We start from the raw sequence: 72,089 nt of genomic DNA, 5'->3' as shown, positions 1-72,089 counted from the left end.
TGAGAGTTGCATCCAAACCTTATTCATGCCTTTGGTGAATGAATTTGGAGCACAGATGGGAAACTTAAGGACATGAGGGTTGCTCTCCTCTCTCCCCCCCCCCCTTTGGCATTGGCTTAGAGATGATGATGGACCAGGACACACATGCATAATAAAAACTGATTAGCCGGAGTGACATCTGATTTTTTTCTGACATTCTGTTAAACCAAAGAGCTGTTTCCTTGAGGTTAAAGGGTTGTAGGACACATTGCAGATTTCATATAAGTCGTTTATTCCAAAATTAGAAATCCAACTAAACTGTGAGTCTGCTGTCGTTTCGCATTCACTGACACCAATCAAGATGACTCAGTGTCTACCATTTTTGCACCAACTGGTGTGGAGCTTCAAACAAGCCCTTCTGCAATTCACACATTGTAGGCCAGTTGCACTGTGTTTTGCTGGCTTTCTACCACCAAAGTCAACAGCAGATGTGGCAATGCATTTGCTAGCAGATAGGCCTGTGTGACTTAACTATCTATCTACTTCCACCAACAAACACTAATTAATAAATGGTGATGGTGATAATGACGAGGATTCTGCTGTCCCAAACAGATACATGCAAAAGGTCAGGTCATTGCAATGTGGCTGTTATTAATAATCATCATTATGTCCACACCTAGAGTGACGCCCACAAGCCAACTGGTTCCTAGGTAGCTAATATTCCTAGGAGGCTGGGAGAGAAAGGTGGCCTAATGAGTCTCTTGCCCAAGTACAAACAAAATCTTCCCAGCAGGAAGCCACAAGATTTGTTCCACAGGTAGAATTAGAGGCGCCATGTTTTCTTTGTCATTCAGATGACCATCTCTTTACTCCCGGACTGCTTGGTTTCTGTGAAGTGCCTTTTAACCCCTTTCCTAAAATATCAATTGCTTAGAATGAAGAAAGTGTGTCCACAGCCTTACAGTCCTTCTCCTTTAGGTGAAACTGGACATTTTGCCACAACATTTCTCTCGTTTGCAAAATGGAGGCCGATTTTTGTGGGATGGATGGACACATCAGCCTATTCCTGACAAGCAACAATCCCGCAGACCTGCTCCCTGAGAACAAAAACCCAAGGAGTTTCAGGAGGGTTTATACTCCCAACCAAGCATGATGAAGGCTGCAACCCTACTTACCTAGGAATAAGCTCAAAGGGGCTTCCTTCTGAGTAGACATGTACACAATTGCACTGTAAAAATCACCATCGCAAGGTACATTTCCCCTTCAGTTTGTCCTACAACCTAACAAAGCACTACCCAAAAACCAAAGAATGCATTGGCCCTACATTTGTTAATGTGACAGAAGTGCACACTTGCAAGATGGCACAGAAAGTCACTGCCACAAAGTCAGCCATCTCCAAAGCTGGCCCAGTTGTTGCTGTGTAATGGGGAGGGGAGAGGAATCCTCCAGCAGTGCAGTTTGGTAGATATTATATTTTCGATATAATAGTATGGGGAGAAGGCTATTCAGTTTATAACTTGCCTTACTTGAGGAAAAAAGAGCCCTCCTGCTCTTTCTGCTGTGTGAGAGTCCTGGACTTGCCCACCCTCAAAGCCCTGTCCTGGAGGTATCACTGACTTTGATCTCTCAATAATTTAGCAAACCTCTTGGAATAATTATTATTATTATTATTATTATTATTATTATTATTATTATTATTATTATTATTATTATATCACCTTTTAAAAATAAAGTAAAACTGAAATAACTGCAGTTCAGCTGTCAGGCCTTGTTGGTACAATCCCCTTCACACGCAAAGACTGCAGAGCCTCACGTGCAAAAGCTGACCCAGCCGGCCTACACTGTCTCGTGGAAATCTCCCGGTTCCCAGGAAGGAAAGAAAGCAATATTTAATACAGCTGCTGCGATGATCAAACGCTTTCGGCTGCATCTCCTCCGTAGTCCTGACTGCCTTACCGGAATAAAAAAAACGTTAAAGCAGAAGGGAAATAGAAAAAGGAGGTGCACCCAAAAAGTTACCCCAAAAAGTTGCTTTAAAGAGAGTCTAAAAAGAACCTCAAGCAGCTGATTTTAGAACCAGATTCCTTCTTTCTCCACTCAAATACAGCCCTCCCAAATAGTTTTTTTAAACACCTTGTGCAATAAAAATAAAATTCATTTCTGCAGCTCCGAAGGCGCTGGCATCCAACCAGCAGAACAAAGCAAAACTTCTTGCGGTTGCGCAAAGAAAGGGAAAGCGCGGCGCTCTCCGGACCTTTGCGCGGGACTTGCCGCGCCGGGAAGTTCTCCTGCGCCAGCTTTTGCGATGGCTCCCCTTCCTTGCGCAGGAAAACTTCCCAGCAGACCGGGTCCTTGGCGGTCCTCCCCGCTACCCGGGGCCTGCCGACGGGCGCACTCCGAGGCGCGCACCCCTTTCGCCTCCTAAGGGCTGCCCGCGCAGTGCCCACACAGAACGCCGCGGGGGTCCCGCTTCCATTTTCCAGGCGCCGTTACTTTGTCTCTCGGGGTAGAGACAGGCGCAAAAAGTCTGAAATAAAATCCTGGAATCGCCCCAAGAGACGGTTCTGGACTTTATCTCCTCACCGCTTCGTGAGGCCTCTTGCGCTGCTTGGAGCTTTTCTGTTTTGGCACAGAGGAAAAGTCGCGCGGGGGGAGGGGAGGTGGGGACGAGAAAGAGAGAGAGAGAGAGAGAGAGAGAGAGAGAGATCGGCTTCGAAGAAGATCCCCAAAGATGATCGCTTTGGCCCGCCACAGCACCAAGTTGGGAAGCAAGGGCCACTACCTAAGTTCGCGGAGTCTTGGTGGCTACAAGCACGTCACTGCCTAGTTTAAATGGGCTGGGGGCATTTAAGATGGCTAAGCAGTTCCACCAACAAGTTGAGGGAACACGGTCTGCGCTGGAGCCTCGTTCACACGTTCACGCGCGCGCACACCGAAGGGAGCCCTGGCGGGTTCGCGGCGGTACCTGCGCTCACGCTCATCCCCCGGTGCCCCGCTGCTGCTCCTCTCCTCTCCCCTCTCTCCCTCACTTTCCCCGACGGCCGAAGTATCGACTGTAAGCTCCTCCGGGCAGCGACCTCTTTATGCCGCTCGCAAAAGCCCCGCGCGGCGCGAAATAATAGCAATAAATAAATGGAACGACAACGGCAACCTAAGTAAGGACTTTCCTCCGAGCGGCTTCCGAGATCTTCCTACCAGGGAAGGAGAGGGCTTTTGGCCTCTCTCGCTCTGGGGGACCCTCTTCCCCCATTTTGGGGCGCGGATCCCTTGCGCAAAGCTGACAATTGTTAAAGACACGGGGGGAGGAGAGGAAAGGAAAAGCCGGAAGGGGCACCTGTGGACTTGCTTGACCTGACACCGCTTCAAATGAAAAGGCGCGGGGATTTGGGGAGGGGGACCTCTAGGTTTGGTTCTCTCTGCGTCTTTTCTGTCGCCATTGGGGAACATGAGTCCAGGGAGAGGAAGGGGGACCCTCCGGGACCCCCCACCCCAATTGGTTCTTTGTTCGCATAGAAAGCAGCAGCGCCTTCGACCCGGTCGTGACCTTCGCCCATCCTGACTATCCCGGCCGCCACCTCCCTCTTCGCGCGCCTCCGGGGTTAGCCACACCCCGACCCGAAGGAGGCTTTGATTTCGCCTGTTACTTTGCAAAGTCGAAGCCCCCGGGTAGGGGAGGCGGCGGCGGCGGCGGCCGGGCTGTGGCAGGCCGAGCACAAAGGCGGGATTGTCCGCCGCTGCTTCGGAGGGAAAGTATTAATCAGAGAGGAAATTATTGATTTCCACGGCACGTACCATGACGGTGGAGAGAATTTGGCCCAACATCAGAATCCCATATATATTTTTTATCCTCAGACAAAAATAAAAAAAGGAAAAAGCCAAGCACCACCGAGAGCAGGCAGGAGGACAGCGCAATCTCTCTCCACAAACCCTTCGACTTCTTGCTGCTGCTGCTGCAGTGGAGCAGGCGGAGGAGGAGGCGCAAAGTGTGGCTCTTCGGCGAAGGCCCGAAGTGGACGAGCGGCGGCTGCAAAGTCCGGCGGGGAGCGACCCGCCCAAAGGGGACGAGCGTTCGCCCGGCCCCGGGCAAGCGAGGAAACCGCGCTGGCCGCGCCTGGGCTCGCCGATCTTCCCAACCCCGCTTGGATCGTGTTTTACTCGCGCGGCTGCTTGAGTCGGAAGGAAATTGGTCTCCCAAAGACTGGAGAAATGCCACTTTCTGTGCCGCCCGATTTGCAACACTTCCAAGCTGGAGCGGTGCACTTTAGCGGAAGGGAGGGTGGCAGAGCGAGGGAGAGAAACCGGGCGGGGGGGGGAGGCAGAAGTGGGAGGGGGGGGGGAGAGATAGAGACCGAGCAAGCGGATCCGTGCCGTGTGTTAGGAGCCCCCGTGGGCTTTCCACTCTTTCGAGGGCTCGGCTCCTCGCTCCTTCCCTCCCTCCCTTTTCCTGCCCCGACCTACAGCCCCACCACTGCTCTATTTCTGGGTGTGGGGAGAGAGGGCGTGTGAGTTAGAGAGCAGCGAAGTAACGGCGCGCTCCCGAGTGACTGGGCGAAATCGCGCCCGCCGCCGCCTTCGGAGTTCAGTCGAGGCCGCTCCTGAGCCGAAAGAAAGGCGAGCGGTGGGGGGGGGGGGAAGAGAGAGAACAGGCAACGAAATCTGGGGGTTCCGAGAAGCGGATGGAAAAAGCTAGAGAGAGATCAAACATCGTGGAGCAAAGGTGGCCCCTGGGGAGTGTGCACCGGGGGGAGAAGGAAACCAATGATCTGGGGCGGGGGGGGGGTTGGAATTGGAGTGGAAGAGGGGCGTCTTCCCCGAGTGGCCAGGAATCGGGGGACGTGGAGAGGAAATTGCCCGAGGAGTTCGAGGATCGATCCCGGGGAGACCCGCCGGGATCTAGAAATCTCAAGAGAGGAGGGGGAAGGAGGAGGACACCCCCCCCCCGATTCCCGGCCTTGCCTTGTGCGACGAGCACCGCGCGCGCACGCACAAAAACTTCGCTCTGGTTTCTTGTGTTTCCTCCCGCCCCCGTGGGAGTGAGGGTGGGATTTCATCCTTTATGTCGAAAAAGAGTTTGAGCCAAACCAAAACTAGGTAACGGATGCGGCCGAGGAAGGGGGAGCGGGAGGAGAGAAACGCCCCACCCGCCACGTTTGCTGCCCTGGAAATCTAGGCCGGCCCTGCTTTGACTCCTCCGCCGCCGCCGACTGACTCCCGTTTGGCACTTCCCCCGCCCCCAAAGACAGGAATGGCTCCGGGGATCCTCCGTAACGTGCGCGAGTCTTGTTTTAACGAGCGGCGGCCCCGACCCCTCTCTTCAGGAGGTGGGGGGCGCCTGGACAAAGACGTCCTGCCCCCATTTTCTTCTATTCAGAAACAATAGCTTCCCTCCTTCCCTCCCTTCAGAAGCCAGAGAAGAGCCAAGCTTTCGGGGTTTTTTCCCCTTTCCTTTTGGCGGGAGGGAAGCGGCAGAACCTCTCCGCGCCAATCCGCGCACGCGCCCCTTCCGCCTCGGCTCGCCCGCCCGCCGGCCAGCGAGCAAGCAAGCAAGCGCTGAGGGGAAAGTTCAGGCGCGAGCCTGGCGGGGTCAAGCGGGCGCGGGGAGCCTTTCGCCTGCCTGGCTCTTCTCCCAGGGCCGGGGGCGCGGACAGCTGGCTGGGGCCCAGCTCCAGCCTCCCCCTTCAGCTGGGCCGGGCTGCGGGGTGGGGGTTGCCGACGCGGCTTGCGCGCCTCGGGCGGAGAGGGACGGAGCTGGACACTTGTATGTGGCGTGTGTACGTGCTGCCTTGTGGCCGCCTCCCCGCTCGCCATGGAACTGGCTGAGGCGCGGTTGCTCCGAGCGGCTCCATTGGCGTCCCGCGCTCCGGCGTCCTCCTTCGCGCCTCGCCTCTCGCCGCCGCGAGCGCAGGGGCGTTGTGTGCGGCGCTGCGCCGCCAAGCTTGCCTTTCGGCCTCTGCGCCGAACGCCGTCACGTGGAGACTAATATGCTAATCAAGGCAGGTGACTCATAGGAGGGGGAGGGAGGAGCTCGCCGCGAGCTTCCCCAACTCGGGAAATGCCCCGTCTCGTGGGAATGGCCGCTCAAGTGCGGGTCGCCGGGAAGTTCTGCGCCCTTCGCTGTCCGAGAGAGGCGGTCATCTTGGGAGCCTGTTGAACCCAGCGCGAATTTGCTTCCCGAGTAATACGGACCACGGCGTCGGCTTTAGAGAGAGGAGGAGCGGGGAGGGCTTCGGCTCGAGTCCGTTTTCGTACCCCGCGCGGGTGGAGAGAAAAAGAGAAATAAAAGAGAAACTTCCAAGCGTCTTTTTTGGAAAAGGCTTTTGGGGGTGGTTGTTTCTGTGTTTTGCTCCCTGCGCGCGTCGCACACACGCGGCCCCCTTTCATTCTCCTTACCCGAAAATAAAATAGTCGATTAAATAAAAATCAGAAATCCAATTTATTGTTGTTGTTATTACAATTATTAACGTCGTCGTCATCAAGTCCCAGGTGAACAGGATGAATTCCACAGGCTGCTAAATCCGTATTTTCTTCGGGCCCATCCAATTTTAGATTAATCTAATCTAATCTTCGCGCCCCCAATTTTAGATTAATCAACCTGGTTAATCTGGTTCTAGACATTTGGGTTTTATACGGGGTGCTATTGGCCAGCTGCTCTGAAGACGCGGCTCGATCCGGAGTTACTTTCGGCAACAGGTTCCAAGTGGCTCTTTTGTTTCCCCCTCTACTTGGTTTGGATTTCCAGCTGAAATAGCTCCGAAGGCACCAGTCCGTGCAGACAGCCCGGCTGCAAAGCGGTGCGCCTAGCACGGAGAAGGAGGGACGGCGGGCGGCGATTCCCTGTTAGTCCCTGGCCTTTCAGCCTTTCCGGCCGGGGCCGCTGCCGCTAGGAGGGCCGCGCAAGGCCGCCAGGAACCACCTCTGCGCTTGGCAACCCGCATCTCCCTTCCGAGCTCAGGCAGCCCGAGTTGCCTCTTAGGCCCCGATCCTAGCCACGTTGCACACCCTCCTAAGCAGCCTCACTGGGGAAGTTAAGCCTCCTGGCATTAAGTGGGGATGGCTGGCTTAGTCGCCATCCCGCCTAGGATCGCTCTGCGCGCAAGTCCCATCCGTCTCAAGGAAGCGCCTTTTGGGGGATCGCTCTCTCTTTCAGTCTCTAAGGAGAGCAAGCGCCCCCCGCGTCCCCATCGCCAACCTCTCGCCTTTCTTTCCTTGGTTTAAGCGAGTTGTGGGGAACGCTAACGTATTTGATACGCATAATAATAATAATAATAATAACAACAACAACACCAACACCTTACGCTGGAGGCATTGCGCACCCAGCAGAGAAGGGCGCTGCTGGGCCAAGAGTTGCCTTCTTTACCTTTGCCTCTTTGGGCGCCCACCCCACTGACCAGTTCAGCCTCAGCGCAGAATTTGCAAAGCAGCCGCTTGGGTCCCGTTTCATTTCCTGGAAGCTTCCGCGCAATTTCCCTGGGTGATTCAGGCAGGGACAGGGCCGTGGGGAGCAGGAAAATGCCCTGGGAGCGGCCCACCCTTTCAAGGGGAGAGCCGAGTAGTTGCCACTCTTTACCCATCTCACTGAAATCCCTGAGACTTGAAGGGATTTCGGTTTGTCTGTCTGCATCCTGCTCTCTATTCCCCATGCCCCACACTTTTCAGGAAGCGCAAAAACAAGACTGAAAGCGGTTCGGAAAAGAAACGTTTCCCCAAAAGTAACTTTGGTAAGGAGCGCAGCAGGGATCCGTTTCTAACGCGTTGCAACTTGCAGCCTGGGAGAGAGGCGGCTCTCGCAGAGTTCGCGTTCATTTCAGTGGGGCTTGCGCAGCAGACCTTGCTGGACTGAGACCCGTGTTCTGTTTTCATGATATATTTAGCCGAAAAGAACTTCCACTCGAAGTTGGTCAGCATTTAAACGGAGATCTGGCAGTCGGGAATTCAAAAAATAATAGTGAATCAGAGCCAACAATAATTACATTCTTATTCTTCGCGATTTTAACGTTGCACAAGAAAAAGGCTCTGGGCAATTAGCTCCAGCCTTTCTTTCATATAAGGAAGAGTTCAACGTTTTGTACGAATTGGGGAAAGTGAGCCTTTAGATGCTGCGTTTGTTTCCTCCAAACCCCCCAAATTAAAAAGCCGGCGGTCCCCCATAAATCTATGACATTTTTATCTGTTTGTTTGTTTCCCAAGTATTCGCAACTTCCTAAGACAAGACTTAACGTGGTTTTGTTGGCTGGTGTGCTTTAATTACATTTCCTGAGGGTGAAAAAACAATTTCTAAAAAAATAAAAATTATTAAAGGAAACGGATCTTCCAGCACTAGTTAGAATTTAGGAATCCTCAAACCATCGAAACTAAGTCAAATCACGGAAATTTCCTTCCCCCGACCCCTACCAAAGCAAAAACTAAACAGTGCATAGATTTACACACACACACACACACACGGAAGTATTAAATTGAAATCAAAGTAAGTTTTAATTTAAAACAGTATCTTTGCTGGCCAGTTTCATCACGGCCTTTGCTTTTTGTCCAGGTGTTTGTTTTAAAGCAGCGCGTCACACTTTTCACTTGAGCATTCCCATTTCTTTCTACAACGAAATAGACATTTTCCTGCTTTCCAGGGTAAATCTAAACATTTCGGATGCGAGGGCGGCGTGGTGGGACGGGGGGTGGGGGCCGTCTTCGGGACGCCTACCTGGGAGTAAGTCCCAGTGATCTCAGCGGGACTTGCACGCAGGAAAGCAGATTTTATTTATTTCGGAAGGTGCGCCTCTCTGCACTAATAAACGCAGCGAAATGACACTTTGGATGTGTGACTTTCGTGTGTGTGTGTCCCACTTCTGAGGGGGGGGGGAACAACCACCCTCCAAATCTCAGCAGGGTCACAATGCGGGGGCGGCAGCCCGTTTGCGCAGAGACCTGTTGTGGGCTTGGATTTGCTGTGCCTGGTTGATTTTCGAGAGTGCCAGGGAAAGGAGTCGTCCCAGAAGAAATATCTGATCATCCGCATTTGCCATTTGAATAGCAAAAAGAGGGGAAAGAGGAGAGAAGAAAAAGCCATAGAGCCACGGCTAGAAAAACAAATTGTGAAATGCATAATGCGCGTGGAAAGTGGAGAAAGTGACTCATCCAGCTAAGCCTCCTTGCTATCACCCTGTTTGAACCGATACTGCCTTTTGAGTGGCAGTGTCTGTCCGCCTGTCTCTCCGCCATTGCCTAAGGAAACAACGGAGTCCTGCGCGTATTTTGCACAGCGATTGCCAAGTGACCCATTGCCGCTGTTGGATGGGAATACTGAGGCAGGGGAGTCAATGGAAGCGCGTCTCCCCCCCCCCACCCCAGCGCGCGCGCAGTGGCTCCGCAGCGCAACCCGACTCCCCGCCCTGCGCGCATTCTGTGGCTGCTTATATAGGGCAAGGCAGCAAGATGATCTCCCTGCGGGGCTGGAGGCCAAGAGGACGGACCCAGCTGGGTCACTCTCAGCAGTACTTTAGCCAGCTGGTCCCTCTCTCTCTCTCTCTCTGGACTACCAAGGGAGTCTTCCCCCACCACGGCCAAAGCTGGCAGTGCCCCCGTTCAGCAGATGCTGAACGCCATGCAATGATGTCTCCTAATATTGTTGTTTTGTTAAAAACACACGCGCAATGTTGTTCGCAGCTCTGCCCAGCGGCCAAAGGGCCTCTCCTCTAAGGGACGGGGGGAAATATTCCCCACAGGCCCGGCTGAGCTTGCCGCTTCCTTTCTGCATATCATGGGAACACGCCGCCCAGCCTTGCAGATAGCCTCAGTCTGGTACAGATCTTTGCAAGCCACGAGTCAGTCACTCCCCGGGCCTCTAGTTGTGGTTTGGAAACGGAATGCGTATAACAGGGAATGTGCGGAGAGCTGTGAGTCAGGAGGTCTCCTTTGGGCTGCGAGCCCCCAACTGCAGAGCTAAAATATAAAACCATAGGGTTGGAAAGGAAGCTCAAAAGGTCCTCTAGTAGTCCAACCAGTGGCATAGCGTGGGTTGTCAGCACCCGGGGCAAGGCAAGTAATTTGCACCCCCTAACCCGTGGATTTCGTATAGTTAAAGCTATGGTTTTCCCAGTAGTGATGTATGGAAGTGAGAGCTGGACCATAAAGAAGGCTGATCGCCGAAGAATTGATGCTTTTGAATTATGGTGCTGGAGGAGACTCTTGAGAGTCCCATGGACTGCAAGAAGATCAAACCTATCCATTCTGAAGGAAATCAGCCCTGAGTGCTCACTGGAAGGACAGATCCGGAAGCTGAGGCTCCAATACTTTGGCCACCTCATGAGAAGAGAAGACTCCCTGGAGAAGACCCTGATGTTGGGAAAGATGGAGGGCACAAGGAGAAGGGGATGACAGAGGATGAGATGGTTGGACAGTGTTCTCGAAGCTACCAGCATGAGTTTGACCAAACTGCGGGAGGCAGTGGAGGACAGAGGTGCCTGGCGTTCTCTGATCCATGGGGTCACGAAGAGTCGGACACGACTAAACGACTAAACAACAACAACAAACAACCCGTGGATTTGCACCCCCTAACCCTAACCCCCAGGTGTTGCGCCCGGTGCGGCCGGGCCCCCCTGCACCCCCCACACTACGCCACTGAGTCCAACCCCCTGCTGATGAACGAAAGCTGCTTTTTACAGCACCCATGAGAGGATGCCATTCGGGATCAAGGCTGCTGCTGCTGCGCTGGGTTTATTGCACTGGTGAGGGACAGGGCGAGATGACAGGGACTGGCAGGATGCTGATGAGGGGCTGGAGTCTGACTTGGGAGAGGGAGTCAGTGATTTGTGAGGAACAGTTCTGGCCAGGAGGTAAGAATCAGAGGCGGGCGAAGCTTCAGAGCTAGAAGGTGGAGCGCAAGATGGGTAAGAAGAAAAGAAAGAGGAAGGCCAGGTGAGTGTATATCTTCACCCTCTCCTGCACCACTGCCTCCCATAACCAGGCGGGGATTGAAAAGGGATGAGCAAAGGAAGTTTCCATACAGGCCCAGTCTCTGGCTGTTTGTGCACAGCCCAGCTGGGGAAGGTACCAAAAATAGTGGAGGGGGAATGCCCCCCCTCCTGCAACTGTTCCATGAAATGTGGACATGGGAATAGCTGCCTAGCCATTAGATTGTTTTGCATAGATATCCAGAGCTGTAGAAGCAACTGTGCTATTTTTAACAATAAATAGTTAAATATCTGCCAGGTGTGTTCTTTTGGCTGAGAAGCAGTGGCGTAGCGTGGGTTGTCAGCACCCGGGGCAAGGCAAGTAATTTGCGCCCCCTAACCCATGGATTTGCGCCCCCTAACCCTAACCCCCAGATGTTGCGCCCAGTGCGGCCGGCCCCCCCTGCACCCCCCACGCTACGCCACTGCTGAGAAGCACCCTTGAATGAGTGGGGGGAGGTCACATAATTACTTCTTAAAACCTTGTCAACATTTTAATAAGAGATGCACACACAGAGGAGTCTCTGAGTAGAAACAAAATTATCAGTCAAATGTGTGTCCTGTCCACTCTCCGGTTACCTTTATAATAACATCACAACACTCTTGTGAGGCGGACTGCATTAAGCTGAGCGTGACTGGTCCAAAGCCATTTTGTGAGTTTGGGGGAAAGGAAGGGCTAGAACCCAATTCTCTCCAGCCCCAGCCCAACATCCTGTCCAGTCCTTAGAAGCATTCTAGGTCTACAAGTGTCTTCATTGTTGGCCCAGGACACAATGACAAGGAAGAAGACACCTGGTGGGTCTGCCCGCCATGAGGCATATTGGAAAGCAGTAAGGCACACTAAACATAAGAGACTGTGTCCATCCAGGCAACTGGAAACTCATCACCATAGGTAGTTATCCTCAGTGACACTAGACTGAGCAGGAATTACTAGTTGCGGCATGATTAAGGCTCTCTGTGGGGCAATGTGAGGTGGGGAGATCTTTGCATCCTTCCTCTGAAGCCACAAATCCTCAGTCTGCAGTGCCTCTAAGGCCCAAATCACCCTCTGCCCCCTTCCCACTTATGGTTGTGCCTGTTGGTTGGGCAGGGAATTCTCCCTTCCAGCCCTACAATAAGTGAAGAGGGCTCAGCTTGCATGAGCAACGAGGGTGTGGTACCACTCCCAACTTTTCATGGTTCTCTGGGGTGTTTGTCCTTAGGGAATTCCAAGTACACTGTGGGCCTTGCCCTGTGTTCTCTCCCTTGATCTTCTTTCCCCCACGGTCAGCTGGATTGCGGAATGCCAATTGCCAAAATATTTGTTATTCCCATATATAGTGGCAATTTTCCAGCTGGGCCATGGCTCTTGAAATTCAGGAATTAAAAACGATGACATTTACCCCCAGAATGCAAAACAAACTTCACCTTTTATCTCTGTGGATCAAGGTCTTGCGCAAGGCACAGGGTCAGGTCAGTCTCTCTGTGTGTGTCTCAGCCCCCCTGTCAATCCTAACCATATAGCTGAAACTATTTCCTTGATCTTTAATTTGCTTCTTTTAAGCATGTGCAAGGATTGGTGCAATTATTGCCCCTTGTACAGTGCCTCTGTGCTACGGGTGCCTCTGTGCTGCTGAAAACAGACTGTGTTGGTCCCTAATATTTTTCATGGCTACCGGGGGTGCCATGGGGGCGGGGCTGAGGGTCCACACCAGACCCCTCCAGGTCTCCTCCTGACGCGTGATGTCACACTCGCATGATAGGCCCCCACAAAGTTGGGCAGAACCTGGCGCCTGTGATGGTTACCATGATTATTGTGGACAGCATAGTTCCAAATCACGACAAAAATCATCAGCATAACTGCCACCACGCTATAGTAATTAGTAGGACTTCTTCCTTAAGACATCATTCTAGACTTAGAATGGCTACCTCCTGTTGCAGTCTAAAACAGTACAGTCCGGAATTCTAGATGAACCTTGGGGTCCCTTTTAACTCTACAATTCTAAGATTCTATTATTCTAATTCCACCCCCCCCCCCCGCAATCCAGTGTATTGATGTCATTCTATCATGCCAAATGAGGTGGTGAAATTCCGGACGGTACCATTTTAGACTGTAGCGGGAGGTGGCCGTTCTAAATCTCCCTAATGTTTTGGTTTTAAAGGCTACATGTAGCCTTTTAAAAACAGACAAACATGGGACTTGTTGTTGTTTAGTCATTTAGTCGTGTCCGACTCTTCGTGACCCCATGGACCAGAGCACGCCAGGCACTTGTGTCTTCCACTGCCTCCCGCAGTTTGGTCAAACTCATGCTGGTAGCTTCGAGAACACTGTCCCACCATCTCGTCCTCTGACGTCCCCTTCTCCTTGTGCCCTCCATCTTTCCCAACATCAGGGCCTTTCCCAGGGAGTCTTCTCTTCTCATGAGGTGGCCAAAGTATTGGAGCCTCAGTTTCACGATCTGTCCTTCCAGTCAGCGACACTACTGCAGTCTGAAGAGGCACAGCCCAAAATTCTACCACCATGTTTGTCTCTGTTGTGTAAAACAGCTAGTAGAAGTCAATAACGAGCATGGCCAAAGTCAAAAGCGGGCAGCATTCAGAATTCTGAAACACCACAAAGACTCCCATGGTATTAGGGACGTTTGAGCTCAATCCATGAAGCTTTTGGCATGGAGGAGGAGCCTCACCTGCTGAGCTACATGGGACTGTGTTTTGTCAGGGGCCTTCAGGCCAAATGCTGTTGCAGGCAGCCTGAAGCCTCTGAATTGGGCAGCTCTTACAAAGATTTTTGACTGGTGGTCAAGAGAGTAGTAACCCATCATTGCCAGTGTTGCCTTGGCACATGGGATGTTTTCCCCCTTTTAAAGGGAAATTCCCTTATTCTGAATAGGATTCCTCACAAGAAAAGGGAAAAGCTGACAGCTATGATGGGATGAGACCATCACCACTAGGGTTCTTTGGATTCTAGTTTATTCAAAAGGCAAAAAACCCAAAAAACCCCCTGCTTCATATGGCTTAGGTTGCCTAAGTGGCAACCTTTGCCAAATTATTGATAGTGAATGCTGCTGCTGACACCAACCTTGCAAGCCTCCTAATGGGGTCCTCCGTTGGTTTTAACTCTTGCTGGATCCAGGAATTAGAAGGGATGCAGGCATACAGCATAACCACCCCAAAAGCAGCTCACAACACCCGGCTTGTTGCTAGTCTTGGCTGTCTGTCTGTCTGACACTAACCCTGGTGGTTCTGTTGATGCTGCACTGAAGCCTTTGTCTGAATGGAGCCACAGCTGTCCATTCAGGTCAATTCTGTGTCCAGGGCAGCTGTCTACCAGCTCCATCTGGTATGCAGGCTGAGACCCTACCTCCCCACGGACTGTCTTGCCAGAGTGGTTATCTCCCGCTTGGACTACTGCAATGTGCTCTACATGGGGCTACCTTTGAAGGTGACTCGGAAATTACAACTAATCCACAATGCAACTGCTAGACTGGTGACTGGAGCGGCCACTGAGATCATATAACACTAGTCCTGTAAAACCTACGTTGGCTCTCAGTACGTTTCCGAGTACAATTCAAAGTGTTGGTGCTGACCTTTAAAGCCCTATATGGCCTCCGCCCAGTATACCTGAAGCAGCGTTTCCACCCCCATTGTTCAGCACAGACACTTAGGTCCAGCATCGAGGGCCTTCTGGTGGTTCCCTCACTGCGAGGTTACAGGGAACCAGGCAGAGGGCCTTCTTGGTGGTGGCGCCCGCCCTGTGGAACACCCTCCCATAAGATGTCAAGAAAATAAACAATTATCTAACCTTTAGAAGACATCTGAAGGCAGCCTTGTTAAAGGAAGTCTTTAATGTCTAATTTTTTACAATTTTTTATGTGCTGTAAGCTGCCCAGAATAGCTGGGGAAACCCAGCCAGATGGGTGGGGTAAAAATAATAAAATTATTATTATTATTATTATTATTATTATTATTATTATTATTATTAAACAGGAGCCGGGCAGAGTGGTGAGCGAATGATAGGAAGGGATTGGAAGACAGAGCTGTGTTCCATGTAGCCCACCCTGTGCCTCCTAAGCTAACCTGTCCAGTTGGTGTCTGTATATGGAATGAGGGGAGGGCACCATCTTTCTCTTGGCCTCAGGCAGCATAACACCTTGAGCTACATTTACTTCAAACCACAACTGCATGTGATGCTTTTTTTCTTATTTGCAGTATACTCTGTTTCAGTGCAATCATTTTTCAAAAAAGCAGCTGTGCGAGGCTACAGAGCATGGAGTCGGTGGGTTCAACAAACAAAACCATTTAATTATTTCCTTCTCTCTTCTGGTGTCCTATTTCCAGTTCCTGGCAGTGACCGGGGTGTGAAGCCCTCCTCTGTTGTTTGCCCCCAGCACCAAGGATGAAGAGGTACACTACCCTTGAATATGGAGGCTCCATCACAGCTGTAGATACCTTTCCATGACTTAATTCCCCTAAACTAATCACACTACTTTGTGGCAACAAATCCTATAAAAGATGGTTGTGTGATATGCAGAACCGGATATGCGGTCAGACCAAAGGAGTATCTGTTTCAACATTTTGTTCTCACAATGGTTTGGTTTGTCCTGAATCTACTATCAATCAATTTCACTGAGTGATCCTGAATGCCAGTATTAGAGACAGGGAGAGAGACTCCTCTTTCCACATCAGTCGTAATGGTGTAAGCTCTGCCAGGTCTCTCCAATACACCTACGCAGCCGTCCTTTATATAAACTAAAATGTCATCAATGTTTTAGCCTTTCCTCCTAGAAAAGGAACTCCAGCTCCTTGACCTCTGGAGGTTTTTTCCTGTACCTGATAATCTGAGTTATAATTTGGCATTTACAGCTACTTATTGAGATTTATAAGTTAGGCCATCTTTAATCCTCCCCCTGAAGTGTTTTGCAGATACTGTATCATGCTAAATTTTCAGTCAGGACTCTGTACGATATCCAATACCAGACAAGTCTAAGTATTCCAAGTCTCACACGAGCATTACTACAATTAAATCTGAAGATAGGCATACCAGATAGAGGAAGGGGGAAGCGTTTAATAACATTTGAACCAGGCAAGCTATTGAGAAATCCAAAACCATGATGCAATTCCTGGAATTTGCTGGAGCTGCCTGTGTAGGCTGTGCTCATGGGCATCCCATAGTTCATTTTTAATTGCATGTTGGCATTTCTGGACCAGGAGTTCTTCTACATAAATTTTGTAATTAAAAATTGCAATCAGGTAGCTGGGCATTTAGCCAAATCAAACTTCACAAAGATCATTTGTTTCCTTGGAAAGAAAATGTGTGGGTTTGAACAAAAATTTGTGAGATGAAATCTATTTTTATGTGACTGATCTGAAGTGATATGCAACAGATTCTGACTGTGTGATCAGTCCAGAGTGTGTATAATAAATTTAACTCTTCTTTCTTTCTTTCTTTCTTTCTTTCTTTCTTTCTTTCTTTCTTTCTTTCTTTCTTTCTTTCTTTCTTCTTTCTTCTTTCTCCTTCCTTCCTCCCTCCCTTCCTTCCTTTATCAGATGGATTGAAGGGGCAGCCTTCCTTTGGGGAAGCTTCAGAACTGGAAACCAGTGTCAGAGGAGACATTCTTTATATAAATTCTGGTGGCCATCTCTGGGCTCCCAGCAGGTGTCCCAATAGATAAGTATGTGAGTTGCAGGGATTTTCCCCTTTGCTTGAACAAAAGGCTATCATTGCAGGCTACTCAAGTTACCTGAATTTCAAGAATGGACTCCTGTTACATGCACTACTTGACTGCCCATTGGGAGTCTTCAGAGACCCCACTTCCGTTAGTAGCCTGATCAGCAATCAGACAGAAGCAGTCTTTCCAGGGCTGTGTCCGACCTGTTCCAGGAAGAGGGGTCTCACTGGGTTTCAATTGTGTTGCACAGCCCAACCTGATATCTTACAACTCCCATCAGCTCTGATCATTGGCCAGGATGGCTGGGGTGATGAGAATTGGAGTCCAACAACATCTGGAAGACACCAGGTTTGGAAGGCTGGGTGAACTCACTCAGCAGGGACAGGAAGGAGTTCTCCCCTCTGCCCTCATATTCTGGACTTTGTCCCACTTCCAGGGAGCAGGAGGTAGATCTCAATAAATGCCACAAGAAAGACATTTGCTGTGCTCAGAGTGGGCTTGATTAACTTTCCCTTTGATGACTTGGTTTGTGGCATTCCTTCATATCCATGTCTCAACTGTACACCGTATCTGGGACTGGGAAGAAAATTTCTTTCAAGCCATATACCCCAAGTCCTCCTCCAGTCTCCCTTGTAGTGTGTGTGTGACTGGGCTTACTTCAAGAGGACAACTCAAGCGCTGAGAAGTGAATTGCTCTCCACTCACGATGCTCTGGAATGGATTGCATTGTCTCAGTGAATGATCAATGGAGGAGGGCACCTGGGGTAGGTGGGTTGGGCTTAGGTGGCGTTTTAGGGATGCGATTCGGTGATACCACTACCTCTGGTGGGCAATTGATTTCAGCCTCAGTCATGAGGATCTGTTTTGCTCCTGATATCTGTAAAACAGAAAACGAGGTAAGGGTACTTTTAGAAGAGAGAAGGCGAAACAGAGCAAACTCTGGTCATGAAGAATATGTAGGAGGCATAAGAATGTGGCCCATTTATTTGTTTCCACAAATATTTGGGCACTTGATCTTAAACATTTGCCCTGTAATATTTGCTCCGAGAGACACCCTGCTTCCAAGCACTTATTTGTTAGAATGGCAAGTCATAAGATCATGCTTTAATGTCTAAATGATGCAAGTTATGTCCCTAAATCTGCAATATGGTAAGACTTAAGAAATAACCTATTTAAATGAGAGAGTGAGTTTCCTTTAGCACATTGGGAGACGGTTGTTATTGAGCAACCACAAAGACTAGAAGTTATTAAATATTTCAAAAGTTAACTATTATTTCACCAGGAATCTCATGATTTACAGTTCTGGAGAATTCCTGAAATGGAGAAAAGCAGTGCCTTAATCACAAAAACATTAGGACATCAAAGAGTTGCTTGGAAATGTTTTTCTGGTCCAAAAAGAAGATGCTGAAATCTCTATTCCAGTCATGACTTTTGGCTTTTGTTGGGGCCATACATTTCAATTTTGCACTGTAGCTATTTGTATCTCTCATAATCTAAAATCAATATGGCAAAAAAAAAGGTACACCCAAAGCAGAGGAAATTTCATTTAGCCACAGATTCACTATGTAAATGCGAACGTGGAATCTAACATCTGCAGCAGAAATGGGACTGGTTTGCACAAACGGCAATTATTTTGCTCTTTGCAGTCATGGAAATGGCTACAGCCAGGCCTCTCCCCACATGTAAGCTTCCGATTCACACTAAACCTTTGGCTGATATACAGAGATGCATGCTTCTCACTGATGACTGCAATATCAAGTGACAAGTTGCTTGTGCAAATGAGCCTTCATGGAAATAATGCAACTGAAAAATGTTCAGGCCACCTCACACATCGTGAACAAAAGCAGCTGCTGATCATCATCAAGTATGGCAAAATCAATCAATCAATCATTGTTGGCTTACTTCATGGAGCTGTTGTGAAGATAAAACTGTAAGGTACTTTGTCCACACACAAAAGTTAATACTGTAAATGCCATGGAACTATAATGAAACCATTGTAACTTCATGCCAAGGTATAACAAAATCTGCACCAAGAAAAACAGAATGCTGTGTTATATAAAACAGCAAATGTGTGTACTCCTGCTTATTTTCCACATTTTTTCTGCTTCTTCTAGTCTTGGTAAAGGGCAAAGAGTAATGTTACGGTATTGAAACTAGGGCCGGATTTAGGTTGGATGAGGCCCTAAGCTACTGAAGGTAATGGGGCCCTTTGTATGTCCAGCTCTCCTTTGTCAACAACAAATTGTTGCTGTTTTTTGTGTTGAATATATGCTATATGGTCATTGATGGACCTAATAGATATCTAAAGCCATTTGCACATAATAAATATGTATTTTATCAAAGTAATTGTTGAACTGAAATACAATTAAGAAGAAGTATTTTAATAGTGAAATACAATTAAGAAGAAGTATATTAATAGTGAAATGATTATTAAGCTCTAACTGTATGCAGGTTTTATTTTATTTGTTTTTTATCTTATATTTTGGAAATGTACATCCAGGTTTTTTTTCCTTTAAATTTTTTGGGGGGACCCAAGAGAGTGGGGCCCTAAGCTATAGCTTGTTTAGCTTATACGTAAATCTGACACTGATCGTAACCCTACACTCTCTGATCAGCTCACCACTCTCTGGCAGCTGAGAAGTCATCAGGCATGACCCATGTCACTTCCAGTCCACCTCCACTTTCAAAAGGGCTAGAAACAAAATTGCTGAGGTTCTCACAATAGCACTCTCTGTGCTCAGTGCCAGCTTCTGAACTTGCACAACGTAGCAATGAATTCCACACAGGCCTGCTTCTCACTTTGTGTTGTAAAAACCATTCACACACCATTTCCCAGAAACCAAAAGATGGTTTTGCTGGTCCTCAGCACACTTGCCGTCGTCATAGAGGGATGCCGGGTTGCTTCCAGAGAATGAGGCAGAGCCGGGTGTGCAGAAAAGCAGCTGCAGGGAGATTTCTGGTGGCTCACCAAAAAGGTATGGGGATGACTCAAGAAATCATGTAACCTTTGCAAGTAGCAAATGCTTGCCAAGTCCCTGTTTTGTGGATTATACAGGAGGACTGTGGGGGAAGAGGCCTGGGGCCCCGAGAAAGAACACACCGTGCGAGGGCTCTGCTTTCATCAAGAACAGTCATTTAGTGTTAATGGCTCTCCTCTCCCTCCTTGGCATCAGATAAACTCTTGAGGAAAGAGTCCTGGGCCAATTTCCAGGGCTTCCATGTTACTCTGCTGTGGCAACCAATGTGTTACTGCAAGCCGCAGGCCCTAGAGACTTCTGCAATCCTCAGCCACAGAACGAGAGAGCAAGTGAGTGTTCTACTCCTCTCCTGATTAAAAAAAGAGAGGCCCCGATTCATTACTATAAATATATTAATATTGCTGCATGCCACTCCAAGTGGTATGAGATTCCAGGGGTTTGCGTTTCCTTTTGGGAATGAGGCGCAGCAGAGACTGTGGTGTTTCTGATACATCGTTTATTTACACATATCTACACAACTGGAGCCTATGAGGGAGGGATTCACAGCATCAAAACTTACTGGATCTAGGGGTGAGAATGACCTCATATGCAGACTACTTCCTCCCCCGCAACTCATAACAATATTATCTGGCCTATATCTCCTTGTTAAGTTGAAGCTTACCTTCACTTCTCACGCCAACAAGAGTAGCAATCTGATCTCTAGTTTTATCACATGAGTTGCCTATCCATTCTTCCTCCAGGAAGCTCCCATTTTATCCTCACAAGAACTGTTGGAACCTAACTGACCCGACAGGTTAACCAAGAAGCCTCATGACAGAGCAGGGATGTAAACCTGGATCCAGTGTGACCTCGTCAGGTTGCTTCTCAGCTTTGCAGATGTTCTGCACCAGACCCACCATCACTGAGGTTTCCCAAACATTGTTATTGGCTGTTGAGATTATTTTTGATTCATGAGCTAGATCAAAGCATCAGTCTTCATAACTATGTCCTTTATCAGTTAATTTAAATGAATGTTGCTAAACCTAAGCTGCCAATTAGTTTAGATGCAAGGTTCTTAGATGCCTAAATAAATAACAAAGAGTAGAACTGATGCTTGTGCTTTCAAGCCAGCAGTCGGAAGCATCTTGATGTCACTGATTGCAGCACATCTTGCAGTATATTATTTGAATGAATGCAATTTAAAAAATATAAGCCCTTTATTTCTTTCACAATGGAGGCACTTGGGAAAGCACGGTCAAGGTGGCCTGTTTCCAAAGTTATCAGCCTGCAGCCTGCAGATGGTTTCCTCCCCTTTGCACTATCCAACAGGAATCAATTTCTGATCCATTTGGACTGGGCAGAAGGGTGTATTGAGGCTCTTGTTGAAGAGTAAAGGTAAAGGACCCCTGACCATTAGGTCCAGTCGTAACCGACTCTGGGGTTGCGCGCTCATCTCGCTCTATAGGCCGAGGGAGCTGGCATTTGTCCGCAGACAGCTTCCGGGTCATGTGGCCAGCATGACTAAGCCGCTTCTGGCGAAGCAGAGCAGCACACAGAAACGCCGTTTACCTTCCCGCCAGAGCGGTCCCTATTTATCTACTTGCACTTTGACATACTTTTGAACTGCTAGGTTGGCAGGAGCAGGGACCGAACAACGGGAGCTCACCCCATCACAGGGATTCAAACCGCCGACCTTCTGATCAGCAAGTCCTAGGCTCTGTGGTTTAACCCACAGCGCCAGAGTACTTGCCCCAAATTGGGTCTTGGCTTCCAGGATTCAACAAAGAGAAGCTTCAGGCAGCTGTTTGTCCACAAAACCCCAAAGAACATTGACATGTTGTTTTGCAGGTACAGTGGTACCTCGGGATAAGTGCTTAATTTGTTCTGGAGGTCCGTTCTTAACCTGAAACTGTTCTTAACCTGAAGCACCACTTTAGCTAATGGGGCCTCCCGCTGCCACTGTGCCACCACTGCATGATTTCTGTTCTCATCCTGAAGCAAAGTTCTTAACCCGAGGTACTATTTCTGGGTTAGCGGAGTCTGTAAGTTGAAGCGTCTGTAATCTGAAGTGTCTGTAACCCAAGGTACCACTGTACTGATTTCAGTGGTGGACCACCAACAGCCTTATTTACTCAGAAAATGCAGAAGATTAACCTTCTGCAGACAAGGGAGTGCAGGATGCAGAGAGAGCCATGCACAGCTTCTGGATGATTTCAGCCTATGGCTCCCCATAACTCCACCCCACTCCACAACTCTCACACCCCTGACAGGTAGCAGCCTGCAGAGTCCTGTCCCAGCCCAATACCCCCTCTTTACTTTGTCAGATGATCCATTTATAGTGTAATAAATGAGCAGTTTGTTACTCATTTGCTGTGGGGAATCCTCGAGGCTGAGATTGGGGGCGGGGGCAATAGTATTCACCCCAGTGACAAAATATTGCAGTTTGAAAAATTCAGGCTTCCCATAACAGAAGTCCATCCTCGAGAGCAGATGGTTGGATCTTCATGGCACGAAACGACTAAGTTTTAGAAAGTTTCTGGGGAAATGTCTTCTTCCTCGAGCCATGTAATTCTAATTGTCATTGCACAGTGGAACGCAGTTGCACAACTATCCTTGGATAATGGCTATAAAATCAGCAGGCAATAGCAGCTCAACCCATTGCGTCAATGCGTGTGCCATGTTGCAACGTTTATAGGGTTCCTTAAAAATTGTTTAGCGGCTGAGAAATCCAGTGCCGCAGCACTCTCAAGCATGGTTGCACAAATGTAGTCCCATGATCCTTTGTAACGCTTCAGACTGCTTGGATATGACTCTGAAGAATAATTGAGAGAATAACTGGGTGCCCTCTTTCCACCTTAGATCAAATCTATGCTGTCAGGTGCCATAAGAAAGCGGCAGAGATAGCGCAGGATAGTACGCACCCCGGAAATGATCTCTTTCAGCTTCTGCCTTCTGGAAGAAGGTATAGGGTTATAAAGGCCAGGACTAGCCGCCTGAGAAACAGTTTCTACACAAATGCAATTCTGGTTCTAAACGCAGCATAAGGTGTCTCTATAGTATAGTGTATTTTAAAATAGGGGTTTCAGAGTTTTTAGTGGTTTTTGAATGTTTTATGTAGTTTTTCAATTTCATTGTTCTGCATGGGACAATGACAGTAAAGATATTGTATATGGTAAGTCTACTCTACAGCTCCACAAACTGCACATTATCCAACAATCCACATGCAAGCATCCTCTTAAATGCAAACAGGATCCTGGTTGGGACACACCTCTCAAACTGCACATTGTTTGTTCATACCCTTTAAAATATAGCCAATTGAAGCAACTGTTTTGGTCGCTTGTGGAGTCTTGGTTGGGCTTGGTTAGAAGTTCTAAATATAAAATTCTGACTGACTTGGGTTTTAGGCATCAGAGCCTGGATATGCCACATGCATTTAGCACTCCAGCAATTAAGGGGTGCTTTGCATCTTTAATTATCACATTGTCACTATTGAGCTATCTGGGCCAATTACCTACTGAAGTCCATTAGTCTGCACAGTAAGTAGTGCCTGGCTTGTGAACTTTGGTTAGAGAGCAGACTTGACCTGTTGCAATTACACACAGAGAGAGATGCTTGTAGGTAAGTAAATAACAAAGTTGTTTATTGTAGGAAATATATAACTTGGACAGAAAAGGCTTATAGTTCTAGTCTAACGAGAAGGACATGGCAGCCGCGCTCAATCCTTTACTCTCTCAAAGGATTGCTGAAAGGTGACTTCTCATCTTGAGGTCCACGAGACAATGAGGAGGAGGAAGACTTTGTAAACAGAATGTAACCTGGGACATATCAGTCTAAAGAACAAAGAGAGAGAAGTTAGCCTAGAGATAAAAGTATGGGGATAGCTTGGGATCTGGAGGTTCCTAACTCTGTCTGAACTCCATTCTAATCCTACTTTTGCATGCTGAGTTGCACTCAAATGTCCAACAATTACATCCTCCCCTATAACCCTTATGAGCCTAGCTGTACCCACATCCCCCTCACATTAAATCCTTGCCAAGATGTCCCCCATGTGCAACTGACTATAGCTCTTGTTTAGGTTACCTGGGTAACCGCCTCTCCTGGTATGCCCTGCAGAGGACCTTAAGGTCCATGAATAAACCAAAGTTTAGAGGTCCCGGGCCCTAAGGAAGTCAGACTATCCTCCATCAGGGCCAGGGCCTTTTCAGGGATGGCTCTGACCTGGTGGAATGCTCTGTCCCAAGAGACCAGGGCCCTTCAGGATTTAACCTCCTACCGTTGGGCCTATAAGACAGAGTTATTCCACCTGGACTTTAATTTGAATTCAGCCTGATCTTTTATTTCCCTTCTCATCCCTCCCCCTCCCGTTTTATGAAGATTGCCTGCTCTGAGACCCCACAGCTAATTCTCCCCTGGCCTCCTGACCGGCCCAAGTAGGACTAATTCAGCCAGCTAGCCCTGGTGACTATCTAATGCTTATTGGATGGATTTCCCCCAAATTGAATTTCTGAATTTTGAATTTTATTGTTATGTTTTTATACTGTATTTTATGCTGCTTTTACAATTAAGTGTTTTAAATTTGTTGTTAGCTGCCCTGAGTCCGGTTTTCTGAACCAGGAAGGGTGGGGTATAAATTATTATTATTATTATTATTATTATTATTATCATCATCATCATTACCCTTGCCTCTACATATGTGGACACCGCTGCTCAAAGTTGCCCCAGCTACAACTGACCTTATCTCCTCCTAATAATTCAGAACAATAAGTGGGGATGCATCATGGATGGCTGTTATTCTTCCTGGATTCACCTGAATCCAAGGGCTGCTTGCTCTGTCACTCCAGCTGGCCCAGGACTTCCTGGACACACAGTTCAAAGGGGCAGGAAATAGAAAGGGATGGATTCCATTCTTGGAGGAAACATGGCTTTTATTCACTTCTCTGGATCTCCATTGTGCCTTACTATCCTTTCATGGAATCTGGGGCCACCCAACTGGAATATTCAAGGCAGACAAAAGCAAACACTTCTTCAAACAGTGCAGCATGGAGTTCATTACCACAAGCTGTAGTAATGATGATAAAAATTTATTTATACTCCGCCCATCTAGCTAGGTTTCCCCAGCTCCCAACAGAATATTTAAAACACGATAAAACACCAAACATTAAAAACTTCCCTAAACAGGGCTGCCTTCAGATGTATTCTAAAAATCAGGTAGTTGTTTATTTACTTGACATCTGATGGGAGGGTGTTCCACAGAAGGCCCTTGGAGCTGGACCTCAGTGTCTGGGGTGAACGATGGGGGTGAAAACGCTCCTTCGGGTATACTGGGCCACCAGCCTGGGGGGGTGTGTGTGTGGAGGATAAGGCTATCAGTGGCCTCTAGCCGCGATCCCTGTGTACAACCTCCAGTATTGGAGGCAATATATCTCTGAATAACAGTTGCAGGGAGTTCCAGAGGCATCTGGATGGCCACTGTGAAATCTGTATGCAGAACTAGATGGGCCCCTGCCCACTTGATCCAACAGGCTCTTCCGAGGCTCTTGCATTCTTACAGCTGCAGCACAAGTCAGGTCGCAACATATACAACGGTGTTATGTACTGAGTTGAATAGGATCCAAAATGCAGCAGTCTGATTGGTCCTAGAACAATAGGATCCAAAATTCAGCAGTCTGATTGGTCCTAGAACAATAGGATTCAGAATGCAGCAGTCTGATTGGTCCTAGAATAATGCCGCAGTATGATTGGTCCGCAGGAGCCACCCAATCCAGCTCCAGGTGGAAGTGAATCCATAGCATGATTGGCCTACAGAAGAATCCCGGAATTAGCCAATCACGTGCAGCCCATTGTGTAAATAATGTATATAAAGCAGATATTTTTGGGGAACTTTCATTCCTCCTCACCACTATGAGCTGAATAAAGAGCATGAAATCCACTCTCGACTCCGAGTATATTTCAAACCCCAAGACAATCTCAGGATAATGGTTAAATCCATTTTAAAAATAAATTCCCCGGTCCCAAAGTGATTAGCTGGAGCTGGGGCATGGCTGGGAGTGAGCGGGAGAGATGCCTCTGTGGAAGCTTAACAGTTGGGACATTCTGGCTGCATTTTTTACAATCTCGGGTAGCTTACAGATGGAGAGAATGCTTAGATTCTCCTCTTCCCTGCACCCACTACCCTGCTCCTAACTCTGGTGACAGAAGAAGTTCCAATGAATTAAGTGAGAAAGAGTTCATGCCGAAACATCTCCTGGATCTTGACATCCAACGAACACCTTGCATGGCTCTGCCGCTCTGGGGTGAAGGGGGCAAAGGGAGCGCCTCTTGTTGCTTTCAGGAATGCCCACCAGCCAACCACCAGATGACTGGAAAGCAATTCAGAAGATCTGGGCCTGGGCTGGGCTAGCCAGCTCTTTTCTGGCAAGCCCTAGAGCAGCTGCAGGCCACGCCTGCCGTCTCCTTTCCTCAGCCCCACCTCCAGGGCCAAGTTCCCTGCAGCTGTGCTGACTGCATCTCAAGGCACCAGGCCAGCACCACTGCTGTACCTGTGCTGCCCTCTACTGATTCTTCCACAAAAGGACTGAGCGGCCAGTCCCAAGTGTCGGCAAATCGAGCAGTGTGAGACTGTCCGACAGTCATGAGGCACTCTGAAAAGAGCCAACGGACCCATTTGCTTCCCTCTTGTTCTGAGCCTACGTTGGATCCGCTCTCCAATCATATTTGCACCCATTCGAGCTGGAACGAAAGAACACCCATCCTCCTGATGGAAAACAAGGCTTTTGAGATTTCACGGCAAACCTTCTTTTTGCTTCAAAATGCATCTCTGCATCTATTAAAACTATCTTGGCTACGTCAGAAAAGTTGTCAATGCTGCAAAATGCACAACAGATGACTAAATTGACTGGTTTGTTCATCTGCCCCACTCATGTCAGTGGAGACTGCCACAGGAACATAGGAAACAGCCTTAGTTATCTATTTTAATCCAATATCATATTCTCTGGCTGGGAGGAGCTCTCCAGGTTTTCAGGCAGAGAAGGGTCTCTCCTATCATCTGCTATTACCCAGATCATCCCAAGAGGAGATGCCAAGCACTGAACTTCGATTTTTCTGCATGCAAGGTGTAGGCTCCAGAGGAGAGGTACGCCTCCACTCATTGTCTAAGCCTTAGGCCAGTGGTTCTCAACCTGTGGGTCCCCAGATGTTGTTGGACTACAACTCCCATCATTCTTAGCCAGCTTTGGCTTAGGGATGATGGGAGTTGTAGTCCAACAACATCTGGGGACCCACAGGCTGAGAACCACTGCCTTAGGCTCTAATGGCTCTCATGTGAATCCAAAGGACAGGAATGATATTCAGTGGCAATGATCATTTCATTAGCCATCACCACCTCATGTGGGCAGAGGAATTCCATGAATGGCAGCCACACAAGCCCAGTGCCAGCAGACAGAAGAGCCTCTTATCAGCCTGATCTGGCCATGTCGCCACTCACTGGTCTCCCCTTGATGGCCATTTCAGTAGTGGGCTGGCAGCAACGCAGCTTTTGAACAAGAGCAAAGCTCAGTTCTCACCTGTGGCTTCCAGCCAGCTCCTATTGCAATGCCTTGGCCTATAGTTAGAGAAAGGAGCTATACTTAGGAAGGTGGAGGACAATCAGTGGCACCATGCCAAGGCTCCCCAGTCTGGCGCTGGCCCTGCCTAAGCTAAGGCAGGAGAATCATGAACGGGGTTCTCCTAAAGTGAAAACCATTCCTGCCTTTGTCTCAGAGCTACCAGGTGCAGTCAGGCATCTGCCTGAAAGTGAAGCAGGATTTCCAGTGCCAGAAACTGAGAAGATCTCACTGGGGATCCTTGTGGGTCCCACTTCTCAGCAGGTTCCCTCATCAGTGGAAAGAGGGTCTCACCATTTTGAGGGGTCTCGCCAAGTTGTGTTGGGATCTGTCACCTCTTTCTTCTTTGGCGATCACTCGTAGCTGAGTAAGATTGTCTTCCATAAACACGGTTTTAACAATTTTAACAATGAGTCCGTAAGTGAGTGTGGAGGCTAATTCTGGATCCACACGTCCTACCACAGTGCGTACATTGGTTCCTGGGCAGGAGTTGATCACGGTGTGGATTTGCCAAGTGTGTCTTCCTCTTAGCACGTTTCTCCCTTGCGTTCTGTTTTCGAGTGTCTTCAAAGCCCATGACACCTTAGGTAAAAGCTGTTCTCCAACTGCAGTGCTCGCACGCCAGTGTTTCCCAGTTGTCGGTGTTTATACTACATTTTTAAAGATTTGCCTTGAGGCAGTCTTTAAACCTCTTTTGTTGACCACCAGCATTATGCTTTCCATTTTTAAGTTCAGAATAGAGTAGTTGCTTTGGAAGATGATAAACAGGCATCTGCACAACATGACCAGTCCTACGAAGTTGATGTTGAACACTGGTGATCTTTGCTTCATCCATTACACCGATACTAGTTCAGCTGTCTTCCCAAGTGATGTGTAAGATTTTTCGGAGACACCGTTGATGGAATCTTTCGAGAAGTTGGAGGTTTCCCTGCAAATGTCCCGGTCCTCAAACACTCTGCACTTCAATCAGGAGAAAGCGACAGGTGATGCTGGATTTCCGCATCAGTGTTGACCCTTGTGGAAAGATAACTGCCTAAGTAGGAGAAGTGATTGTCATTTTCCAACGTTACACCATTGAGTTGGATTTGTGGCACTGCAGAGGGGTTGCTTTGCGCTTGTTGGTGCAGCACTTTGGTTTTTTGAATGTTGGATCTGTCACCACCAGGCACCTGAAGCAGGAGGGACTTCCATGGCTCCATAACCTCAGCCATGGAGCAGAACTTGGGGGCAGCCACCAGCTATCAAGGAAGCTGAATCCACAGGAAAGCGAAAGCTAGAAGCTCTCGGTCGGCCTCCTCTGCACACTTCCCAGCTAGTCAACATCCTTCTTAAATTGTGGTACCCAGAACTGGACACAGTACTTGAGATGTGGCAGAACAGAGTGGTACTATTACTTCCCTTGATCTAAACACTATACTTCTGCTGATGCAGCTGAGAACAGCATTAGCTTGTCAAAACAAAAACAAATGCAAAGCAAAGAAAAATTGCACAGGCCTGCTGCAGAATATGTCACACTATGGAGTCTGAGCCTCCATAGTTGAACATTGTCAAACAGAAAAGTCAGGGGCAAAATTCAATGCAATTCTTGTGTGATGGGGGAACAGAGATGGCAAGTGCTGGAACAGCTGGGATACCGATGCCTTCAAATGGAAAAACCAAATGACACCTTTCCCGCTTCTTAAAATGGAGTGCAACCAGGGCTTTTTTCCCGTCGGAACTCACTAGAAATCAGTTCCAGCCCTTCTTAGGTGGACGCCATTGCCATCCTAAGAGAACGAGGGTTTAGGCTGAGTTCTGGCACCAGCTGCAAAGTTCACTGCCGTGCTCTCGCACAGCGCCTACTTCAGCAGGAGAGCTTCCTGATGGTTTGCATTCCACATTCCTTCCCTGTTTACTCTTGCCAGCAGCTTCCTCCTCTGCTTCTGTCAGTGGCATTGTGTGGGGAGAGCCAGGGGTGGTGGCCCCGAGTGCATTGGGGAGACACATTTTACTCTTTGTCACCCTGCCAGCCCCATGCAGGGCTGAGTAAGGAGGACACAACAGACACACATCCTTCCTGTTCAGGGCCCATGCCTGTTGCATTCTCCTCATGCAGCCTTGCAACATCGCAATGTAGCTCAGGGCTGGAAGGCAGCGTGAATGTGCCCTTCAGGTGAATGCCTGTTGTGCCCACCAAGGGCTGTGGGCAGGCAGAGGCACAGCATGGCGTGGCCCTGCATGGCGGCAGGGGGTTGGCAGGGCAGGGGGTTGGCAGGGCAGGGGGTTGGCAGGGCAGGGGGTTGGCCACGGGCTCCGTTCACTCTCTGTGCTCCACCCCTGTTTCTGTGACTTTCTCACACTGAATTTTAGATGGAAGTTACTTGATGGAAGGGGACGCAGGTGGCTTTGTGGTGTAAACCACTGAACCTTGGGCTTGCTGATCGGAAGATCAGCAGTTTGAATCCGCGTGATGAGGTGAGCTCCCGTTGCTCGGTCCCAGCTCCTGCCAACCTAGCAGTTCAAAAGCACACCAGTGCAAGTAGATAAATAGGTACCGCTCCAGCGGGAAAGTAAACGGTGTTTCCGTGCACTGCGCTGGTTTGCCAGAAGCAGCTTAGTCATGCTGGCCACATGACCCAGAAAAACTGTCTGTGGACAAATGCCGGCTCCCTTGGTCAGTTAAGCGAGATGAGTGCTGCAACCCCAGAGTTGTTTGCGACTGGACTTAACTGTTCGGGGTCCTTTACCTTTTTTTTAACTTGATGGAAGGGACCTATCCTTTTGTATTCTGCAAAGTCTACCTGCCTCTTGAAGCACCTTCCTCAGCTTGCCTCATGCTGGAGTCGACTTAGCCCCCCTCAAATTATCTGCCTCAGGGCACCAGCCGACTGGGTGTGCGTGTGCCTTATTCCCTCCATCTCCCACATCTGCCTCAATGGATGTCACTGTGAGGAGGGTAGGGCCACGTAATGTACTAACCAGCTGGCAGTTGGCAGGGGGACTAACTCTCCAATGGGACCCACTCCCTGATAATGAGGCAAAAAGGTGCTGTGATGATCACACAGCACCAAGGTTAGAAACCATGTTATTATCCACAGAGCGTAAAGGCCAGATCAGGAGGGGGAGGGGAGCAGCTCAGCAAATACACTGTGTTGGGGGATGAATCACTTTCCCTTTCAGGCATTGAAAGGGCCTATAAATAAACCTCAGAGAGACCAAAATAGTTTCCTTTCCTCAAGAATCTTTTGTTCAATGAGGTTAAGGAAGCGAAATTACTTTGCCCAGCATTGGAAGACAACCCCTCCTTCCCCAGGCATGGGGCAAAGGCGGGGCAGGAGGCAGGGTGGCTATTTCCCCTTGGGTTCCCTTGCTGGGCTCGGAGACAGAAAACAAGTCTCTTGCTGGGGGTGGGCATAACACAGCTGATAAAGGGGCCCTCCCTAGAACGGATTTGCAGCCTCATGTGCGTGTGGCAACGGTGGCGGCGGGGCAGTTGCTGTGGAGGCTGCGTGATTCATGCATTGTGTTTGGGGCAGAGAAGGTACAACAACCAAGGCAATTTGCCCTGCAGATGTCATAGGACAGGCTTCCTCAACCCTGGCCCTCCAGATGTTTTTGGCCTACAACTCCCATGATCCCTAGCTAGCAGGAGCAGTGGTCAGGGATGGTGGGAATTGTAGTCTAAAGACATCTGGAGGGCCGAGGTTGCTGTGGTGGTGCGATGAATTGGCCCAGGGCAGCAGCTGTGCCTAACCCAGAGGTGAGCAGCCTGAGACTTTAGGCTCAGCCTAATTTGATGCAAGGGACACGGGTGGTGCTGTGGGTTAAACCACAGAGCCTAGGACTTGCCGATCAGAAGGTCTGCAGTTCGAATCCCTGCGACGGGGTAAGCTCCCGTTGCTAGGTCCTTGCTCCTGCCAACCTAGCAGTTCGAAAGCACGTCAAAGTGCAAGTAGATAAATAGGTACCGCTCTGGCGGGAAGGTAAATGGTGTTTCCGTGTGCTGCTCTGGTTCACTAGAAGTGGCTTGGTCATGCTGGCCACATGACCCGGAAGCTGTACGCCGGCTCCCTTGGCCAATAAAGCAAGATGAGCGCCGCAACCCCAGAGTCGGTCATGTCTGGACCTAATGGTCAGGGGTCCCTTTACCTTAATTTGATGCAGGTAACAAGAAGGGGGAAACAGCAGAGAGGGGTGACAGAGGGAGGGAGGGAGAAGGGGTGCCAGCCAACTTTTGGCTCTGGTGTTTTTTCCACTCCTCCTTCTGCTGATTCCACCTCCTTCTCAAAGCACCATTTACCTGCTTAATGGTCTTCAGGGCTGCCAACTTGAATAAATTATTGGGATGGCAGATAAGCCCCGCCCAGCATAATCCATCACATGACATGGCGGATATGCGCATATGCACACAGCATATGAATGGCAATGTTCATCAACTTAGGGGGGCCCCCGTCCCCTCAAACATTTTATTGGGGGGAGGGCAAAGGGAGCTCGGCTCCTAGGAGTTGGCTCCTTTGATGGTCTTCACCAGCAGATATCAGCCCCACTGAGGGAAAAGGACAGGTGCCCCCATTGTGCTCCCCCCACCTTCCTAAAGTGGTTATTGTCTGCTTGGAGGAAGGCCCAAGTTGATCTGGAAAATGGGATGGAGAGGAGGAGGCAAATGTATCCAGGCCAGTATAGCTTCTTTGAGCCAATTGCCTCTTGACAGCTCTTATAGAAAGAAAGAAAGAAAGAAAGAAAGAAAGAAAGAAAGAAAGAAAGAAAGAAAGAAAGAAAGAAAGAAAGAAAGAAAGAAAGAAAGAAAGAAAGAAAGAAAGGCACCAGAGGATCTGATCATGGATCCGTCGCATCACATGTAACGTGGCCCTCTCTCCAAATGACACCCTTGATAACAGAACAAATAAGGAAATAAAGTAGGTAACCGATGGTTTGCTGCCCTGCAATAGGACTCAGAACCTGTTGCTTGAGTCAAGGAAAGGACTGCCATACATCTGGGATTTCAAAGGCAGAAGTGATGTCTGGGGGGAATTCCTGAAAGGCGGGTGAAAAATCACATTATCGTAAAAAAAATATTAAAAAAGCTCAACCGGGGTGTCCTGGTTTTTACCTTTTGAAATATAGTCACCCTAGCAAGGAGCCATCAGCTTGCCTCAAGTGGTAGGGGGCTTGCTGTGTTTCAAATGTTGGGGCTGAGCAACCCCAACTCTTCATACAGTCGAAACAAAATAAAAAAAAATCCTTCCAGTAGCACCTTAGAGACCAACTAAGTTTGTTATTGGTATGAGCTTTTGTGTGCATGCCCACGTCTTCAGATACCAGTGTGAGTTAAGAGGCAAGAGGCACAGGCCCTTTCTTAGAGCCCTGCAAGGTTGTTCAGGTAAGTAAGGGCAGCATATACTAAAAAAAACCCCCAAAAAACAAGCAAACCAGCAAAAAGTTGCAGCACCTGTTTTGGAGGTGCCATTTGCCTTTCCTTGATGGAGGTATGGTCCTACCTTATACCACGGGTCCACCTAGCTCTGGCTAGCAGTGGCTCTCCAAGGCCTCAGGCAAGGAAGGATATTTTCTAGACTGCCATACTTTCTGACATCCCTTTTAAACTACAGGCACAGGCGGGCAGGGTGGGGTGTTGAGCGTATGGCCCTCCTTGGGAGTGCAAAACAAGTGCTTTACTGCCGCCGAGCAGTGAGCGTGAAGGATGACGAGCCCAGAAATTTGCCCTGGTTTAAAGAACAAGGGTGGTGTGGAAGGGCACCTGTGGATTCCAGGGCAGTTGTGGCAGGGGGAAAGGCGAGCCCAGCGCAGCTTGGAAGAGTGAAAGCAACTGGCAAGAGAGAGCGACCTCCCTGGTGTGGCAGATGCAATGGCTTCAGGACAAACAGCCACTTAAGAGACGACACTAGTTTGCAAAGTGAGGGGAGAGAATGTGGTCCCTGGTCCCCAGCAGCCTCTGAGAAACAACAGCAGCTTTGGGAAGAGAGAGGCACCAGGAGGGGGAATAGGGATTATGGAGCACTACAAGGGGTGTTGGGTTTTTTTGTCCAGCGAAGAATTCCACTGTGCTGCCCTGTCAAGGGAGGAGAGGGGGCTGGCACTGGCAGCAGCAGGGTGGGACAAGGGGAGGGCTGTTATAACTGGTGTTGGCTTGTTGGCAGTCCTCCTGCAGGCAGAATTGTCTGGCTCCTGACTGCTGCAGACGTTTGCAAGGGCAGGAGGGGACCACCTGTGCCAACGCTGTAGCTAGGTAGGTAGAAGGGGCAGTGCCAGGGGGACGGGATGGTTTGGGACGGGTATTTTATTTGTGTTTTAAATATATAGAAATATATTTCATTCCCAGCTTTGTGTCTCACTTCTGAATGACCAAAGGCAGTTCACTGTCACACACAAAAATTAAAACAATTCTATAATGTTAAAGACGCCACTTTGCTGGTGTCAGCTCAACACAGGCAATGCAGGGCACGGGTGGGCGTTGTCATGCCTGGGGGAGGGATTGATTGAGATGCTCAAGCCTAGCCCTACTGTTTATTTACTCCAGTGACATACCTCTGAGAAGGAGGGGAGGGAAAATGGCTGGTGCTTTGAAGTTTGACTCTCCCACAGCATGCAGAGAGAGCACGAAAAAGTGGTCTCTGTGAGAAGTCTGTCAAAAAAGTCACACCCTACTAAGCGAAAGAATGAAAGATCATTACCCGCCTTCTTTCTCTCTCCCCCTCCCCTATTTGCTCCCCTACAACCTCACAAGGTCTATGACAGCAGTGTCTCGCACTGAATGCAACTGACTTGTAGAAAGGACTCTATGAATTGAAAACAAAGATGTTGTAGGTACCCTTGTTAACTATGAAAATCATTGAACAGAAACATTTTTTTAAAGTGACATGCTAGCTTGAGAGAGTCATAACCCTCCTCTCCCAACTCTCTCTGTCTCTGTCTTTCTCTTTTTATAAATTTGGGAACAATGACTCCAAGCCCAATAGTGTCAGCCTGACACATTCTGGTCCACCCTGAAATGTGTTTGGGTGGTGTGAGGGCTCCCTCACATATGACAGAAATATAGGAAATCTGCATGTACTCCCATGTACATGCTTGCCATGCTAACAGTGTGCACATGTGGTGAAAAGGCTGCATATATTTTCATCTCAAGTGATGTTGAGCATGCCAGTTCCTTTGTAGAAATGATGATAGCAGAGGTAATCAGCAAAAAATGCTGGTGCTGGTGGCTTAAAATCCAAACTCCTCATCATAAGAATCATTGAAAAGTTGCTGCCTTTAAGTGGAACTCCCAAATTTTCTACCTACTCTTCCTGATGGTGTGCATAATGATCTCAAAGTCCTCCTTTCTCCTGCTTTCTGCTGTTCAAATGAAGAATTCCTAACACCAGCCCCATCAGATGCATTGTGGGGCTTTAAGGCTCAAAACCTGGTCAGAAAAATCCATCCATTCATGGACTCATTTAGGGTTTTGTTTCGTTTTTTAAAAAAAGTGAAGTCAATGTGACTTACAACCAGCTATTTAAATAGTAAACATCAAACTGCAAACAGATAAACTAAAAGCCAAACAACAGCAATAGAGAATAACTGAATGAAAATAAAAAGTCCCAGAACAATAAAAAAACAGAAGCAATCAATAAAACAGGGAAACAAACCTCATTCCAGCAGCAAAACAACAGTAAATGCTGCTTAATCCACCACAGGAACACAGGAATCTGTCATATTGAGTCAGACAATTGTGTTCAGCGACTGATTGAACTTCGGAACTTTTGCATGCAAAATTCTCCTTCCTCAACCCTGCAATATATATATATTAATATTAAAGCTGCTTCTGAAGGACTTCTTGAAAAACTGGTTCTTTTGCCTGATGCTGAAAGTGCTTGGTGTTGGGCCAAGCTAGACTCCATGGGGAGGGCATTCCATAAATTTGGTGTCACCACTGAAAAGGCCCTGCTCCTATTATGCACCTTCAGTCAGCAGGGGCACACAGAGCAGGACCTCAGATGCTGAATGTTGTGTGAGCTTTAATATCAACAATACCACTAAAATAGGTAGAATTTGCACAGGTAATTTTATGTGTTCTGGGTGCTCTGCATACATACTCTCAATAATCATTGCAACAGCCATGTAAAGTAGGCCAGTATTATTATTCCCTGTCTTGCAGATGTGGGGCTCGGGTTGAATAGTACTGGCTCACCTAAATCCAACCAGTGAGTACGTAGCTGTGCTGAGTTTGTTTTGTTTTTTAAAATAACTATTAGGAACTTGCCAGCTGCTAGTCAGGCTGTTCGCTGCCTACAACAGTTCTATAAGTCAGTGGGTTAAAGGAAATCCCCCCCCCCCACTGTTCTAAACCTTGTTTCTCTATATCAAGGAAGGAAATTTTTGGTGGTATTTTGCATTGGTGACATATTACTTCTACTGTCGTTGGTTTCCTATTTGTTTCTGGACCTCGTTTATATCAACTTTATAGTGTTGATGTTAGTATTAAGAGTCCTAAATGGACCAGAACTCATCTACATTAGGGACTGTCTATCTACTTCCTTATGAACCTGCCTAGCAATTAAGGTCAAGGATGGAAATCTTGTAGATATGTGAAATCACATCGGTGTGTGTATTCTCCATGGTAGTGGGTACCAATTTATGAAATGTTCTCATTAGAATTCTAACAAACCTAGAGGACGTATTTCCTGACCATAGAAGAGGTACTCAAAATGAAGTCAAGATACTCAGTAATTAAAATATATTCCTTTGCGCGCTCTCTCTCTCTCTCTCTTTGTGTGTGTGTGTTTAAAAATGACTTTACAAGGATAATCTAATTGGCCAATGAGATGTACAAATATAAACCATAATGTTAATATTATGGCTTATTTTTGTATGTCTCGTGTGGCCAACAAGTTTATCCTTGTAAAGTCATTTTTAGTATTATATACCGTATATATATCTGGTACAGAAATATATTTTATTGATTTAGTACCTTGACGTCATTTTCTGCGCTCACTAGTAATCTGTTGTAGGTCTTCAGGTATCTTATAAGGACATTTCTGTTTCAGCAGGCTTGGTTGGCTACTCTGATTTTAAATCTGCTATTTTTATAGGTTTTGTATTTCCTGATTGAGATTCTGTTATTTTATTAGACTTTTATGCTGCTATCAATTATAGCAAATCTATGGAAAAGTAGCAATATTAATTCTTCATTTTTGTGTTTTAAATTTTGTACACTGCCTTATGTTTTTTTTCAGAAAAATGATTAATAATAAGAATAAAATATATATATAAATATTAGAAGTAGGGGAAGTAATAGCTGGTGTTTGATACCTTTATCTTGATGAGTATCTACATCACCATTCTTCCAGCTACTAACTCACCGCTGTTCTTGAGCACTACTCCCATAGTCGCACATCAATTTGACAACTCCTACTTTGTCACTCTGGTTTGTCCGTGAGATAATTTCAAGTCAAACAAAAAATACGATGATTATTGGGTGTGTGTTTTTTCTACAGTAAAGTGCTTTGCATTCTGTCTTCGTTCACCACCAGGTGCGGTAGGACATTTCCACTCCCCCACATTTTGTAAGTCAGTAACCAGAGACAGTGACTTCTCTAACATAATCTAGGAAACCATGTGACATCTACACAAATGCTGCCATATCTTCCACACACATTGCCATGCGGCAACCCATGTGAGATAACCTACCGCATACATTGCCAGCTGTGTTCTCGCCATTGGTTGCCTCTACCACCGATACAAGTTGTCCAGACAGGTGCTAGGGGCAGACAAAACTAAAGGCTGAACGGCAACTGATTTCTGTTCATGGTCACATAAGTACCTCTGCTTCAAAAACCCACAAATGTCAAATTTCAGTGTGTGTCTCCCTCATTTTAAAGTAGCCCATAGCATTTCAGAATTATTGAGTACCATCCCACAATAGTTTAACCCAGATGTTTTCAACCTTTTTCACTCCATGGCTCCCTTGACCAACTACCTTCTTCCTGTGGTGCACCTGTGGGGCTCAGGAGCCCAGTTCTGTCACCTCTTGCCTGCAGAGCTGGCAACCTCTCACACTTCTCTGAACACCCTCCCTTGTGGAGTGTTCCCTTGGCCTCCCCCCCTCTCCTTGGGAGTCCTCTGGACAGCCGGTACTGCTGCCCCTGGTCTCTGAGCTGCCCCCTGACCAGCCCCAGAGGCACCATTCACCTGCACAGCTTGTAGCCAGGGCTGCTGCAACAAACACCTGTGCAAGCCTTTGGGAGGCAGAGACACGAGAGGGCATCAGAGGAGGGAGGGAAGCAAAGAGGGACAGAGGCCAGTGTTCCCCACGGCACCCCTGACCAACATTCAAGGAACCGTAGGGTGCCACGGCACACTGGTTGAAAACCACTGGTTTAATCTAATATGGGATGACATGGGCAGTTTATATTCTCGATTCAGAGGTGCCTTGACCATGAGATAAGGGGACAAGCTGCATTGGAACGAATGGAAACTGCCAGGCTGAGTGGGGGCTTGAACCTGGAACTGGTCCTGGAAGTGGCTATTCGGTGAGGCTAGCACAGGGTGGCTTCTCAGAGGGTTTGTGCCCTATGTTAGTTAGTTAATAATAATAATAATAATAATAATAATAATAATAATAATAATTTATACCCCGCCCTCCCCGACCAGAACCAGGCTCAGGGCGGCTAACACCAGTAAAATTACAATAAAAACATAATGGGGGGGACAATTTAAAATACAGGTTAAAATGCAGTCTCATTTTAAAAGTAGCCCATGGATCAAAACCGTAAGGGGAGGGAAGCATAAGGGTCAAACCGAGTCGAAACCAAAGGCCAGGCGGAACAGCTCTGTCTTGCAGGCCCTGCAAAAAGATGTCAAGTCCTGCAGGGCCCTAGTCTCTAGTGACAGAGCGTTCCACCAAGTCAGGGCGAGTTAGCAAGAATACCATTTGGATTCCCCGTCTGATGTTACGTACATATTAGCGGCTTAAAACACAACGAGGTCAGTGCAGTTGCACATTGTTGTGCACACCAGAAAGGGAGCAGAGATGCCTTTACCTGATGCACATTACCTGCTTGGTCTCCCCGCCCCCAGGCTCCTATTCGTGAAGCCGCCACCTGCACATGCGCATTGCGTTATTTCTTAAGGTATTTCCCAAGAAGCTGCAAGATAGCTACGCATCGTGGGCAGTGTTGTGTGCACACAGATTCAAAAGCCAGTGCCGGGCGTGCACTGGAGCTAGAGAACATGGTAATGTGTACACAGCCTCAGGCATCAAATTGTTTTAGGCTGGTGCGAACGTACAGTCTGTGAAAGTTCTCCCCACTACAGGACTCATTGTGAAACTTACGCTTGTTGTCAAACGTTGGACTTTCTTTGAGCCAGTGCCAAACCGAAACAGAGCGTCAGCTCCCATGCCAAATAGCAGTTTGCTGCTGTGGGGGTGGGGCTCCATTAGGATCGGTGCCCCGATGGAAAATGTCAAACTCTTCTCTCCCCACATGCTGCAGCCCCAGTCCTGAACAGGGAGCCCAGCAGCCGCTGTTTGCAGTGAGAAATAGACACATTAAATGTTAAGCAATATGCTCAGTAAATTAATAGTAACAGTAGTAGTAGTAATTTTAACAATAAATTACCTGCCCGTCACCAGCAGAACTGAGGGTGGTTTACAGCCAGGGCTGTCTTTACCCAGGGGTGCAAGGGGTGCGGGACACCCGGGCGCCAATTTTTTTATGGGGGGGGAATGTATACCTACTGTATACTGGTCCCTCTCGATTGGCAGCAGTGAAAAGCAATGGATCGAAAGTCCCTGCCCCCCTCCTCAACAACTTTGAGTTTGCCCCCTAAAAAAACCCTCAATTAAAGTTAATTTGGGGGTTGGCTAAACTAAATTTGGGGGCCCTGGGCGGATCTTTGCACCCCAGTGGTGCATATGCTAAAGACGGCCCTGTTTACAACCATTTAAAATTCAGTATTAAGAAGGATGAAACAAATTACAGTCACAGGAATAGGGTGGGTCTTGAAAGCATACATCTCATATGTCAAAGCCTGGGTAGAGAAGCGAGCCTTCAGCATTCGCCAAAAACTGTACAGTGAAAATGCCAGGCGTACCTCTAACAGGTAGTTTGGACAGCTGATCTACATCCATGCTGAAACCTAGGGGCTGCCTGTGTACCTGTTTGTTCTTCCTGTGCCTATACACTCTCTGGCACAAAAGGTGACATAGGTAGTGCCATTTACCTCCTTTTACTTCATAACAATCTCTTGCACATCTGTGCAAAACTGCAGCATAATTTCACCGCAAGTGTGGTGGTGACATTGCACCATTGCAATTCTCTTAAATCATTTTTTAAAAAAACAAAAAAACCCACATGCACCAAAAGACCCTCTAAAACCCTAGGGTGGCAGGTGTGCATAACTTGTCGGTGCATTCCCAGGGCAGCCCAGTTTCTCCAGTTTAATTCAAAGGTACGTGGACACTGTGGATGTATGTAAAGCCACATGGAGTGAATTAGGGAGCAGACAAAATATAGATGATCAAGTAAATTGTAAACAATTGGAGCCAGCTGCACCAAAAGGAAGAGAAGCCACCTGTCGGGTGAAAAGGCCCAAAGTATTGAAATAGTTAGCAATGGGAAGTGGAGATGAAAAATATGACGTGATCATCTTTCGGTGCAAAAAAACCAAGTAGGTATTACTTGTAGCACCACACCGAACCATTATCTGCATACACATATAAAGCACTGCTGTGTACACACAATTTTAAAAAATTACAGAGATGCCAGAGTAAATATTAACTGTTTGCAGATAGATAAAATAAAAATGCTTTTAAAATAGAATGTTTTCATGCTGTTTTCAGAGAATTTGAACATTTGCAGGTCCCTTTATTTAATAAGTATTTTAAATTCTTGATCAACTTATTTCTAAACTGAGCAACTTTCAAAACATGAATTTCCTTCCTTTCTGTTTGAGATTGCACTCTAAGCAAGGTATTGCTTTTGCACGCAATGCTATTTGCAAATGTAGCTGCCGGCATAAGGAGTTTGACAGGGAGCGCTTTGAAGAAAGCTGGCCCAGCCTTCTCTTGCGCCTTTAACTCCAAGGGTGATGGTCTGCTTGTTTGGTGCTGCTATCTGTTCTGTGCCACCCGCAATTATCCCGCAAGTCATTTTTGACTAACAGTGATGCACATAAAGATTGGCACAGTCCAAATGTGGCTAAAGTATGTCAGGTATATTAATTCAGCAACCTGTCACTGATAAAACATTGCTAGAGGAAGCAGCTGTCTGGAAGGGGTGTCAGAATTTGCAGATGTTCAGGTGCAGTTATGCTCCTTACAAAAGCGACTCAAATGACGGTGCTTAGAGGAAGAGAGATTTTTCTCACTCTCACAATTCACGTCTGTGTGTATGTGCACATGGGTAAATAGGTAGCATTTTCACTTTTCTGAATATGTATGGCAAATACAGTATGGCAAGTATATCAAAGAGATATTGAAGTACAGGCCTCCTTGGGATTGAGAGGAGAATCTTCATTAGCAGTTCCTCCAAGTGTCCCTATTTTCTAGGGTCATCCCTGATTTGTAGAAGCCGTCCTGGTTTCTGAGGCAGGATTTACACACATATAAAAAACACTGTGAAAATGCTTTTTTTAAAAAAAAAGTTCTGAAAAATATATACTGAATTTGCCATAGCTCACCATTGCCATCTAGTGTCACATTTGTATATTGCACTTTACAACGCATTTAAATCATTTTATTTGCAGCAGTATAGCTGAGTCCTGATTTCATCTATGAATGTCCCACTTTTCCTTAGGATGTCCCTATTTTCATTGGAGAAAAGTTGGAGGGTATGTTATCCGACCCCCGAAGTGTCTGAAAGCAATCCTTTATAGTGTGTTTTTTTAATAAAAAAAAAGTTTAATGTTTTATTATGTTTTAATATATGTTGGAAGTGCTCCAGAGTGGCTGGAGCAACCCAGTAAGATGTGTGGGGTAAAAATAGTAAAATTATTACTATGGAATGGGACGTCCCTATTTTCATCAGAGAAATGTTAGAGGGCGTGCATTGGCTGTTAATGTATCTTCCCTGATAATGCAGAAAGTGGTGTGGGAGGCTTCGGTTACCTCAGGCACTACTCTCCCCACCTCCAAAATTGGAAGCGAACCACCAGCCAAGGGAGGAAAAATACCCCAAGCAATTGGAGGGGTGGGATTCCCCCCCCCCAATTTATGACCTCTTTTGAAGTTAACATTACACACTCCCCACCCTTTAACAGCCATTATATATATGTCAGTTCACAGCCTTCCACTTTTAAACATACAGTTGGAGGCAGACTGTGAACAAGCACAGTTGCACCATCAAGGATGCTGGGAATTATAGCTCTTTGAGAGGTAAACTACAGTTTCCAGAGTTTCTAGAGGGAAATAACACGCTTTCAATGTTTGGTGTGTACACAGATCTGCTCTCCCAGGCAGATGAGGTAGTAAACCTCTGTTTGGGCTGTCTCATGGGGGGGGGGTGTCACATAATTGAACTATCAGTATAGATATTTAGATATAGATATAGAAAACTGGTTGTCAGGAATAAGAGTTCAATCCTTCTTCACTTGAAAGGTTGGGGAGGCAAAACACAAAAAGGGGCAGGAGAAGACATGTGCTGCAAGGGGCAGCAGGAAAAGACCAAATTTGGGGGGCAAGAAGAGGTGGGAAGGGAAGTCTGAATGGAGATGGAGGGTCAAGGAGCTAAGTGGGCATGGGGCAGGCAGAAAAGAAGGGAGGTGAAAGATGGAGAAAACCCTCTCACACACGCACACACACACACGACTGTTTGCTCTTGTGTAGGTGGTTTGGGAGGGTATGGAGCCAGCGTTTCACTCACTGATCCAAATAGTTTAACTTACTCATATTCCATGCTGACTCCTTTCCCGAAGCACAGTGTTAACACATAAAAGTACACCGTACAATATCCAATTAAAAAGTCATAAATAGGATCTGTGTAATGATTTTAATCTATTTTCTTAATACCCCAAAAAGGACTTACCAAATAAAACTAGCGGTGGTTTTATAAGGCATTAATAATAACAACATTTGGAAGGAGATTTCACGTTACAAAGACAGTTCCCACTTCTGTACGGCTTTATCACAAAAGTCTCCCCACTTGTTAGGGAGGGACACTGGGGGTGCGCTCGTGTTAATGCAATTTCTAAAGGATCCCAGAACAGGCGATGGATGTGGAATCATGCTTGATATGTCATATAGCAAGGTATAGAGATTTCCAGTTTCCTTCTGCTACCTGAAAAGGATGAATAACATGGAAAGTTCTATCCTGCTCGATTGTTTAGATTATAATCCACACATATCACCTTCATTTGTCTGATACTGGTAATCTTCTGCCTCCTATGTTTGGGGCTTTGCTGATGATGCTATCCCACCATTTTTGATAAGTCAGACATCTTGTTGATGCATGTTCAGTGCTGAGATTTTTAAAGCAAAATTTAAAGTTGCCAGCTTTTCTCAGTGGTGGCTATCTAGTCTTTTACATATTGTATATGTTTGGATTATTAATGTATTTGGATGACTTTGGGTGATTTTATGATTTTGTTGTTTAAACTTATGCCAATAAAGGCTAATAACAACAATAATAACAATAACTACAACAGTGCCACTAATAATAATAACTAAAACGTCCTCCTCAAATTTGGAAAAGGAGTTATTTCTTTAATTTTGGGGGAAATCCAAAAATTTCCTTGACCACTGCAGAGCCGAACACCAAATGTAGAGCCTGCCATGCAAAAGTTGTCCCCAACCAGTATTAGAGAAACTTCAGGACTAGGCTGCTTATTAATTTGATTATAACTTACATTTATTAATCGCCTGTTAACACTAGTTTCCAAAAATGAAATAGGTGATTGTGTAGCAGGAGGATTGTGTGGCAGGATTTGGTATATTATGTCATTTTACAATCTAGCATAAGGTGACACCATTATATGATATATTGTGAATAAACCATGGACGCAGTAGTACCTGAGCTATATATTTCGCTTATTTAAAACCTTGCAATTGTGGCACTAATTGTCCTGTTAACATACAGAGAAACAGAAATGGGTGCAGAAATCAGGGATAGTGTTTTCCTTAATAATGGAATGGGGACACCAGCTCCTGCCCCACTGCTTAAAGTGGTGTCCAAACTTTTTTCTAAGAGGGCCAGATTTGATGAAGTGGGGGCCCGTGAGGGCCGACCAAAGCTGTTGACCTTTTTTTAGGAGCTTTTCTTAATGGTCGAAGTTATTGAGCATTTTTTTAGGATTTAAGTTGTCGAGGGTTTTTTTTAAGGATTTTACCCCAAGAAATAAAACTGCCACAGAGGCCAGAGATTAAACCGACCGGCGGGCCAGATTAGGCCCAAAAAACAGACTTTGGACAGCCCACTTAGACCCCCTTCTCTGCTTTTCCAGAATATGGGAGAGAACCCAGGAGTCCTGGTGTCAGCTTCGCCTCATTCCACTGCACTCCCCCCCCCCACCTGCCCTTTCTCTTTCACTTGCTTTCACTCTGAAGATCGGCTTTTCTTGTTTCGTCTGCTCTGCTGCCTGCTAGCACTCGCCCCATTCCCCACGGAAAGCCTATCCAGGAGGGGGTGGGGGTGGGCATGTTGGCATGGGTAGAAGGGAAGGGGGTGGCACAAGGAGACTGGCAAAGCTGCCAGCCAGGGGCAGACTGGGTCATGGCTGTTGGCACCGAGTCTCTGCCTTCTCTGTGTGAGCTGCATTAGTGATAGAAACGCAATGCCCCCTTCGGACAATAAAAGTGTTCTCTCCCCCAACCCAATCGCCCCCTAATCTGATGCCAGGGCTTTGGAGATGAAGTTCCCATCGCTGGAAGAAAACAGATGCCACCTCCTATTCAGCAGGCTGGTATAGAGCACAACAATGGCCCAGCACACAGCCTGTGCCAACTGAGGGGGGCACCCTATTGAGCTTGCCTCTCCCCAAATAACAGCTGCACAGAGACGGCTTAGGAGAGGAAACCGCTGCCAAGCCATCCCTACCCAGGGGCATGGGGTGGGGAAGGGGATGTGCCTTCTTTAAGGAGAGTGCCCAGGGCAGACAATTGCCCTCCTCCTCGGCTGCGGGGATTTCACAGGTTTACGCGCGCCTCTCGGGCGTCACCATGGCACCTTCTTGGCACACTCTGCCCATGCAAGACAGAGCCGGCGTTGCCATGGCACCAGCGGGCACCTCGTCAATCGAGGCTTTGTTCAAAGTTCTACCCCTTGAAACTGGAATTTCAGGACATGAGAGGCGGCTGAGGGGAGATCCCTGAGCCCAATATAGCCCCCACCCCTGCCAGGACTCCAGACATCTAACCCCCCCGCCCGCCAATATCTCCAGTCTGTCAGACACTCTTTCTGCTCTAAAGGCCTAGCTCTGTCCCCACTCAATAGCCTCCTCAGCAAAGAGACACTCAGAGACATTTTGGCAGAACAATCTGCCTCCTCTATCCCTTCCCAGCAATGGCAAAAATTAATAATAATAATAAAATCTAACCCATAATTCTCTGCACTTTAATGGCACCCCAAAATCTGCTGCCGAATGAAGCCACGGCCTAACTGCAACGAGGCTTGCCGCTCAGCCCTTTCCTGAAGATTTCTCCCTCAAATTTCCCATTGCCACAGGGACCACAGGGGCATCATTCACTGGCAGTGTCTGTGTTTGTGCCAAAGCAGTAAGGGGCCTGGGTCACAGTGGGGCAGGTGCTTGCACCTTGAATAGTGTGCAGGTGGTGCTTACGCACCCCAGTTTTCCAGGGACAGTCCCAGAATTACAGAAGCCATCCCCATTTCTGCTCTGATGCCCGATTGCCCCGTCCACAACTTTTGAGAACAATTAAAAGTGTGAAAAATGGAGTCCTGTTTATACTGAAAATAAAATACCTGCACCAAATGAAGGGAACAGCGAATCTGGCATAGAGTCCTTCCTATAATTTTGAAGGCAAAGGTAACCAATCCACTTTAAATTCTTCAATTGCAATGCTTCCGGAGCCAGCAATTTTTTTTAAGGAAACGTGTTGAGTGTTTATTCCTTTATTGGAAAATGGAGCCTGACCCTGTTTACTCAGAAGTAAGTCTTACTGTATTCAATGGAACTTACTCCCAGGTAACTGGGTAAAGACTGGGCGGCCTTAGACTGCAATCCTAAGCATTTTTACTCAGAACTAACTCTCACTGAATTCAATAGGATTTACTCTCTGGTATGTATTTATTGTTTTATTTGTTTGTTTGTTTGTTTGTTTAATTTATATATATACCGCCCTATACCTGGGGCTCTCAGGGCAGTTCACAGAATAAAATCAAGATATAAAACCCACCTTTGATTACCCACCTTTTTCTCTGACAAGGGCTCAAAGCAGCTTACAGCTAGCATTTTATTTCATTCCTGTTGAATTTATCTGTTGAAAGCGTTGTACATTTGCTTGTACATTTTTTCTTTACAACATTCCTGCGAGGAAGGTTAGACTGAGAGGTTGTAATTGGCTCAAGGTGACAGATGTGTGAGGCAAGATCAAACACGGGAGAAGCTTCCTGATGTAGAAGAGAATGTCCCTATATTCATTTGAGAAATGTTGGCGGTTGTGGGATCAGGATGGGGTATTGCATAGGAAGAGGGACCATTTTTCAGAGAGGGGAAGGAGGGTACGCTTATAGGACAAGCCAGGTCTGCTGAACTTCCCCTCTTCTCCACAATTATTCATGGTGACAGAGGAGCCTTGTCCTCTCTTTCACCTGTGGCTGCCTCAGAACAGGCAACCCCAGTGCAGAGAGAGGAAAGGGAGGCCTACTAATCTTGGCACATCGCAGAAGAGTCCAGAGGTATAAATGGCTGCCTGCTTGAGCAGGGGCCACAGAAGCATCTCGAAAGCACAGGGGTGGGGAGGCGCTTTTTGAGTCTGGAGAGCCACATTGTCTAGTGAGCAACCTTCTGGGGGCCATATGCCATGGGTAGGCAAACTAAGTCCTGGGGGCCGGATCCGGCCCAGTCGCCTTCTAAATCTGGCCTGCGGATGGTCCGGGAATCTGTGTGTTTTTACATGAGTAGAATGTGTCCTTTTATTTAAAAGGCATCTCTGAATTATTTTGGGGGCCTGCCTGGTGTTTTTACATGAGTAGAATGTGTGCTTTTATTTAAAGTGCATCTCTGGGTTATTTGTGGGGCATAGGAATTCATTCATCCGCCCACCCCACCCCAAAAAAAATTAGTCCGGCCCCCCACAAGGTCTGAGGGACAGTGGACCGGCCCCCTGCTGAAAAAGTTTGCTGACCCCTGCCATATGCCAATAGTGGGTGGGGCCACAGGCAAAACTGGGGAGGGTAAAGGACGTGGCTCTTATTTTTGCACAATAGGCTGAATTCCAGCCACACACACACACACCCCAGTGGTTTCTACACACACATATGTCTCCATACTACATCCAGGCCAGCAAGATGCTTTATTGCAGATCGAAGGCACATTTCAGCCAGGCAAAAGCCCTTGGGAAAGACACAAAGACTGGCTTATGCAGAGTGTGGACAAGAGGTAGGCCTGGAGGCGTAGGTGCCAGGTCCCAGGGGCCCTGGGTGCCATGGCTCCCACAAAATGTTGAACGAGGGTGCAGGGCACCATAAAGTGCAGTGAGACGACATCATCACACCCACCCACCCCCTGGAGCGTGCAACGCTATGTCACTGTGCCCTGCTATGTGCGCAAGTGACGTCATCTCGCTGGGGGCTTGATGACGTAGTAGTGCGCACACCACTAAGGGTGTAATAACATAGTACATGCGCCTCGCAGCATGCATGTGCACCCTGGAGACAGCGGGCAGCCCCCGGCACCTGCAGTTGTGGGGTGCAAGCCGGCGCCACTGCCCAGGGGCTAGGTAGAGGTGCCTGCTTGAAGCACAAGGTTCCCTCCACATTATTCTCCACAGGATAATGAATAAAAGAGCTGTAAGGTTATTGTAGCCCCTTCCAGCCCAGACCAAACATAAAGCAATCTGCTCACCAACCTCCCTTTCCACTGAAGTAAAGTCAAGTTTTACTTTCCTTAATCGACGAAGGAGCTCCATGGTGTCCAACAAGGAGTGGTTTTTCGGACTGCTTCATGTATAAAAAAAAATTTCTTCATGAAGACAACTGCTAGGAATGAAAAGTAGTATATAACCGCGTTCGTCGTCAGGTATGAAAATCATACAAGCATCTCTTTGGCTACGATTATGCTGCCTCAGCTTTTGGCCTCTGCAATTGCAGCAAAAGAGATTAAGGTAGGTAGGCGTGTTGGTCTGACGCAGTCAAAGTATATTAAAAAAATTAAAAAATTGTCCAGTAGCACCTCAGAGACCGACTAAGTTTGTTCTTGGTATAAGCTTTCGTGTGCATGCTCACAAAAGCTTATACCAAGAACAAACTTAGTCGGTCTCTATTTTTTTTATATATTATATTTTTATTAGTTTTCAAATACAAAAACAAATTTATACATTCCATACATCTTAATTGCATCTTCTCTTTTTTGACTTCCCTCAATTTGTCTGCCATTCCTTCCTATTGTTACTTTTTACACATTTCTGCCCTTTTAACCCTTTCCCCTCACAGAGCTTCCTTAAAGCTTACAAACGTAATTTTATTATCACTCAGTTTTTGCATATATTGGATAAACTTTTCCCAATCTTCTGTAAATCTTTGATCTCGTCGATTCCGGATCCTTCCTGTCATTCTGTCCAGTTCTGCATAATCCATCATTTTAGTTCTCCATTCTTCTATCGTAGGTAATTCCTCCTGTTTCCATTTTGGGCCATCAATATTCTTGCTGCTGTCACTGCATATAAAAATAACTTCTTTTCTTTCTTATTTATCTCATTACCTGTAATGCCTAGTAAAAATGCTTCTGGTTTCTTAACAAATGTATATTTCAACATTTTCTTCAATTCATTATAAATCATTTCCCAAAAGCATTTTACCTTCTTACATTCCCACCACCTATGAAAAAAGGTACCTTCTTTTTCTTTACATTTCCAACATTTGTTACTTATCTTATACATTTTGGCCAACTTCACAGGTGTTACATACCATCGATACATCATTTTCATAACATTTTCTTTTATAACTGTGCATGCAGTGAATCTTAAACCATCTTTCCAAAGTCTTTCCCAATCCTCCAAACTTAGTCGGTCTCTAAGGTGCTACTGGACATATATCTATATATCTATATATATCTCTATCTATCTATCATCTATCTATCTATCTATCTATCTATCTATCATCTATCATCTATATCTATCTATCTATCATCTATCTATCTATCTATCTATCTATCTATCATCTATCTATATCATCTATATAAAGAGATATTCATGGCAGCATCAGATATGTTGCAGCATACAAGCAGGTGCATTTTTCTTTACATTAAGGTTAGTTCTGTGTAGGGAAAGGGCCATGTGAGAAATACTTTTTAAATGTAAAGATTTAGTTTTTTAATACAGAGAAATAACTCCCATCAAGATCCCTCACCCACTCAGAAGTTCCTAAAACGACCCCTTCCCCACACTCAACATTACCTGTTTGTCAGCAGCCAGCAAAATGATGCTTTGTTAACAAAAACCCCTCTCGTATTTTCTTTCTCTGCTTTCAAAATAGGAGCCTAATTCATGATTTGTGTAGGCTGCCGCTTTCCGATTTGTAACGAAAGGTCTAGACTCACCATTAGTTTCTCAAGTACAAATACAGGGTTGTGGTGGTGTCGTGCCGTGGTTTTTTGTGTTCTTTGCTTTTGTGTGTTCTCTGGACTCTAAACAGTGGCTAATCTTAACTATGGATAACAAAAACAAGCCCGCTTCATAAACTATGGTTTGAAAAAGAGCTTGATTCCAGCAATACCTAGTTAAGATTAACCTTGGTTTGTCTGGGTTTAGATGGTATGAAAAGCTGTGGTTAATCTAAAATGGGAGTGAAACCTTCCAAAGTCTCCTTGCAGCTACACCAGAAGAAAAAGGGAAGAGTACAAGCTCTCATAATGTCGAACTATGGCATAGTGCTACATTTGAAACGGCCAAACGTGTGTAACTTGAGTACTTTGGAAAAGTTGTCCATATGCAATTACTATCAACAGTACTCTGTGATCAACAATAATCATAAGAGTACATTTTACCTTTAGAGCCTATTGAGCAAAGACTGGTGTTGCTAAACAATTATTCAGGAATATGAATCCGAGTCCTTTGGACTACAGTATCTCCAAATAGCCATATGTCAGTATTTATCAATATTTTAAAAGAAGGGGTTTGAAAGTTCTCCAACTTTATATTATAAACTGCCCTGTGATCCTCAGATGAAGAGTGTATATAAATTTAATTTAATTTAATAAAAATAGCTCGTATCAATGGCCCTTTTAAGGTCCCTACTGAGTATTTCTAGTGTGAACTCACCCATGACTTTAAAGTTTTTTTATACAGAAGGTATTTTGTCCTTTAGAAGAGCACAGATACAATGAAAACATTTTTATTCAAAATGGATTCCCTAAGGATTCATCATCATCTTATCATCACAGATCTTAAGTAGAAAAATAATAGTAGTAGTTATTTCACAGTAGAGGCTACACTCTCGGAAAAGTTCAGCCCCAATGCTAGAAACATGTCTCACAATTGTAGATAATTTTCATTATCTTATTTTTATATGAAGTTTCCTGAAGGAAAATTAAATTAGCCTTTAGTTTTCCCATAGCTTAGCCATTGTTTCCCCACCTCAAATTATGGTGGTTTTTTATCACTGTTATTATCTTTCTAAATATCTGTATATATAAAAACAAGAGACACGTTTCCTTGTAAACATATTCAATTATATATTATTCCTTTACAATAGAAAATGAGGCTTGAAGCTGCTTTAGCTTTACATATATATAAAGATGCTTATCTTCTGTCATTTGATTGTTTTAAAAGAAAAAAACAGGTTTTGTGAAATTATTTTAAATACACTAAGCTAATTGGAATGTCGCCGTAATTAAAAGGCATTCACCCAGTCAAAAATTATGCTCTGTAGAAAAATTTAGGCTATCAATTCAAAAGCTACACAATTGTTGAATTAAAAATATCAACATTTACAATGTATCATATACAGAGTGGAAAATTAATGAGGAATATAAAATTACGTGTGTTAAACTAATCAGTGGTATACTAATTATTATTTTTTAAAAAATGAGTAAATTAGAAAAAAAAACATTAGAAGAATACTGGCAATTCACATGCGAGCAAAAATGGAAAGCAATATTTGAATCTAAATATACCCTTTTGACACTTTTGAGGGAAAAATGCTGATACTGTATTCTTGCTTCTGCAATAATCATATCCATTCTTTGGGGAACAGCTGTCTACAGAGTTACGGGGTGCAGATTTTTATAGCCAGTGATTTTTTCTGGGGGACGCATACCCCTAAACATTTTGTGAATCTAAGTTGGGCTTCACTGAGGGGCAGTATTTCAATATTAGTAGGAAAATGAGAGTACCCCTAAACATATTTTTTTAGAAAAAAAGCACTGATTATAGCACCTTGAAGCTTCTGTTAACAGGGAAGGTCTGAGGAGCTAAAATGTTGCCTGCAATGTTTCCCCTCCTTTCCTGGTCTGAGCTTCAGGGCCAAATAGCTGTTTCAAGGTCTGTGTGTGCAGGTTGCGAGGGAGGTGATTTTCAGCAGGAAAATGGCATAGGAGAAATGTTTTTTAATTAATCCGGATGCCGCATGGTCCTAGTCCTCATCAGGTGCACCCACATATCGTTCATCTAAATAGGAGAGAACCTCCATCGCAGGAGCCAAAGATTAGGTTACACTACTTTGGCCCCCGAGACGATGCCTACATGCAAACATACGTGACCAAAGCCTTGTGGCCTTCAGCACTCCCACCCCCCATTCAAGGAAAACCACATTAGGAGGGGATGCTTAACCTTTTCCCACCTGCTGCTTCTCCATTTCACATTTCACCCAAAGCAGCTTTATCAGCGCGGCGGGGAAAGGGGAGCTATGGCTGTTCAGTTACACACCTTTGCGTGCAATACTTAGTGGGCTAGCAAGAGCTGTGCTAGAACTGAGAGCGTACAGCTCAGCCTTAATGGCTGTATTTATCCGTAGTTACCTACAGAAGCCTCTTCCTTGTCTCTCCTTGGTTCCCTTTGTCTCCCCCATGGCAAAAGTTACCATATTTTTTGCTCTATAAGACTCACTTTTTCCCTCCTAAAAAGTAAGGGGAAATGTGTGTGCATCTTATGGAGCGAATGCAGGCTGCGCAGCTATCCCAGAAGGCAGAACAGCAAGAGGGATTGCTGCTTTCACTGAGCAGCGATCCCTCTTGCTTGTTCTGGCTTCTGAGATTCAGAATATTTTTTTTCTTGTTTTCCTCCTCCAAAAACTAGGTGCGTCTTGTGGTCTGGTGCGTCTTATAGAGCGAAAAATACAGTAGATTGTAAGCTTGTGGGAGCAGGGAATCTTCCCTTTTGCTTGTTTGTTAGTCAATATTAGGTTCTGTGGGGCACAGTGCTGGTGTGAAAATAAAGCAGATACATTGCGAGCTGCTTAAAGGACTCAGGGGTGCAGGCCCATTACACCAATCTGCCTACACCTGGGCAAATTAAAATCGTGAGTGACTGGGGTATCCTTGGCACTCCGTTTGACAGTGTGTCCCAGTCTTCATGTATATAATGCTTAAAATAAATATTATTAAAAGGAGGGTGTGGAACAGGGCGAACAGGTGAAAGGAAACCGCTCTGTGCGTAAAGCAAAGTGTGACATTGCCTTCACGATACGGAAAAGATATTTCATATATAGCCAGAATGCACTGATGAATGGTGAGGTCATGGTGAGGTCTGTCCCGAAATAAGAGATTTGAGAGCCTCTCTCTGTGTTTTCGGGGGGGGGGGGAGAGAGAGAGAGAAAGGGATGCCCCAACCGCCGCTAAACCAGGCTGCTATTCACAAATGTTCTTGTTTAAAAATAGGAAGTACAGTGACTGTCTCCAGCTTGTCTGTTCACTGTTTTTATGTCCTCTAACTCCCAGTTTTCTTTACTTCTTTACTTCTTTCCTTTAACGGTTATTTTTAAAAATGGGAAGCACATAGCCAAGAAGGATGTTTAAAAATAAAAATGTAAAGGCTCCTAAAATGACAGGAGGGCAGGTTAGAGAGTGGGAGGGAGTGCTGCTGCTTTTTGTACAGAAAATAATCGTCCTCATCATCTCACAATCGAGATGCGCAGCAGGGAGGCCGATAGCCACCTAGGATGTTAACTGTACAATTTTTTATTTAAAGGAAATATGTGGCGACATTGAGTTGTATAATGACAGCAACATGGCTATGACCAGCAGTCACGGGAGCACCAGATCAAAGTGTTCATATCCCAAAACGCACAGCCTATCTAGTAAAAACGTGACACCCCCATAATAGAAGCAGGAAGAGAAGTATCAAACTGGCCAACATGCATAGCTGTCAACTTTTCCCTTTTCTTGCGAGGAATCCTATTCGGAATAAAGGAATTTCCCTTTAAAAAAGGGAACAGTTGACAGCTATGCCAACATGGCACTTTTACTGGAAACATGCTGGCTGACACTTTAAAAAGGAACTTCTTTATTTATTCCTCACCCCACCCTTAAACAGATTAATATAGGAAGAATCCAGTAATTTTAACATAAAGTAATTTTTAACATAAAGAGTGAGGTCTTCAACAACCGAGTAGCAATAACATGATAAGAAAAAGTGGAAGGAAATTGGAGGGGGGGGCTCTCTGGCTCCCACAATTGTGATCAGATTATTAGTTGACAGGGCTGACCTATTTCATTGCCTGAGGTGAAAGACAAGGTTGTGCCTCCACACTCATATTCCACATATGGCTCCACAGAAGCCAACTGGACTGGGAGCTGAAATGGGCTTATGCTGGCAAGAGAACACCTCCTACAGGTAACAGGTTATCTTCGGAGGTGCAGGAGAGGTCGTGTGGCACAACACAGCTCTGTTCTCCAGTATCTCCCTGTGGTGTCTGTCACCTGAAGCAACTGCCTAATGATAGGGCTGGCCCTGTTTTCGGTGAATGTTATATGAGTGGAACAAAGAGCTACCCACCCACAATGCAAGTATTGTTAATGAGTCTCCAGCAGCATGCATCAGGGTCAGCCCACAATGTATTGTTGTCAAAGATGGAGCGGCAAATGGCAGTATCTCATTCCCCAGTAAGGGTGCATAATACCCAAGAGGTTGCTCAAGTTTCACTCACTTTCTCTTTCTGTCTCTCTTTCGTCCCAGTGTACTGTATACAGCAGGGGTCAGCAAACTTTTTCAGCAGGGGGCCGGTCCACTGTCCCTGAGACCTTGTGGGGGTGCGGACTATATTTTGGGGGGGGGAAGAATGAATTCCTATGCCCCACAAATAACCCAGAGATGCATTTTAAATAAAAGCACACATTCTACTCACGTAACAACACCAGGCAGGCCCCACAAATAACCCAGAGATGCATTTTAAATAAAAGCACACATTCTACTCATGTAAAAACATCAGGCAGGCCCCACAAATAACCCAGAGATGCTTTTTAAATAAAAGGACACATTCTACTCATGTAAAAACATGCTGATTCCTGGACCATCGGCAGGCCGGATTTGGAAGGCAATTGGGCCACATCCGGTCCCCGGGCCTTAGTTTGCCTACCCATGGTATATAGTGTTAAGTTTTAATTAAGTTGTAAGTTTGTTAAGTCTGCTGCAACTGGATTTCTTATGGACGGTGCCAGTCTTGGATGTATTGGATATGTGACCATTATGCTCATTTGCCTTCAGTAGCAGTAAAGCTCTGCTGGATGAAATATTGCCTCCGGTCTACTTTTGAGAATCCTGCAACGTGTTTAAGTTTTTACTCTGCTAACTATACATTGGATCAATATTGAGTAGACTTTCAATGACAGTTTTGGTACCCAGGGGAGAAAACCCCACAGGTGCCTTTCTCTGGCAGTAATAACAGAAATAATATATATATATATATTGCCCTTTGATCTTACACCCAAGATCAGCTGCACGAGACAAAGTTACGACTGGGTGGCAGTGAGTGGCAGTCACTGGTGAGGTGGGAGCTAAGAGCAGCCTGTAGTCGAGACGAAAGAAGCCAGAGCCACGAGACTGAGTCAAGGAGCAAGCCGCAAGTTAGGGCCAAAGAATGCCGGAATGCACTGAAGCTCAGGAAGACTTTGTTACTTAAGCAAGGCTCAGCTGGAACAGGAAACTCTGTTATGTATTGAAGTTCTCACCCTGGCCACCAGGGGTATCATGTATATAGTTTTCACTCAGGTCCACGTCAGTTAATTTAGGCAGGAAACCCTGGGTTGTTGTTGTTACAATGTTGACAGCTGGCTGCCTATAAAAGCAGGCCAGCTGAGCTGTTTGCTGTTCAGTTCAGTTCCAGCTTACTTATAAAGAACTACAGTGGTACCTTGGGTTAAGAACTTAATTCGTTCTGGAGGTCTGTTCTTAACCTGAAACTGTTCTTAACCTGAGGCACCACTTTAGCTAATGGGGCCTCCTGCTGCCGCTGTGCCGCCACCACACAATTTATGTTCTCATCCTGAAGCAAAGTTCTTAACCCAAGGTACTATTTCTGGGTTAGCAGAGTCTGTAACCTGAAGCGTCTGTAACCCGAGGTACCACTGTACTTGGAGAAATCTCTGTGTCGTCTGCTATGTCCACCCACTATTTAATAAACCCTTTATGCTCTTCTCTACATGGAAGGATCCAAAGATCTCACTCTGTGTGGGCAAAGTTAGTGCAGGGCCTGAAGGTGTTTTACTGTGAAGCAGCCACCCATAAGTTGCATGCCCCACCTCATGAGGAGCTCCACACGGATCTGTCAGCTTCTGGCAGAGCTAGCCTTGCTGCCCTTGTAGCAGTTGCTCAGTAGGGTGAAGTTTCCCCTCTAGGGCATGGGATACTAGGGAAACTCTATAGTATGAGGCAAGGCAAAGAAAATTAAAAACCTTCATGCAGAAGGTGCAGTTTCTTCAGGGAATATTATTGGTACCACTCAATGAGAAGCTGGGAAGGATGGTATTTAGTTTGAGTGCAATATGCGATGCCGTACATCCCTGAGGGTGAAGACGAAGTTTGAGCGGGTGAATATTAATTTTAATTATATTTACTTCCCTGAAGAGCCTGAACACCCATGGCTTTCATCTATCAAGGTCCATTTATATTCGTGAAACAACTGAGTCAGCATGTGAATCATGGGAGTTGGGGAATGGGGGGGGCTCTTTAATGAAAGCCACCCCAATTGCTCTGTTCTAGCCAAACCCAGTAAATAATGGTGGGTAAAGTGGCCATTATAAAGTTAAGGCTAATCAGAATCCCTTTGCCCCCCTGTAGGCATCATCATCATCATCATCATCATATATTATTTATACCCCGCCCATCTGGCTGGGCCGCCCAGCCACTCTGGGCGGCTTCCATAAAAACCAAAAATACAGTAAAATATCACACGTTAAAAACTTCCCTGAACAGGGCTGCCTTAAGATGTCTTCTGAATGTCAGGTAGTTGTTTATCGCTTTGACATCTGCTGGAAGGGCGTTCCACAGGGTGGGCGCCACTACCGAGAAGGCCCTCTGCCTGGTTCTCTGTAGCTTTGCTTCTCGCAATGAGGGAACCGCCAGAAGGCCCTCGGCGCTGGACCTCAGCGTCCGGGCAGAATGATGGGGGTGGAGACGATCCTTCAGGTATACTGGGCCAAAGCCATTTAGGGCTTTAAAGGTCAGCACCAACACTTTGAATTGTGCTCGGAAACATACTGGGAGCCAATGTAGGACTTTCAAGACCGGTGTTATATGGTCTCCAGGTTCATTTTGACCAAGTGGAAGTAGTCCTTAGGAACTTTAATATCAAAGTAATTCTAAAAATGAATATCCCAGAAGAAAACTGGGATAGAACAAATGATAATAATGCTTAATAATAATTTATTTGTAGATGCCTAGATATGATCACATGACAGGTGGCATACACATATTTTAAAATAAACGAATAACATTGTTGGTGTTTTTATTCAATTAACTGTTCCCACGAGCGGAAGCCCATGCAAGGCTAACCTTCTTGGCATCGCACCATCTCTTGAAGACGTTCCTGTTTACACAAGAATTCCCCTGATCTCTTGACTTGAACCTACTGTTTTAAAATGTATTAATCTGCTATTTTAAATCTTTAAATTGTTTTTTAATGGCTAGTTTTATGGTACATTTTATTTGTGAATGTTAAATTTAATGTTTTGATGAAATTGGTTTATTGTGTACACAGAAACCATACTGGCAATTAAGTGGTATATAAATAAATATACATACATACATAATTTTATTTGTATGCTGCCTTTCCACAGTTCAAAACTTGCTCAAGGCTGCTTACAACGTGCAAAAAAGCATAACAGCAAGTTACAAAAGTAGTCGTAAGCAATAAATAAAACATCAGAAAATACACAGGCAAATGGAATGATTTCTGCATAAATCACAAGATCTAAAATATACAAAAAGCCAACAGCAACATCCCCCACCCCCGACAACCCCCCCCCCAAATAATACCCCAGCCCAAGTGTCTGTTCAACAGCCTCAGCTTTTGTAGCTGGAGTCAGTCTGGGCCCCACACTCCCAAGCCAGGTGGAAAAGGCTGCAAAGCAGGGAACAGGTCTTCCAGGGCTCACAGCCAATATATCCATTAATAACGTTATTATTAAATAACAACAATAACAACAACAGAAGCAGCAGCAATAATAATGCACCATTTTTAGTTGTATTAACCTTAAAAGTATTTGGGAGTTTCCTTTTCACAGAACATTTTTCTTCTTTATTTGGCAGTTCGGTTCATTTTTGAGGTTGATTAGTCAAGATTTCTCAGTTCATTATTCATGACTCTGCAGTTTGTAATGTGTGACTTAGCAATGTGTTATTTTGAAACTTCCACACAGCTATGCCTGCTAGAAAGGCTGACAGCTTTTCAATTTAGATGTCAGAGTAACAGGTTAAAACGGCAAAGTCACAGATTACAAAGTGCAAAGCTATAAAAGAACAAAGAGAAATATAACAAAACCCCTTTGTGTTATTCTAATGGGGTCTTCGCAAACGTGGCGAGAACAACTTCACATTCACGTATTACAGCTTTGTGGGATGCAGACTTATATTGCCCTTCCGGTTCTAATTGATGTAAACAATTGTTGTGTATTAACAAAGATCAAATAGACCAAAGAAAAATAAAATAAAACCTTAGCCATAAACCAAGCTAAATGAACAAATAAGAAGGAAAGTAGTTACTTGCATTTTATGTGCATTGACTGTATGTGACATACCCACCAACATTTCTCTGATGAAAATAGGGATGTAAATTATTATTATTATTATTGTTATTATTATTATTATTATTATTATTATTATTATTATTATTATTATTATACCCCACCCATCTGACTCTGGGCACCTTTCAACAAATAGAAAAACATAATAAAACATTAAACATTTAAAAACTTCCCTATACAGGACTGCCTTCAGGTCTCTTCTAAAGGTTGTCTAGTTACTTATCTCCTTGGCTCAGGGGTCACAGAACTCCATATCCCCCATATGAAAATAGGGACACCCTAAGGAAAAGCGGGACATTCCGGGATCAAATCAGAAACTAGGATGGCTTCTGTAAATCTGGGACTGCCCCTGGAAAATAGGGACACTTGGAGAGTCTGATGTTGTGATTTCAGCCACAGCGGCTGAGGCTGAAGGCAGGCTAGTGAGGGCAAGGATTAGGGGTGGGTGCAAAGTGAAAACCCCAAGTAAATCTGGCATAAAAAAAGAGCTTACGCTCTCAGCCTTTTTCCCTGGGCAAATCCCACGTGGAGCACCTTGAGTGCAGGGCATCTTTAACCAGTGGCGTAGTGGATCTGGGAATGGTGTGGATGCTCTTATGAGATCCCACCAGGAAATCCAACTTCCCGCAAGATCTCACAAGAACCACCCCACCATTCCCAGAGCCATTGCACTCTGCACAGACACTGAAGTAGGACTGGTCTAGAAAGAAAGGCCAAGATATTTAAAGCTGTTTTCATGCCAGGTCAACTTGGGGCTTCCAGCTTCCTCCCACCTCTGATTCTCCCCATTATGGGCTGCCATATAGATAGCGGGCTAGCTAGCTGCAGGGTTGCTCCAAAGGTAATTTTGGTTCTATGCAATTTCCGTGTATACATGTAACCCTTGGAACCGAAATTTCGTTGTATGATGCAAGTTGCTTGCAACTTAATAAACGAAGGTAATTTCCAGATGGCTTGTTTGAATATAGTCCCATTTCAGACCCATCAATATAAACCAAATATTTATTATGGCCAACCAGCCATTAAAAAAAAGTAGTATTAAAAAACAAATAGAAACCTACAGCCTCAGGAGAACAAAGCTGACAAGTTAGTAGCTAACAATCACAGCAGGTCTAAGTGGTTTTGCAACATTCAGATATAATGCTACCTGTTTGGTAGTAGCTTTGTTACACCCTTGAAGGAAGATACTCCAAAGTGTGTTCTGTATTTCCCCCTTTGTTGGTGAAGAATGGATTCAAATAATGCTTAAGGAGACCTTTATTCATAAAATTCATTCCCATCCAGGGCTGTCTTAAACATATGCAGCACCGGGGTGCAGTCCCAGGCGCGCAGGAGGGAGGAGCAAGCCGGCCACCTCAGCATCTCGCTGGCTCGGTCGCCCCTGAACTCACGGCGCAGAGCCAACGGGCAGGTTCTTCCCTGGACTCAACTCTCAGGCCCCGGACTCTTGGCCTGGTGCCCCTGAGAGTCCGGCGCCAGGGTCCCCCTCACCCCTAGTGCCTATGGGTAAGACGGCCCTGTTCACATCCTTAGCATATTTCCTTTCTCCTCCTTCTCAGCTGCTGGGTCCTGCTCAGGACAAACTCCCTAAACATCAACTCATGATCAAGAGAGTACAAAAGGGTCTCTGATTATGTTGCCCTCCAAAATTTCTGGGAGCAAAGTGTTCCAGAAAAGTAAATCCTAATGTCCTGCCACACAAATACCGTATATCCCAAACTGGCTGGAACTCCAGGGAGGACTACTTGTGATAACGCATAACCCCCCGCCAACATCCCTCTGATGGAAAAAAAGGGTCATTTCTCACTCCCGCACAACTGACCCTCCTCGACCCCCATTTCTTGCCCCCACCCCAAGCATTTCCTATCAGAAGAAGGGTGATTGCCACTAAACACAACACACCAATGGGACACAACACATATGACCTCCACTGTCCTGAGAGAACCCCTCAATTCTGATTTACAAAAAGAAAGAAAAAACACCCATAAATTTTATAAAATGGCAAGATTAAACTCAGATACACATTAAAATAATAATAATAATAATAATAATAATAATAATAATAATAATAATAATAATGATAAATGAATCAAAGACTCCTTGCACTCCGCTCTGCTCCTCCTTTCATCCTGCCCAGGGCAGTACTGCCTTCTGACTGCCCCTTGGTGGTGGCAAATCAGAAGTTTGATCCCGGAATGCCCCCATTTCTCCTGCTGGTGCTGCTGCCACTAGGCTCAGGAATAATGATGAGCCGGCGCTTCAGTTACTGTCCCTGGAAAATAGGGACACTTGGAGGGTATGATAGCATAGAGCCTACTTGGGTTTCTTCTCCAGCAGAGCCACCCTCCACTAGCAAAGCTGCTCAATTGTATTAATTCAATTCATTAATTCAATTAATTCAATTGTATTAATTCAATTCATTCAAGGGTGCCAGTTCCTGGTGGCTGAGGCACAATGGCCCCCTCAATCGTCTGGAGAAGCTGGCACCTCTGGCCTCACTCAATATCTTTTTTCTTGATGGAAAAGGCCTTTTTGTAGAAATGGGGAATTTGTGGCGTCTCCCAATGTGAAGTATTATAATCAGAGCTGTATCTCCCACTACGTTCATTAGCCTGCATTCCAGCCCGAGACGGTTTTCTCCAGGGGACACATGTATGCGCACCTTTGTCTTCAGTGGCTTGAGAGACAAAGAGCAACTCACACACCCAATATGGAGATCTGCAACTGAATGTCATGTGATCTAGGTTAGATACCACGTGAGAGATAGCAGAGACACATGCACAGTTAATTATCAACCCATCAGGTACTCAGAGAGTTCTTCTTAGTGTCCATGCAATTTCCCAAACCCCTTTAGCAATACAGCCGTACCTTGGTTGTTGAACGGAATCTGTTCTGGAAGTCCGTTTGACTTCCGAAAACGTTCGACAACCAAGGCACGGCTTTCGATAGGCTACAGGAGCTTCCTGCGCACAATCGGAAGCCACGTAAGCAGCACCAGACGTTCGGCTTCCAAAGAACGTTCGCAAACCGGAACACTCACTTCCGGATTTGCGGTGTTCGGGAGCCAAAACGTTTGACTCCCAAGGTGTTTGGCTTCCAAGGTACGACTGTACAAATACATAGCATAAACAGTCATTACACGATTGTATTTAATTGAGGGATGGAGTTGGGTACCATCTGCATATTGGTGACAGTCAAGTCTACATCTCTGGTTAATCTCTCCCAGTCTTTTCCTAGAGATACCGTATTTTTCAGTGTATAAGACGACCCCTATTTTTTGGGACTCCAAATTAAGGAAATGGGGGGAGACTGCCCCAAGTTGTTAAGCTTTTTTTGGGGGGATGTGCAGAGTTGTTGAGCTGACCGCCACTGCCAATTGCACGCATTGACGAAGCCACCAATCATCTGCCTCCAATCGCCCGTCCCCCCTCCTCACTATCCGTGTATAAGATGACCCCCAATTTTTAACATTTTTTAATAATGAATACCCCTTGTCTTATACACAGAAAAACACGGTATTAAATAGTAGGGGATAAAACCTTCAGTTCCTTGAGGAACTGCATAGCCTAACTGCAAGGAGGTAACTCCGCACCACCTTCTAAAATTTGCCTTCTTTGCAGGAGCCGAACCACTGCAACACTGTGGCTCTAGAACCCAACCTAGAGAGACTATGCAGAAGGATACCATGTGCTGAGAAGTGCAAAAGAACCAACAGAAGCACGCTCTCCGTGACTCGCTCTTGGAATAGGTCATCCATCAGATCAGCAAAGGAACTTTCCATTCCAAAGCCAGACCCAAAGCCCCACATAAATGGTGGTTAGCTGGATTTAATAATAAATAATCTCTTGAATGTATTTTTGTAACATCAAGTGTTCTTTGATTGAGAGAGATTTTTATTTTTGAAAATTGGAACTTGTTGCTCCAAGGACAAAAGTATGTGGGGGGGGAGGGTAACACTAAAGCAAAGGGAAGAGGGGCGACGACGGATCACGCTCACCCCTTTGTACTGAAACTTTCTCTTTTTCTTTTAAAAAAGGGGTCTGTACTGAAGCTGAGGACAAGAAAAAACCATCTCTCTTCTACAGGCCATGCCTGAGCTGTGCAGCACTGTTGCTTTATTTTGCACTTTAAAAAAAAACACACCAAAGCAGCCCATATTTGGCCTGGCTGGCTCACAAAGCCCAGTGTTACAGGAAGAGCGCTTGCGCCCGCTTGCTGTAATCAGAGAGGTAATTCTGTTTTTCCTGGCAGAGGCCTCTGCCGAGACTGCTGTGTGCGATGTATGGAACAGATTCTTTTTTCCGGCGCCCTGCCAAAGTGACCATCTGCTTCCAGTTCTAACCCCCCTTGCTCCCCCCCCCCAATCTGTGGCTGTTCACTGAAGTGTGTGTGTGTGTGTGTGTACAGGTCGTTCATCAAGACCCGGCCAGAAACGAGGCAGGATGTCGAGGGATGCCTGACCTGCACTGATCCAAAACGTGGCCGAGATAAGAATCTGTCCCTTTTCATTCCTCAAAAAAAAACCATCTGCTGGTCTGCAAACAGCCTTTGCGTTGATTCAATCTGAGGCTTCTAAACATCTGTAAATAGAGAAGGCCGCGTCAAGTCCTTCTCGGAGCTGGCTATGCGAAACGAGAATCTCGCCTCGCAGCAGCACTGCAGATGCCACCACCATTGCGGCCACCACCCCAAACAGCTGCTGTAACAAATACCACACCCCACAACTCTCTTCACATAGCTTCTCTTCTCTTATGGGACCAAGGGAGTCCCATGGGACCAGGGATCCAGGAAGAACATGAATCCCCTTTCCATAACATTGCAAATCAAGGGCATCACTAGCTTAAATGACAGTAAAGACAGCTGTGTGAGAGCCAGGCAGTTCTGACCCACGGAGTTGTTGTTTTTCACTCAGCAAACCCCATGGAAAGAAATAAGAGCACATTATTGCACAGGCCCTCTTTATTTCAGTAGGGCTGGCACAGGAGAACTCTCCAGCAGATTGTGAACCCAGCTTCATTAATAGGAGAAATTTGAGGTTTCTGCCTCTTGCACCAAAGAGATCTTTGGCCAGCTCTGCTCCAGTTTTCCATTTTGTTGTTGTTGTTAGGGTCAAGCTACTGCTGCCCATCTATTATCCCCATAAAGGTAAAGGTACCCCTGACCTTTAGGTCCAGTCGTGACCGACTCTGGGGTTGCGGCGCTCATCTCGCTTTACTGGCTGAGGGAGCCGCCGTACAGCTTCCGGGTCATGTGGCCAGCATGACTAAGCCGCTTCTGGTGAACCAGAGCAGTGCACGGAAATGCCGTTTACCTTCCTGCCGGAGTGGTATCTATTTATCTACTTGCACTTTGACGTGCTTTCGAACTGCTAGCTTGGCAGGAGCAGGGACCGAGCAATGGGAGCTCACCCCATCACGGGGATTCGAACCGCCAACCTTCTGATCGGCAAGTCCTAGGCTCTGTGGTTTAACCCACAGCGCCACCCATGTCCCTATTATCCCCATACATGCAAGCAATTTTATCTTTGAATTTTTGCCTGCACTGCACTGAACCGGACAGTGATCTTTTATTTCCACATTCCTCGTGTAAATGGTCATCTGCCAAACGAGAAGAAAATTAGAGATGTCTTTGCTTTGCAGAAATGCTGAGTACTTCTAGTTGTACTCTGGAATGGATAGTGCCCACATGGTGAAGAAAACGTGCCGCATTCTGCAGCTCAGTGGTGCAAAACACCCTTCAGCTTTGCCCAAGCTTGAGCTCTTTCTATCGCAACAACTTTTACCTGATGTACAAATTCGCTCTCAAAATCACTAGGGCCTTTTCATTTTCATAATAGTGGCAGTAAGAGGTAAAACAATCAGCACACTCATTTATTAGTGCTTCATTAGCAGAAATTGTGTCCAGCTACGAGGGCAGTTAATGACTGAACAATCGTGATGGGCCATATGTTTGGCGTGAGATTTATTATTAAGTGCTTCCAACGGGGACAGATTCTCATCGCAGAATGGTGTAAGCCATTGGTGTAAAGACTGCAGCATGGAACCCGTTTCTTTTCTGGTTAATATATATGGAATCTCGAAAGAATGACACTGCTATGAACAACGGTAAGGACGCAGGTGGCGCTGTGGGTTAAACCACAGAGCCTAGGGCTTGCTTATCAGAAGGTCGGCGGTTCGAATCCCCGCGACGGGGTGAGCTCCCGTTGCTCGGTCCCTGCTCCTGCCAACCTAGCAGTTCGAAAGCACGTCAAAGTGCAAGTTGATAAATAGGTACCGCTCCGGCGGGAAGGTAAAAGGTGTTTCTGTGCACTGCTTTGGTTCACTAGAAGCGGCTTAGTCATGCTGGCCTGGAAACTGTACTCCGGCTCCCTTGGCCAATAACGCGAGATGAGCACCGCAACCCCAGAGTCAGCCACGACTGAACCTAATGGTCAGGGGTTACCTTTACCTTTACAGACATCTGATCTGCATAGGCTTTTGAAGAGTTGCAGAGTATGAGATGCTTCCTAGGACCTACAGGGATGTCACCTTTAAAACAATGGACCTACTTGTGGCTCAAGATTATGGTCCATGGCCTGCTTAGTGAATCCTAGTGTTAATATAATGGGTTCTTCTATGACTTAAGGGATCACTGGCAAACCTTATGCTCTGTTGCATTAATGAAAAGAGAAAAGTGTTGGGTTTGCTCCAGTACAACGTTATTAATTTTCTCTGTGTAAATTTATACATCCAGATGCAGATCCTAGATTCTTTCCAAAATCTACATCACCAGCACACCATCCGGAGTTTCCAGGAATTGATCCACTGGTTCAGAAGACACACAGGGATATTTGTACATCAGAGTTCTTACTTTTGTGGTTGGCCCTCCAAAACAAATAATCCCTAGTGGCCTCGTTTGAGGTGTGTGTGTGTGTGTGTGTGTGTGTGTGAGAGAGAGAGAGAGAGAGAGAGAGAGAATGAATGCAAGACATGGATGCAAAGAATGTTCTCTACTGCCGAATTTTGGGTATGTACATACACATTAGTGGCTTAAAATGCAGAGAGGTCATTTCCCCTTGCTGTATTTCAAGTTCCCCCCCCCCAATTGCTGTACACACCAGAGGGAAGAAGGGGGTGTCTTCACCTGATGTGCATTACCTGGTTTGCTTCCCCCCGTGTCCGCAACCCTTCCCCTCCCAGCTCCTATTTAGTGAAGCTGTCTTCACTGCCTATACTCACCAGCCTTTCTTCTGCCCTTCAAACCAGCTTCAGATTCAGCTACTGTCCAAGTGTTTCTGCACACCATGGCTACAATCCAGCCCAGAGTTTATTTCACTGGGATCCAGATTGACATGCTGGATTGTGGCCTACAGCCTTGCCCTGAATCAGTACTGGGGTGAGTGCTGGTTTATAAGCCAGTCTCTTCCAGAACAGGTCAGGGACTGGAAGGCTGATCTTGACTGACCCACCCATGTCTTGTTATGATGATTCTCTTCAGCATATCAGGATGTGCCATTTAATCCCCAGAAACTGAATTGTTAGTGGATAGGACAGGTGCCTTAATCGATGGTAAAGAATTTTTGAAACAACCGAATAGGAATTTGACTATTGCCTCCCCCCAAATACCTGTTTTACTGGTTTGTTTTTCCTCCCCACGTTGCTCCTCTGCCAATAACAGAGCAAAAGAAAACATGAATTGATGTTTAGCCCTGACTGATCCATCAAAAGTGGAATTGCAATTTCCCCTTTTAACTTTTTCTACATTTCTCCCATTGCTCTACTTCCAGTTCCCCATAACAGCCTCAGCAGCAAAGCACACCACCACCAAAACAGCTACATGCACAGTTTGGGTGTAACTTTGCAATTGTAATTTAATATCCTCATAATGGATTTGGATGAGAAAGGACACCTCTCAGATCTGCCGTAGATTCAGAATTGGAAAGGATTAAAACCTGAAGCATTCAGAATGGTCTTAACAAACGGGTTAGCTGGGTAGGCAGCAACAGAATGAATGAACGAGGACAAATGTAAAAGGCAGGGAAAATGAAGCAAATATACTGTCAGAAGCGGCTACATTGCTTCCATAAAAGATACAGGAGTTATGGAGAGTAAGAAATTGAGGATGAGCCAACAGTGTGATGCTGAGGCACATAAGGCTAATACTATGTTAAATGCCCAGCAAAGTAGAATCGCTCTCCCCTCTCTGCTGAACCGGGAGGAAAAGAAGGAAAAGATGCAGTCTGCACTGTGATCCATGATCTGCATTTGCCCTCCACCTTCCTGGTTTTCTCATGCAAAAGCTCGTCCCTAATACAAGAGGCAGAAACTCGCCTGCAACAGCCTGGAAAGAACTGACCAGCTTAACGCCTTCATTACTGAAGCCCTTTAGTTTCTCTCTTACTTTTCAGTGGTGAGCTGCACCCGTGCACTCATTCATCTAGAGCATTTGTTAATTTTTGTGGGATGTAATCCACTACGAGCAGTCAAGTACAACATTCCTTATTTTGCTAGAGTGGACATGCAGGGGAATGTTTGCTCCAGTCAGTCAGACTTCCTGTTCCTCCTGGCCTGGAGCATCCTTCCTTGCATGTGACTAGTGGGTGGGCGGGACCTTTCCAGACCTGGTAAAAGGCCAAGGCATGCTGCCACTCTCAGGGGCGTGAGAAGGGGGGACAGTGGTGGCGGGCCGCCCTGGGTGTCATCCTGGAGTGTGGGTGGGTGGGTGACAAAAAGGCATACCACGGGGGTGCACATCATGGCCACCGCTCTGGGCACCCATGCAACTAACTCCGCCACTGGCCACGCTTTCTCTTTTCCATTTTCCCTTAGTCCTGAGAGCTTCCCAGACTGCAAACTGCAGTCATTCGGTCAACCCACATATGGGGTAAACCTGTTTGTACATGTATGTAACTTTAAGCCTTAAGCCTGCCTTCAGGGAATCAAACTATGCTCTGCCTGATCGTGAGTAAACTTTCTTTTTATTGCTTGTGAATAAGACTGTGGCGTCTTTATTCTTTTAGGAGGGATTCAAGGGGTCTTACCAGGAATATATTAGAACACATTTCAATCTGGAAAAGCCAGACTGAATTGCGTATTGTCTTAAGAAACTTGCATGAGTTTGCAACACGTTTTCTGCTGTGTAAAGGGGAATGCACTCTGCTAAGTACAGGAACTTGCTAGCACAAGTTTAGAAGGATATTAAAGGACCCCTGACCATTAAGTCCAGTCATGACTGACTCTGGGGTTGCGGTGCTCATCTCGCTTTATTGGCCGAGGGAGCCGGTGTACAGCTTCCAGGTCATGTGGCCAGCATGACTAAGCCACTTCTGGTGAACCAGAGTAGCACACAGAAACGCCGTTTACCTTCCCGCCAGACTGGTACCTATTTATCTACTTGCACTTTGATGTGCTTTCGAACTGCTAGGTTGGCAGGAGCTGAGACTGAGCAACGGGAGCTCACCCCGTCGCGGGGATTTGAACTGCCGACCTTCTGATCGGCAAGTCCTAGGCTCTGTGGTTTAACCCACAGCGCCACCCATGTCCCTATTATCCCCATACATGCAAACTATTTTATCTTTTAATTTTTGCCTGCACTACACTGAACCAGACAGCGATCTTTTATTTCCACATTCCTCGTGTAAATGGTCATCTGCCAAACGAGAAGAGAATTACAGATGTCTTTGCTTTGCAGCAATGCTGAGTGCTTCTAGTTGCACTCTGGAATGGATAGTGCCCACGTGGTGAAGAAAACAACTGCTTTGCGGATCTTGCTTCAAGTTCCACTGCTCTGTCTCACCCCTGGGGGGTCCTATGTCAAAACCTTTTTGCAGCACAGAATCATAGAACTGTAGAGTTGGAAGGGACCACGGGGGTCTCTTTTGCCCATCGTGGGCTTGAACCCACAACCCCAAAACCCCGAGTTTAAGAGTCTCATGCTCTACTGACAGAGCTATCCCAGATGATCATGTCTGGCTTAATCCCGAGCCCAAAAGCAGACATTATGGCACACACACACGGGTGCCACTATAACCAGTAACATTGCATCCTCTCCCCCGCTCCCCAAAATATGTGATGTGATGTCATCACGCTGCCCATTTCCCTGTCCAGCACCCCTCTAATGGGCCAGTGAGCTGGAAGGGAGCGGTGGAACTCGTAATATAATTTCATCATGTCCCTTTTTTATTATTTTATTACTAGACATTAGGAAAGAAAGAGGAGAAGTGGTGCTGTTGCTCTTGGTGGAAGGCTCACGTGTGCTGTAATATCTAATTACAGCCTTAGTCCTCACCCCTGGCTGAAACAAAGCCTAACTTCTTAAAATCTTACAACTGCATTTGCTCAAATTTATCCTTTGCTAAACCTTGCCTCTCCCACTTTATTCTTGAGTTGTTTCTCTCATTGTTCAGAATAAGCTTTTAAGCCCCTCATCGGGCAAGAGTCAGTATTTGTTTGAATGGTTTGATTTTTTTTTACCAAGTCACATCAGGGGTAGCCAAAATGGTGACCCCCCAAATGTTGCTGGACACACATCAGCAATGACCAGCATGACCAATGGTTAGGAATGATGGGAGATGTAGCCTAATAATGTCTGGATGACACCAGATTAGCTGTTCCTGATACACATTAATGCCACTGCATACATGTATGATATTGATCTATCCATCGTGTGTGTGTGTGTGTGTGTGTAGACACACAAAATACAATGTTCATGCTTCCATTACTCTTGGAAGAGCCAAGAGTGACAGAGCAGAACTTAATGGTTTCTTACACCATTAGACACTACAGCAGGTACAGGAACTGGATTATATAACCACAGGCAACGATATGTCAGGTGGAGGGGTTTATATTGGGAAAACCCTGCACTGTGGTTCCATTCCCATCAAGCTGCTTTTAAGCTTAGAAAAAGGTGTCAGGAAATCTAATAATGGATCTCCCATATCTCATCTGCTCAGCTCTTTGTGTGAGCTTCCTTGAATTACGAGTTGCAAGTTACATATTCCAGACGCTCTGCCTGATCTCTGTGCATAAGGAGCAGTGAAAACACCATAAGTACAGTATTGGAGGCAATAGTTATGTTAGAGGTGCCATTTCTGCATCACAAAGACAACAATATCACAAAGCAAGGTAATATGGATTTTGGGGCCTTTAAAGGTGGCAGAATAAAAGACAGACAAATCTCACCAGTGTGGTGTAGTGGTTAAGAGCGGTGAACTCGTAATCCAGTGAACCAGGTTCGCGGCCTATTAAACATTAAAAGCTAAACAGGGCTGCCTTCAGATGTCTTCTAAAAGTTTGGTAATGATTTTTCTCTTTGACAACTGGTGGGAGGGCGTTCCACAGGGAGGGCGCCACTACCAAGAAGGCCCTTGGCCTGGTTCCCTGTAACTTGGCTTCTCGCAGCGAGGGAACCGCCAGAAGGCCCTCAGCGCTGGACCTCAGTGTCCAGGCTGAATGATGGAGGTGGAGACACTCCTTCAGGTATACAGGACCGAGGCCGTTTAGGGCTTTAAAGGTCAGCACCAACACTTTGAATTGTGCTCGGAAACGTGCGCCAACCCCATTGCGTCAGCTGTGGGATCCAGCCTGAGTGGAAGAGCAACCTAGGCAATTGCTTAGGATGGCAACGAGTTTCAAAGCTGCATGTAACCTGGAAGGGATCTGTTGCAACATCTGTTGCAATGGGGCAAAACCTCTCTCTGAGAGAACAGGACAACCTGTAAACAATATGAGAGAACAATATGTTCCATCTCTGGTCAAAGGGAGTTCAAACAAGTCCTACCTAAGGCAAGGCAAATGTCTTGCCTCACATTCTTCCTTGATCTGCACCAAAGCACACACATGGCTTCTTCCATAGCATCACCTGCCATGGTGCCAAACTTTTAATCACCTTCATGGCTTAGCACTGCCTCTTAGGTTTAGCCTATGATGAGTAGATAGGCAATAACCCCAGGCTAAAAAAGCAAAACGCAAAAGCAGTTATAGGAGTTTTTTGGCCCTCTAGACGGTGACATGCTGCTACTGTCCACTGATGGTAAACCTGCTTGGGGAGGGAGGGCAACGATGTTGGGGAGCCCATTAAACAGTCCCCACCCACCTGGCATCAGTTACAAGGAAGACCTGACAGACAATTCACTCAAAGAAGTTAGGCCAGAGTCAGAAGCTTTTGAAAGTCCAGGTCCAATTGGCCTCCTTGTGTCATGTGACCCTTGCTGAGCAGGTAGCTGCTATATAGCACCCTCAGCAGAGGGTGAAGTGGAAGTACTGTGGAGACAAAGGCAGCAGTGCCCATCTGACAAGCCACCATGTTCGTGCAGTGACTAAGGTATCTGGCCCTTTTGTGCATGTGCAAAGCACGATTTAGTGCTTCTGAGCATGTGCGAGCGCTGAAACCTGGAAGTAACCCGTTCTGGTACCTCCGGGGTCGGCGCGGTGCGCAACCCAAAGATGCACAACCTGAAGTGTCTGTAACCCAAGGTATGACTGTACAACATTTTCCTGTTGCCTAGAATGGACACACAGGGGAATGTGGCTCCAGACAGGGAGGACTTCCTGTCATACCTGCTCTGGAGCTTCCTCCCCCTGAGTGTGTGACCAGGTAGATGTCCGTGACCCTAGCTGACCAGATAAAAGGGTTGGCCACGCAACCACCTCTCTCTTGGACTCTTACTTTCTTACTCTCACTCTTGGACTCTCGCTCTCCTGGCTCTTAGCCAGCGCATGGGTCAACCTTCACATAGGATGGAGACCACAAGCAGAAAGTCTGGGATGTATCTCAGACTTCGCTTCACTGTAAACACAAGATAAAGCCTGCCTTCAGATTATCGCTGTGAACTGAATGTAAGTAAAACTTGATTCTTACTTTTAAATAAGACCGTGTTGTCTTATTATTATTTTAAGAGGGAAATAAAGGGAAAACTTACCAGGAACAATCCAGACTGGAAAAGCCAGACTGGATTGCTTAATTAAAGGATTCTAATGAATCACCAACTTGCTTCCAATAAGTAGCAAAGGGAATGTGCTCTGCTGTTTACTCACTAGCGCGAGTGAGGAGGGATAATATCAAAACAAGATAGCCTCTCCTACCTTCCTTAACATCACCACACATTCTGCTACATGATGCGTTAGTTTTAATTGCATGTACAATTAAGGGTGCTCCAGGAGAGCAGCAATGTGAATCTGGGGCAGAGAGACGACCCAGTATACTGTGGCAGACAACTGAAAAAGTGAATTGGCTTACTGATGCAACGTCTGTCCCTGCACGCAGGTGCACTCACAATTTCAGATGGCTCACATGCATATGGCTGTAAGCCTGCCATCTAAGTCCATGTGCTTTCATGCAGGCACATGTGTTTGCTGTGTTTTGTGCAAGGGCTCTGCTGGGCATAGATGCAACCAACCTGCCGAAAGCTTCTTGCGAGAGCCGTGGCTGCTGGCGCCAGGCGCTCATCTTAAGTAACATCCATATGCCTCCAGTTATCCCTGGGATGGATCTATCTCTTCTCCCTGAGACCCACCGGGCAAGAAGAGGAGGTGTGTGTGTGTGTGTGTGTGAGGGGGGAGGAAACCACACTCCAGATGGCCGGAGCCGGCTGTATTTGTAGTACAAGCCTCAGCTCCAACAGATGTGCCAGTACGCCATATTGCAGACACAGATGTAGGAGTCAAGTGCTCTGTGAAGACATTACATCTTCTTTGGGAAATGAATTAAAACACACACACACACACACGCTCATGAGCGAAAATATCATTCCAACCACACTGGGCTCCGAGGCAAGAAATCTGCAGCGTCTGCGCAGGTTGGGGAAATATTCCCTTTTGCATCCGCCCTCAATCCCCCCACCGCTGAATAGAAAAGCATTTCAGGGCATTTTGGATGCCATCCGCTCAGGATTTGCAGAGGCAATTAAAAGCGTTAAGAGGTTTTTCTGCAGCGTGTAAGCAGTAGTGCTCCTCCTCAGTCTTGCTTCTGAAGAACTAGCTAATGAAGGATAAAAACTCGGTAGGGACTGATCCAGGGATTTGTGTCCAACTCGGTCCGCACAGAGAAGGCCAATCAAACGATTCAGTGGATTTCCATTGTTTACATGGGAGAATAGTACAGTGAGTGGGGGGGGGGTATTTGATCCTCTGCTAAATTTGCCCGTTTGCCCCCAGACGAAGAAATGACCAGTCCATCATTTTAATGGTAGGTTTATTGTAGCCGTGAGAGACAGAATGACAATGGGGAAAAACCCCAGAAACCCAGGAGACAAAAGTCAGAGATTGTCTGACAGAAAAGTCGTTTCTTCGTCAGAGGGCAAACGGGCAAATTTAGCAGGGGATCAAATACTCCCCCCTCCACTGTAAGATTGTACTGCAGAACTGGGAAATCTGGATGCAATTCCTGGCTCTGCCACGGACTTCCAGTGTTGCCTTGGGCAGGACACATTGCCTTCTACTTCCGTCTGAGAACGGGGTCAGTGACTGTGGCAGCACCAACTGCATGTGGCAATTGCATCCTTGGAACACAGAACCAGTTTCAACCATTCTTCGTGCAGAGATAAGATGGTCTCCTATCATATCCCATGCCCAGGGCAGTTTTCTATGAACAGGGTCACCAAAAAAGCAAACACAACGTCTGGCATTCCTGAGATCATACCCAACCTGGCAGAAAAGCAGG

At 46.3% G+C, this 72,089-nt stretch overlaps 1 protein-coding gene and 1 long non-coding RNA gene across 2 annotated transcripts in view; one reads left to right on the top strand and one right to left on the bottom strand.

Moving 5' to 3' along the window:
- NFIX (nuclear factor I X) overlaps positions 1-3,904 on the bottom strand; it is a 257,613-nt gene extending 253,709 nt beyond the window's left edge. The window contains exon 1 of the mRNA XM_081894398.1: positions 3,772-3,904. The gene's annotated coding sequence lies outside the window, so the exon portion shown is untranslated. The remainder of the gene's footprint in view (positions 1-3,771) is intronic.
- A 29,363-nt stretch (positions 3,905-33,267) lies between these two features.
- Positions 33,268-66,380, top strand: LOC309360355. Its single transcript, XR_014164033.1, has 3 exons — positions 33,268-33,351; positions 61,073-61,265; positions 64,185-66,380. It is a non-coding gene; the product is annotated as an uncharacterized lncRNA (long non-coding RNA).
- Positions 66,381-72,089: the final 5,709 nt, after the last annotated feature.

The sequence above is a fragment of the Podarcis melisellensis genome, assembly GCF_964234715.1.
Source record: "Podarcis melisellensis genome assembly, chromosome: 17".
Lineage (NCBI taxonomy): Eukaryota > Metazoa > Chordata > Lepidosauria > Squamata > Lacertidae > Podarcis > Podarcis melisellensis.
Note: the sequence above shows the minus strand (reverse complement) of the source record. Positions and strands in the feature narration are given on the sequence as shown.